General features: G+C 40.6%; 1 protein-coding gene and 1 pseudogene across 1 annotated transcript; both read right to left on the bottom strand.

Moving 5' to 3' along the window:
• Positions 1-40961: 40961 nt before the first annotated feature.
• Positions 40962-42309, bottom strand: LOC134806994 (collagen alpha-1(XXII) chain-like; annotated as a pseudogene).
• A 1609-nt stretch (positions 42310-43918) lies between these two features.
• Positions 43919-46570, bottom strand: LOC129143577 (collagen alpha-2(I) chain-like). The gene is made up of 4 exons (XM_063806306.1): positions 46320-46570; positions 46173-46282; positions 46030-46132; positions 43919-44099 (listed from the first exon to the last, which is right to left on the bottom strand). The coding sequence occupies exons 1-4, from the start codon at positions 46562-46564 to the stop codon at positions 43919-43921; spliced, it is 639 nt and encodes a 212-aa protein (XP_063662376.1). The 5' UTR covers positions 46565-46570.
• Between the last annotated feature and the right edge of the window lie 25199 nt (positions 46571-71769).

Raw genomic sequence — 71769 nt, 5'->3', positions numbered from 1 at the left:
AGAGTTGAAATTTTCTATTGATTGAGCAGTTTTCAACCACTCTATTTGTAGAATCTGTAAGTGGATATTTGGAGCGCTTTGAGACCTATGGTGGAAAAGGAAATATCTTCACATAAAAACTAGACAGAATCATTAGGGGAAACTTCTTTGTGATGTGTGCATTCAACTCACAGAGTTCAACCATTCTTTTGATAGAGCAGTTTGGAAACAATCTTTTTGTAGTATCTGCAAATGGATACATGGAGCAGTTTGAGAACTATGTTGGAAAACGAAATATCTTCACAGAAGAACCAGATAAAAAAATTCTGAGAAACTTCTTTGTGATGTGTGCATTCAACTCACCAAGTTGAACCTTTCTTTTGATTGAGCAGTTTTGAAACACTCTCTTTGTAGAATCTGCAATTGGATATTTCGAGCGTTTTGTGGCCTCTGGGGTGAAAGGAAATATCTTCACATGAAAACTAGACAGAAGGATTCTGAGAAACTTCTTTGCCATGTGTGCATTCATCTCACAGAGTTGAACTTTTCTCCCGTTTGAGCAGTTTTGAAACACTCTTTTTGTACAATCTGTAAGTGGATATTTGGAGCACTTTGAGGCCTATGGTGGAAAAGAAAATATCTTCACATAAAAACTAGACAGAAGCATTCTGAGAAACTTCTTTGTGATGTGTACAATCAACTCACAGAGTTGAACCTTTCTTTACATTGAGCAGTTTTGAAACAGGCTTTTTGTAGAATCTGCAAGTGGATATTTGAAGCAATTTGAGTCCTATGGTGGAAAAGGACATATCTTCACATAAAAACTATTCAAAAGCATTCTTTGAAACTTCTTTGTGATGTGTGCATTCAACTCACAGACTTGAAACTTTCTTTTGATTGAGGAGTTTGGAAAAACTCTTTTTGTGGAATCTGTAAGTGGATATTTGGAGCACTTTGAGGCCTATGGTGGAAAAGGAAATCTCTTCACATAAAAACTACACAGAAGCATTCTGGGAAACTTCCTTGTGATTTGTGCATTCATCTCACAGAGTTGAATCTTTCTTTTGATTGAGCAGTTTTGAAACACTCTTTTTGTAGAATATGCAAGTAGGCATTTGAGCACTTTGAGTCCTCTACTGGAAAAGGAAATATCTTCATATATAAGCTAGATAGAAGCATTCTGAGAAACTTCTTTGTGATATGCACATTCAAGACACCGAGTTGAAGCTTTCTTTTGATTGAGCAGTTTTGAGACAGTCATTTTGTAGAATCTGCAAGTAGATATTGGAGCACTTTGAGGCCTGTAGAGGAAAAGGAGATATCTTTACTTAAAAACTAGACTGAAGCATTCTGAGAAACATTTTTGTGATGTGTGAATTCATCCCACAGTGCTGAACCTTCCTTTTGATTGAGGACTTTTGAAACATTCTTTTAGCGGAATCTGCAAGTGGATATTTGGAGGGCTTTGAGGCCTATGGTGGAAAAGGAAATCTCTTCACATAAAACCTAGACAGAATAATTCTGAGAAACTTCTTTGTGATGTGAGCGTTCAACCCCCAGGGTTGATCTTTTCTTTTGATTGAGCAGGTTAGAAACAATCTTTTCATAGTATCTGCAAATGGATATTTGGAGAGGATTGAGGCCTATGGTGGAAAAGGAAATATCTTCACATAAAAACTAGACAGAAGCATTTTGAGAAACTACTTTGTGATGTGTGCATTCCACTCAGAGAGGTGAAATTTTCTATTAATTGAGCAGTTTTCAAACACTCTTTTTGTAGAATCTGCAAGTGGATACTTGGAGCGCTTTGAGACCTATGGTGGAAAAGGAAATATCTTCACATAAAAACTAGACAGAATCATTAGGGGAAACTTCTTTGTGATGTGTGCATTCAACTCACAGAGTTCAACCATTCTTTTGATTGAGCAGTTTGGAAACAATCTTTTTGTAGTATTTGCAAATGGATACATGGAGCGGTTTGAGAACTATGTTGGAAAACGAAATATATTCACAGAAAAACAAGACAAAAAATTCTGAAAAACTTCTTTGTGATGTATGCATTCAATTCATCGAGTTGAAACTTTCTTTTGATTGAGAAGTTTTGAAACACTCTCTTTGTAGAATCTGAAATTGGATATTTTGAGCACTTTGCGGCCTCTGGTGTAAAAGGAAATATCTTCACATAAAAACTAGACAGAAGCATTCTGAGGAACTTCTTTGTCATGTGTACATTCATCTCCAGACTTGAACTTTTCTCCTGTTTGAGCAGTTTTGAAATACTCTTTTTGTAGAATCTCTAAGTGGATATTTGGAGCACTTTGAGGCCTATGGTGGAAAAGAAAATATCTTCACATAAAAACTAGACAGAAGCATTCTGAGAAACTTCTTTGTGATGTGTGCAATCAACACACAGAGTTGAAACTTTCTTTTGATTGAGGAGTTTTGAAACAATCTTTTTGTAGAATCTGTACGTTGATATTTGGAGCGCTTTTCAGCCTCTTCTGTAAAAGGAATTATCTTCACATAAAAACTGGACAGAAGTATTCTGACAAACTTCCTTGCGATATGTGCATTCATCTCTCAGAGTTGAAACTTTGTTTTCACTGAGCAGTTCTGAAAGCCTCTATCTGTAGAACCTGCAAGAGGATATTTGAAGTGTTTTGAGGCATGTGGAGGAAAAGGAAATATGTTAACATAAAATATAGACAGAAGCATTTGGAGAAACTTATTTGTGACATGTGCATTGAACTCACAGAGTTGAACCTTTCTTTTGATTGAGCAGTTTTGAAACACTCTTTTTGTAGAATCGGCAAGTGTATATTTGGAGAGCTTTGAGGACTATGGTGGAAAAGGAAATATCTTCACATAAAAACTAGACAGAAGCATTGTGATAAACTTCTTCGTGATGTGTGCATTCATCTCACAGAGTTGAAGTTTTCTTTTGATTGAGCATTTTTGAAACACACTTTTTGCAGAATGTACAAGTGGATATTTGGAGTGCTTTGATGCCTCTGGTGAAAAAGGTATTACCTTCACATAAAAGCTACACAGAAGCATTCTGAGAAACTTCTTTTTGATGTATGCATTCAACTTACAGAGTTGAATCTTTCTTTTGATTGAGCAGATTGGAAACAGTCTTTTTGTAGTATCTGCAAATGGATATATGGAGCGGTTTGAAGTCTATGGCAGAAAAGGAGATATCTTCACATAAAAACTAGACAGAAGTATTCTGAGAAACTTCTTTGTGATGTGTGCATTCAATTCACAGAGTTGAACCTATCTTTTTATTGAGCAGTTTTGAAACTCTTTTTGTAGAATCTGCAACTGGATATTTGGAGGGTTTTGCACCCTATAGTGGAAAAGGAAATATCTTCACATAAAAACTGGACAGAAGCATTCTAAGAAACTTCTTTTTGATTTGTGCATTCATTTCACAGAGTTGAAACTTTCTTTTGATTGAGCAGGTTTCAAACACTCTTTTTGTAGAATCTGCAAGTGGATAACTGGAGTGATTTCCAGCCTCTAGTGAAAAAGGGAATATCTTCACATAAAAACTGGACAGAAGAATTCTCAGAAACTTCTTTGTGAGGTGTGCATTCATCTCACTGAGTTCCAGCTTTCTTTTCATTGAACAGTTTTGAAACACTTTTTTTGTAGAATCTGCAAGTGGATATTTGGAGCACTTTGAGGCCTATTGTGGAAAAGGAAATATCTTCACTTAAAAACTAGACAGAAGCATTGTGAGAAACTTCTCTTTGACGTATGCATTCAATTCACAGAGGTGAAACTTTCCTTTGCTTGAGTAGTTTTGAAACATTCTTTTTGTGCAAGCTGCAAGTGGATATTTGGAGTGCTTTGCGGCCTCTAGTGTAGAGGAAATATCTTTACATAAACACTGGACAGAAGAATTCTGAGAAACTTCTTTGTGATGTGTGCATTCATCTCACAGAGTTGAAGCTTTCTTTTGATTGAGCAGTTTTGAATCACTCTTTTTGTAGAATCTGCAAGTGGATATTTGGAGCCCTTTGCTGCTTATGGTGGAAAAGGAAATATCTTCACATATAAACTACACAGAGGCATTCTGAGAAACTTCTTTGTGATGTGTGCATTCATCTCACAGAGTTGAAGCTTTCTTTTGACTGAGCAGTTTTGAATCACTCTTTTTGTAGAATCTGCAAGTGGATATTTGGAGCCCTTTGATGCTTATGGTGGAAAAGGAAATATCTTCACATATAAACTACACAGAAGCATTCTGAGAAAATTCTTTGTGATGTGTGCATTCAACTCAGAGAGTTGAAACTTTCTTTTCATTGAGGGGTTTTGAAACACTCTTTGTAGAATCTGCAAGTGGATATTTGAAGTGCTTTGAGGCCTAAGGTGGAAAAGGAAATATCTTCACATAAAAACTAGACAGAAGTATTCTGAGAATCTTCTTTGTGATGTGTGCATTCATCTCACAGAGTTGAACCTTTCTTTTCATTGAGCAGTTTTGAAACAGGCTTTTTGTAGAATCTGCAAGTGGATATTTGAAGCAATTTGAGTTCTATGGTGGAAAAGGACATATCTTCACATAAAAACTAGTCAAAAGCATTATTTGAAACTACGTAGTGATGTGTGCATTCAACTCACAGACTTGAAACTTTCTTTTGATTGAGGATTTCGGAAAAACTCTTTTTGCAGAATCTGCAAGTGGATATTTGGAGCACTTTGAGGCTTATGGGGAAAAGGAAGTCTCTTCACATAAAAGCTACACAGAAGCATTCTGAGAAACTTCTTTGTGATTTGTGCATTCAACTCACAGAGTTGAAACTTTCTTTTGATTGAGCAGTTTTGAAACACTCTTTTTGTAGAATCTACAAGTGGGTATTTGAGCGCTTTGAGACCTCTACTGGAAAAGGAAATACCTTCATTTATAAAGTAGACAGAGGTATTCTGAGAAACTTCTTTGTGACGTGCACAATCAAGACACCGAGTTGAACTTTTCTTTTATTTGAGCCGTTTTGTAATACTCGTTGTGTAGAATCTGCAAGTGGATATTGGTGCACTTTTTAGCCTCTAGAGGAAAAGGAAATATCTTCACTTAAAAACTAGAGAGAAGCATTCTGAGAAAGCTTTTTGTGATGTGTGAATTCATCCCATAGAATTGAACTTTCCTTTTGATTGAAGAGTTTTGAAACACTCTTTTTGTGTAATTTGCACGTGGATATTTGGAGAGCTTTGAGGCCTATGGTGGAAAAGGAAATATCTTCATAAAAAAGTAGACAGAAGCATTCTGAAAAAACTTGTTTGCGATGTGTGCATTCACCTCACAGAGTTGAACCTTTCTTTTGATTGAGCAGTTTGGAAACACTCTTTTTGTGGAACCTGCAATTGGATATTTGGAGCGATTTGATGCCTACGGTGTAAAATGAAATCTCTTCACATAAAAACTAGACAGAAGCATTCTGAGAAACTTCTTTGTGAGGCGTGCATTGAACTCACAGAGTTGAACCTCTCTTTTGATTGAGAAATTTGGGAAAAGTCTTTTTGTGATATCTTCAAAGGGATAATTCGAGTGCTTTGAGGCCAATGGTGGAAAAGGAAATATCTTCACATAGAAAGTAGACAGAAGCATTCTGAGAAACTTCTTTGTGATGTGTGCATTGAACTCACAGAGTTGAACCTCTCTTTTGATTGAGAAATTTGGGAAAAGCCTTTTTGTGATATCTTCAAAGGGATAATTCGAGTGCTTTGAGGCCAATGGTGGAAAAGGAAATATCTTCACATAGAAAGTAGACAGAAACATTGTGAACAACTTCTTTGTGATGTGTGCATTCAACTCAAAGAGTTGAACCTCTCTTTAGATGGGGCAGTTTTGAAACACTCTTTTTGTAGAATCTGCAAGTGGATATTTGGAGTACTTTAATGCTTATGTTTTAAAAAGGAAATGTTTTCACATAAAAACTAGAGAGAAGCATTCTGAGAAACTTCTTTGTGATGTGTTCATTCAGCTCACAGAGTTGAAACTTTCTTTTGATTGAGCCGTTTTTAAACACTCTTTTTGTAGAATCTGTAAGCGGATATTTGGAATGCTTTTCAGCCTCTTCTGTTAAAGGAAATATCTTCACATAAAACCTAGACAGAAGTATTCTGAGAAACTTCTTTGTGATGTGCCCATTCATCTCTCAGAGTTGAAACTTTTTTTTCATTGAGTAGTTCTGAAAGACTCTAGTTGTAGAATCTGCAAGTGGATATTTGGAGCACTTTGAGGCATATGGTGGAAGAGGAAATATGTTAACATAAAATATAGACAGAAGCACTTAGAGAAACTTATTTGTGAGGTGTGCATTCAACTCACACAGTTGAACCTTTCTTTTGATTGTGCAGTTTTGAAACACTCATTTTGTAGAATCTGCCAGTGTGTATTTGGAGATCTTTGTGGCCTCTAGTGGAAAAGGAAATATGTTCACATAAATATTAGACAGAAGCATTCTGAGAAACTTCTTTTTGATGTGTGTATTCATCTCACAGTGTTGAACCCTTCTTTTAGTAGATTTGAAACACTCTTTTTGCAGAATCTGCACGTAGATATTTGGAGTGCTTTGAGGCCTATGGTGGAAAAGGAAATATCTTCACATAAAAACTACACAGAAGCATTCTGAGAAACTTCTTTGTGATGTGTGCATTCAACTGACAGGGTTGAAACTTTGTTTTGATTGAGCAGTTTCAAAACAGACTTTTTGTAGTGTTGGCAAATGGATATTTGGAGCCTTTTGAGGCCTATTGTGGAAAAGGAAATATCTTCACATAAAAACTAGACAGAAGCATTCTGAGAAACTTCTTTGTGACGTGTGCATTCATCTCACAAAGTTGAACTTTTCTTTGGGAAGTTTTGAAACACTCTTTTTGTAGAATCTGCAAGTGGATATTTGGAGAGCTTTGATGTCTATGGTGGAAAATGAAATATCTTCACATAGAAACTACACAGAATCATTCTGAAACACTTCAACTTATAAAAATTAAACCTCTCTTTTGATTGGGCAGTTTTCAAACACTCTTTTTGTAGAATCTACAGGTGGCTATATGGAGTGAATTGCGGCCTCTAGTGGAAAACAACTTATCTTCACATAAAAACTAGACAGAAGCATTCTGAGAAGCTTCTCTGTGATGTGTGCATTCATCTCACAGAGTTGAACCTTTCTTTTAATTGAGCAATTTTGAAACACTCTTTTTGTAGAATCTGCAAGTGGATATTTGGAGCACTTTGAGGCCTATGGTGGAAAAGGAAGTATCTTCACATAAAATCTAGGCAGATGCATTCTGAGAAACTTCTTTGTGATGTGTGCATGCAACTCACAGAGTTGAACCTTTCTTTTGATTGAGAAGTTCGGAAACAGTCTTTTTGTAGTATCTGCAAATTGACATTTAGAGCAGTGTCAGGCCTATGCTGGAAAAGGAAATAGAAGCACATAAAAACTTCACATAAGTATTCTGAGAAACTTCTTTGTGATGTGTGCTTTCCTCTCACAGAGTTGAACCTATCTGTTGGCTGAGCAGTTTTGAAACACTCTTTTTGTAGAATCTGCAGGTGGATATTTGGAGCACTTTGTGGCCTATAGTGGAAAAGAAAATATCTTCACATAAAAGCTAGACAGAAGCATTCTGAGAAACATTTTTGTGATGTGTACATTCATCTCACAGAGTTGAACATTTCTTTTCATTGAGCAGCTGTGAAACACGCTTTTTGTACAATCTGCAAGTGGGTATTTGGAGCGCTTTGAGGACTATGTGGAAAAAGAAATATCTATACATAAAACTAGATAGAAGCCTTATGAGAAACTTCTTTGTGATCTGTGCATTCAACACAAAGAGTTTAATTACTTCTTTCTTCGAGCAGTTTTGAAACATTCTTTTTGTATAATCTGCAAGTGGATAGTTGGAGCGCTTTGTGGCACCTAATGGAAAAGGAAATATCACATAAAAAGTAGACAGTTGCATTCTGAGAAACTTCTTAGTGATATGTGCATTCAACTCACAGAGGTGAACCTTTGTTTTCATTGAGCAGTTTGGAAACAGCCTTTGTTTAGTATCTGCAAATGGATATTTGGAGTGGTTTCTGGCCTATGTTGGAAAAGGAAATATCTTCGTATAAAAAGTAGACAGAATCATTCTGAGATACTTCTTTGTGATGAGTGCATGTAACAGACAGAATTGTACCTGTCTTTGATTGAGCAGTTTTGAAACACTCTTTTAGAGAATCTGCAAGTGGAAATTTGGAGCACTTTGTGGCCTATATTGGAAAAGGAAATATGTCCACATAAAAACTAGACAGAAGCATTCTGAGAAACATCTTTGTGATGTGTGCATTAAATTCACAGAGCTGAGCTTTTCTTTTGATTCAACATTTTTGAAACACTCCTTTTGAAGAATCTGCAAGTGGATATTTTGAGTACTTTGAAGCCTATGGTGGAGAAGGAAATATTTTGACACAAAAACTAGACAGAAGCATTCTGAGAAACTTCTTTGTGATGTGTGTATTCATCTCACAGAGTTGAACTTTTCTTTTGTTTCAGCAGTTTTGAAAACCTCTTTTTGTAGAATCTACAAGTGGATATTTGGAGCTCTTTGAGGCCTCTATTGGAAAGGGAAATATCTTTCATAAAAACTAGACAGAAGCATTCTGAGAAACTTCTTTGTGATGTGTGCATTCATCTGACAGAGTTGACCCTTTCTTTTTGTGGAGCAGTTTTGAAAGCCTCTTTTTTTGGAATCAGCAAGTGGATATTTGGAGCGCTTTGAGGCCTATGGTGGAAAAGGAAATATCTTCATAAAAAAACTAGAGAGAAGCATTCTGAGAAACTTCCTTGTGATGTGTGCATTCACCTCACAGAGTTGAACTTTTCTTTTGATTGAGCAGTTTTGAAACAGTTTTTTGTAAAATCTGCAAGTTGATATTTGGAGCGATTTGAGGCCTAAGGTGTAAAAGGAAGTCTCTTCACATAAAAATTAGACAGAAGCATTCTGAGAAACTTCATTGTGATGTGTGCATTCAACTCACAGAGTTGAACCTCTCTTTTGATTGAGAAGTTTAGAAACAGTCTTTCTGTAATATCTGCAAATGGATAATTCGAGCGCTTTGCAGCCAATTGTGGAAAAGGAAATATCTTCTCATAGAAACTGGTCAGAAGCATTCTGAGAAACTTCTTTGTGATGTGTGCATTCAACTCACAGAATTGAACCTCTCTTTTGATTGAGTAGTTTCAAAACACTCTTTTTGTAGAATGTGCAAGTGGATATTTGGATTGATTTGAGGCCTCTGGTGTAAAAGGAAATATCTTCACATGAAAGGTAGACAGAAGTATTCTGAGGAACTTCTTTCTGATGTGTGCATTCATCTCACAGAGTGGAACTTTTCTTTTGTTTGAGCAGCTTTGAAACACACGTTTTGTAGAATCTGCAAGTGGATCGTTGGAGCTCTTTGAGGTTTATGGTGGAAAAGGAAATATCTTTACATAAAAACTAGAGAGAAGCATTCTGAGAAACCTCTTTGTGATGTGTGCATTCAACTCACCGAGTTGAACGCATCTTTTGATTGAGCAGTTTTGAAACACTCTTCTTGTGGAATCTGCAAGTGGATATTTGGAGAGATTTGAGGACTTTTGGGGAAAAGGAAATTTATTCACAGAAACACTACACACAACCAATCTCATAAATTACTTTGTGATGTGTGCATTCAACTCTCAGAGTTGAACGTTAGTTTTGATTGAGCAGTTTGGAAACAGCCTTTTTGTAGTTTCTCCAAATGGATATTGGGAGAGGTTTGAAGCATATGGTGGAAAAGGAAATATTTTCACATTAAAACTAGACAGAAGCATTCTGAGAAACTTCTTTGGATGCATGCATTCAACTCATAGAGCTGAACCTTTGTTTTGATTGAGCAGTTTTGAAACACACATTTTGTAGAATCTGCAAGTAGATATTTTTAGCCATTTGAGGTCTATGGTGGAAAATGAAATATCTTCAAATATAAACTAGACAGAAGCATAATGAGATACTTTTTTGTGATGTGTGCATTCATCTCACAGAGTTGAACTTTTCTTTTGATTCCACAGTATTGAAACACTCTTTATGTAGAATCTGCAAGTGGATATTTGGAGCCCTTTGCGGCCTAGGGTTGAAAAGGAAATATCTTCACATAAAAACTAAACAGAAGTATTCTGAGAAACTTCTTTGTGATGTGTGCATTGATCTGACGGAGTTGGACCTATCTTTTGATTGTGTAGTTTTGAAACACTCTTTTTGTAGAGTCTGCAAGTGGATTTTTGGAGTGATTTCAGGCCTATGGTGGAAAAGGAAATACCTTCACATAAAAACTATACAGAAGCATCCTGAGAAACTGCTTTGTGACGTGAGCATTCATCTCACAGAGTTGAACATTTCTTTTGATTCATCAGTTTTGAAACACTCTTTTTGTAGAATCCGCAAGTGGATATTTGGAGAGCTTGGAGGGCTGCGGTAGAAAGGGAAATATCTTCATATAAAAACTGCACCGAAGCATTCTGAGAAACTTCTTTTTGATGTGTGCATTCATCTCACATATTTGAACCTTTCTTTTGATTCTTCAGTTTTGAAACACTCTTTTTGTAGTATCTGCAAGTGGATATTTGGAGCGCTTGGAGCCCTGTGGTGGAAAAGGAAATATCTACACATAAAAACTACACAGAAGCATTCTGAGAAACTTCTTTGTGATGTGTGTGTTCACCTCACAGAGTTGCACTCTTCTTTTGATTACCCAGTTTGGAAACTGTCTTTATGTGGTATCTGTAAATGGATATTTGGAGAGTTTTGACGCCTATGTGGGAAAAGGAAATATCTTCAAATAGAAACTACACAGAGGGATCCTGAGAAACTTCTTTGTGATGTGTGCATTCATCTCACAGAGTTGAATCTTTCTTTTCATTGAGCAGTTTTGAAACATTCTTTTTGTAGAATATGCAAGTGGATATTTGGAGTGCTTTGAGGCCTATGGTGGAAAAGGAAATATCTCAACATAAAAACTACACAGAAGCATTTTGAGAAACTTCTTTGTGATGTGTGCATTCAGCTCACATAGTTGAACATATCTTTTGATAGAGCAGTTTGGAAACACTCTTTTTGTAGAATCTGCAAGTGGACGTTTGGAGCCCTTTGTGGCCTATGGTAGAAAAGGAAATATCTTCTCATAAAATCTAGACAGAAGCAATCTGAGAATCTTCTTTGTGATGTGTGCATTCATCTCACAGAGTTGAACTTTTCATTTGATAGAGGAGTTTTGAAACTCTCTTTTTGTAGAATCTGCAGGTGGATATTTGGAGTGCTTTGAGGCCTCTAGTGGAAAAAGAAATATCCACACATAAAAACTACTCAGAAGCATTCTGAGAAACTTCCCTGTGATGTGTACATTCATCTCACAGAGTGGAACCTTTCATTTGATTGAGCAGTTTGGAAACACTCTTTTTGTAGAATCTGAATTGGATATTTGGAGTGCTTAGAGGACTATTGTGGAAAAGGAAATATCTTCCCATAAAAACTACACAAAAACATTCTCAGAAACTTCCTTGTTTTGTTTACATTCATCTCACAGTGTTGAAACTTTCTTTTGATTTAGCAGTTTTGTAACTCTCTTTTTGTAGAAACTGCAAGTGGATATTTCGTGTGTTTTGAGTCCTACAGTGGAAAAGCAAATATCTTCACATAAAAACTACACAGAAGAATTCTGAGAAACTTCCTTGTGATGTGTGCATTTAAATTACAGTGTTGAATCTATTTTTAGATACAGCAGTTTTGAAACTCTCTTTTTGTAGGATAGGCAATTGCATATTTTTAGCCCTTTGAGGCTAAGGAAGAAAAGGAAATATCTTCACATAAAAACTACACAAACGCATTCTGAGGAACTCCTTTGTGATGTGTGCATTCATCTCACAGAGTTGAATCATTCTTCTGATTGAGCAGTTTGGAAACACCCTTTCTGTAGAATCTGCAAGTGGATATTTGGAGAGCTCTGAGGTCTATGGTGGAAAAGGAAATATATTCACATAAAAACTACACAGAAGCATTGTGAGAAACTTCCTTGTGATGTGTGCATTCATCTCACAGAGTTGAACCTTTCTTTTGATTGAGCAGTTTGGAAACACTCTTTTTGTAGAATATGCAAGTGGAAATTTTGAGCGCTTTGAGGCCTATGGTGGAAAAGGAAATATCTTCCAATAAAAACTACCAAGAAGCTTTCTGAGAACTTCTTTGTGATGTGTGCATTTGTCTCACAGAGTTGAATCATTCTTTTGATTGAGCAGTTTGGATACACTCTTTTTGTAGAATCTGCAAGTGGATATTTGGAGCCCTTTGTGGCCCACTGTGGAAAAGGAAATATCTTCACATAAAAACTACAAAGAAGCATTCTGAGAAAATACTTTGTGATGTGTGCGTTCATCTCACAGATTTGAAACATTCTTTTGATTGAGCAGTTTGGATACACACTTTTTGTAGAATGTGCAAGTGGATATTTGGAGCACTTTGAGGCCTATGGTGGAAAAAGAAATATCTTCAAATAAAAATTACACAGAAGAATTCTGAGAAACTATTACATGATGTGTGCATTCAACTCACATAGTCAAACCCATCTTTTGATAGAGCAGTTCTGAAACTCTCTTTTTGTAGAATCTGCAAGTGGATATTTGGAGCCCTTTGCGGCCTATGGTGGAAAAGGAAATACCTTCACATGAAAACTACACAGAAGCATTTTGAGAAACATCTTTGTGATGTGTGCATTCAGCTCACAGAGTTGAACCTATCTTTTGAGAGAGCAGTTTTGAAACTCTCTTTTTGTAGAAACTGAAAGTGGATAATTGGAGCCCTTTGCTGCCTATGGTGGAAAAGGAAATATCTTCCAATAAAAACTACACAGAAGCATTCCGAGAAACTTCTTTGTGATGTGTGCATTCATCTCAAAGGGTTGAATATTATTATTGATTGAGCAGTTTTGAAACACTTTTTTTGTAGAATCTGCAAATGGCTATTTGGAGAGCTTTAAGGCCTATGGTGGAAAATGAAATGTCTTCACATAAAAACTACACTGAAGCATTCTGAGAAACTTCTTTGTGATGTGAGTATTCATCTCACAGTGTTGAACCTTTCTTTTGATTGAGCAGTTTGGAAACACTCTTTTTGTAGAAGCTGAAAGTGTGTATTTGGAGTGCTTTGAGGCCTATGGTGGAAAAGGAAATATCTTCACATAAAAACTACACAGAAGCATTCTGAGACACTTCTCTGTGATGTGTGCATTCGACTCACAGTGTTGAACCTATCTTTTGAAAGAGCAGTTTTGAAACTCTCTTTTTGTAGAAACTGCAAGTGGATATTTGGAGCCCTTTGCAGCCTATGGTGGAAAAGTAAATATCTTCCAATAAAAACTACATGGAAGCATTCTCAGAATCTTCTTTGTGATGTGTGCATTCAACTCACAGAGTTGCATCTATCTTTCAATTGAGCAGTTTTGAATCTCTCTTTTTTTAGAATTTGCCAGTGGATATTTGGAGACCTCTCATGCATATTGTGGAAAGGAAATATCTTCACATAAAAACTACACAGAAGCATTCTGAGAAACTTCTTTGTGATGTGTGCATTCATCTCACAAAGTTGAACCTTTCTTTTGATTGAGCAGTTTGGAAACACTCTTTTTGTAGAATCTGCAAGTGGACATTCCAAGCGCTTTGCAGCCTATGGTAGAAAAGGAAATACCTTCACATAAAATCTAGAAAGAAGCAATCTGAGAAACTTCTTTTTAATTTGTGCATTCATCTCACAGAGTTTACCCTTTGTTTTGATTGAGCGGTTTTCAAACTCTCTTTTTGTAGAATCTGCAAGTGGACAATTGGGGCGCTTTGAGGCCTATGTTGGAAAAGGAAATATCTTCTCATAAAAACTAGACAGAAGAATTCTGAGAAACTTCATTGTGATGTGTGCCTTCATCTCACAGATTTGAACCTTTCTTTTTAGAGAGCAGTTTGGAAACACTCTCTTTGTAGAATCTACAAGTGGACATTTGGAGCTCTTTGCGGCCTATGGTAGAAAAGGAAATATCGTCACATAAAATGTAGACAGAAGCAAATTGAGAAACTTCTTTGTGATGTGTGAATTCATCTCACATGGTTAAAACTTTCTTTTGATTGAGCAGTTTTGAAACTCTCTTTTTGTAGAATCTGCAAGTGGACATTTGGAGTGTTTTGAAGCCTATGGTGGAAAAGGAAATATCTTCACATAAAAGAGGAATTCTGAGAAACTTCTTTGTGATGTGTGTGTTCATCTCACAGAGTTGAACCTTTCTTTTGATTGAACAGTTTGGAAACACTCTTTTTGTAGAATCTGCAAGTGGACATTTGGAGTGCTTTGTAGCCTATGGTAGGAAAGGAAATATCTTCACATAAAATCTAGACAGAAGGAATCTGGGAAACTTCTTTCTGATGTATGCATTCATCTCACTGTGTTAAACCTTTCTTTGGATGGAGCAGCTTTGAAACTCTCTTTTGCAGAATCTGCAAGAGGACATTTGGCGCGCTTTGAGGCCTATGGTGGAAAACGAAATATCTTCACATAAAAACTAGATAGAAGAGTTCTGAGAAACTACTTTGTGATGTGTGCATTCATCTCTCAGAGTTGAACTTTTCTTTTGATTTAGCAGTTTGGAAACTCTATTTTTGTAGGATCTGCAAGGGCACATTTGGAGTGCTTTGCGGCCTATGCTAGGAAAGGAAATATCTTCACCTGAAATCTAGCAGAAGTAATCTGAGAAACTTCTTTGTGATGTGGGCATTCATCTCTCAGAGTTAAACCTTTCTGTTTATGGAACAGTTTTCAAACTCTCTTTTTGTAGAATCTGCAAGTGGATATTTGGAGCGCTTTGCAGCCTATGGTAGATAAGTAAATATCTTCACATAAAATCTAGGTAGAAGATATCTGGGAAACCACTTTGTGATGTGCACATTCATCTCACAGAGTTAAATCTTTCTTTTGATTGAGCAGTTTTGAAACTCTCTTTTTGTAGAATCTGGAAGTGGACATTTGGAGCGCTTTGATGCCTGTGGTGGAAAAAGAAATATATTCACATAAAACTAGACAGAAGAATTCTGAGAAACTTCTTTGTGATGTGTGCATTCATCTGACAGAGTTGAACCTTTCTTTTGATTGAACACTTTGGAAACACTCTTTTTGTAGAATCTGCAAGTGGACATTTGGAGCGCTTTGCAGCGTATGGTAGAAAAGGGAATATCTTCAAAGAAAATCTAGAGAGAAGCAATCTGAGAAACAACTTTGTGATGCATGCATTTAACTCACAGAATTAAACCTTTCTTTCTATTGAGCAGTTTTGAAACTATCTTGTTTTAGAATCTGCAAGTGGACATTTGGAACCCTTTGAGGCCTCTGGTGGAAAAGAAAATATCTTCACAATAAAACTAGATAGAAGCATTCTGATAACCTTTTGTGATGTGTGCATTAGTCTCCCAGAGTTGAAACTTTCTCATGAAGGACCAATTTTGAAATAATCTTTTTATTGAATCTGCAAGTGGACATTTCGAGTGCCTTGAGGCCTATGGTGGAAAATGAAATATCTTCACATAAAAATTAGACAGTAGAATTCTGAGAAACTTCTTTGTGATGTGTGCATTCATGTCACAGAGTTGAAACTTTCTTTTGATTGAGCAGTTCATAAACACTCTTTTTGAAGGATCTGCAAGTGGACATTTGGAGCGCTATGTGGCCTATGTTAGGAAAGTAAATATCTTCACATAAAATCTAGACAGAAGCAATCTGTGAAACTACTTTGTGATGTGTGCATTCATCTCACAGAGTTAAACCTTTCTCTTGATTGAGCAGTTTTGAAACTCACTTTTTGTAGAACCTGCAAGTGCATATTTTGAGCACTTTGAGGCCTGTGGTGGAAAAGGAAATATTTTCACATAAAAACTAGACAGAAGAATTCTGAGTAACTACTTTGTGACGTGTGCTTTCCTCTCACAGAGTTGAAGCTTTCTTTTGATTGAGCAGTTTGGAAACACCTTTTTGTAGAATCTGCAAGTGGACATTTGGAGAACTTTGTGGCCTATGGTAGAAAAGGAAATAGCTTCACATAAAATCTAGACAGAAACAATCTGAGTAACTTTTTTGTGATGTGTGCATTCATCTCACAGAGTTAAAACTTTCTTTTGATTGAGCAGTTTTTAAACTCTCTTTTTATAGAATCTGCCACTGGACATTTGGGGCGCTTTGAGGCCTATGGTGGAAAAGGAAATATCTTCACATAGAAATTAGACAGAAGAATTCTGCAAAAGTTCTTGTGATATGTGTGTTCATCTCATAGAGTTGAAACTTTCTTCTGATTGAGCAGTTTGGAAACATCCTTTTTGTAGAATCTGCAAGTGGATATTTTTAGCACTTTGCGGCATATGGTAGAAAAGGAAATATCTTCACATGAAGTCTAGACAGAAGCAATCTGGGAAACTTCTTTGTGATGTATGCATTCCTCTCACAGAGTTAAACCTTTATTTTGATTGCACAGTTTTGAAACTCTCTTTTTGTAGAATCTACAAGTGGACATTTGGTGTGCTTTGAGGCCGATAGTGGAAAAGGAAATATTCTCACATGTAAACTGCACAGAAGAATTGTGAGAAACTTCTTTGTGATGCATGCATTCATCTCACAGATTTGAACTTTTGCTTTGATTGAGCAGTTTGGAAACCCTCTTTTTGTAGAATCTGCAAGTGGACATTTGGAAAGCTTTGGGGCCTAAGGTAGAGAAGGAAACATCTTCACATAAAATCTAGACAGAAGCAACCTGAGAAACTTCTTTGTGATGTTTGCACTCATCTCACAGATTTAAACGTTTCTTTTTATTGAGGAGTTTTGAAACTCTCCTTTTCTAGAATCTGCAAGTGGACATTTGGACTGCTTTGAGGCCTATGGTGGAAAAGGAAATATCTTCACATAAAAACTAGACAGAAAAATCCTGAGAAACTACTTTGTGATGTGTGCATTCATTTCACAGAGTTAAATGATTCTTTTGATTGATGAGTTTTGAAACTCTCTTTTTCTAGAATCTGCAAGTGGACATTTGGAGCGATTTGAGGTCTACTGTGGACAAGGAGATATCTTCAAATTAAAACTAGACAGAAGAATTCCGAGAAACTTCTTTGTGATGTGTGCATTCATCTCACAGAGTTGAACACTTCTTTTGATTGAGCAGTTTGGAAATCTCTTTTTGTAGAATCTGCAAGTGGATATTTGGAGTGCTTTGAGACGTATGGTAGAAAAGCAAATATCTTCACCTAACAACTACAGAGAAGATTTATGAGAAACTTCTTTGTGATGTGTGCATTCATCTCACAGAGTTGAACCTTTCTTTTGATTAAGCAGTTTGGAAACACTCTTTTTGTAGAATCTGCAAGGGGACATTTGGAGCGCTTTGTGGCCTATGGTAGAAACGGAAATATCTTCACATAAAATCTAGACAGAAGAAATCTGAGAAACTTCGTTGTGATGTGTGCATTCCTCTCACAGAGGTAAACCTTTCCTTTGATTGAGCAGTTTTGAAACTCTCTTCTTGTAGAATCTGCAAGTGGACATTTGGAGCACTTTAAGGCCTATGGTGGAAAAGTAAATATCTTCATATAAAAACTATACAGAAGAATTCTGAGAAACTTATTTGTGATGTGTGCATTCATCTCACAGAGTTGAACCTTTCTTTTGATTGAGCAGTTTGGAAACACTCTTTTTGTAGAATCTGTAAGTGGACATTTGTAGTGCTTTGCGGCCTATGGTAGAAAAGGAAATATCTTCACATAAAATCTACACAGAAGCAATCTGAGAAACTTCTTTGTGATATGTGCATTCATCTCAAAGAGTTATACCTTTCTGTTGATTGAGCAGTTTTGAATCTCTCTTTTTATATGTTCTGCAAGGGGACAGTTGGAATGCTTTGAGGCCTATGGTGGAACAGGAAATATCTTCACATAAAAACTAGACAGAAGATTTCTGAGAAACTTCTTGGTGATATGTGCATTCCTCTCACAGAGTTGAGGCTTTCTTTTGATTCAGCAGTTTGGAATCACTCTTTTTGTAGAATCTGCAAGTGGACATTTGGAGTGCTTCGCAGCATATGGTAGAAAAGGAAATATCTTCACATAAAATCTAGACAGAAGCAATCTGAGAAACTTCTTTATGATGTGTGCATTCCTGTCACAGAGTTAAACCTTTCTTTTGAATGAACAGTTTTGAAACTCTCTTTTTCTAGAATCTGCAAGTGGACATTTGGTGCACTTTGAGGTCTATGGTGGAAAAGGAAGTAATTTCACATGGAAACTAGACAGAAGTGTTCTGAGAAACTTCTTTGTGATGCTTGCATTCATCTCACAGATGTAAACTTTTCTTTTGGTTGAGCAGTTTGGAAACACTCTTTTAGTAGAGTCTGCAAGTGGACATTTGGAATGCTTTGGGGCCTATGGTACAAAAGGAAATATCTTCACATAAAATCTATAGAGAGGCAACCTGAGAAATTTATTTGTGATGTGTGCATTCATCACACAGAGTTAAAGGTTTCTTTTGATTGAGGAGTTTTGAAACTCTCTTTTTCTAGAATCTGCAAGTGGACATTTGGAGAGCTTTGAGGCCTATGGTGGAAAAGGAAATATCTCCACATAAAAACTAGACAGAAGAATTCTGAGAAACTACTTTGTGATGTGTGTGTTCATCTCACAGAGTTAAAGGTTTCTTTTGATTGAGGAGTTTTGAAACTCTCTTTTTCTAGAATCTCCAAGTGGACATTTGGAGCACTTTGAGGTCTACTGTGGACAAGGAAATATCTTCAAATTAAAACTAGACAGAAGAATTCAGAAACTTTTTGTGATGTGGGCATTCATCTCGCAGAGTTGAACATTTCTTTTGATAGAGCAGTTTGGAAACACTCTTTTTGTAGAATCTGCAAGTGGACATTTGGAGTGCTTTGAGACCTATGGTAGAAAAGGAAATATCTTCACATAAAAACTAGAAAGAAGAATTCTGAGAAACTTCTTTGCGATGTGTGCGTTCATCTCACAGAGTTGAACCTTTCTTTTGATTGAGCAGTTTGGAAACACTCATTTTATAGAATCTTCAAGTGGACATTTTCAGCACTTTGTGGCCTAGAGTAGAAAAGGAAGTATCTTCACATAAAATCTAGTTAGAAGCAATCTGAGAAACTTCTTTGTGATGTGTGCATTCCTCTCACAGAGTTAAACCTTTCCTTTGATTGAGGAGTTTTGAAACTCTCTTCTTTTTTTTTTTTAATGGCACTTCACTTTATTGCACTTTGCAGGTGTTTTTTTACAAATTGAAGGTGTGAGGCAACCCTGCATTGAGCAAGTCTGTCAGTGCCATTTTTCCAACAGCATGTGCTCACTTCCTGTCTCTGTGTCACATTTTGGTAATTCCCACAATATGTCAAACTTTATCATATTATTACATCTGTTTTGGTGATTTCTAATCTGTGAACTTCGATGTTACTACTAATCTTTTGGGGAATGCCACAAACTGCACTCACAGAAGACGGCAATCAATCAACAAATGTCAAACAATCAACAAATGTCGTTTGAGTTCTGACTGCTCCACCCTCCAGCCATTCCCCATCTGCCTCCCTCTCTTTGGGCTCTCTAGTCTCTGAGACCACAACACTGAAATTAGAATGGCCTCTAAGTTCAAGCGAAACTTGAAAGTGAAAGGAAGAGTCACAGGTGTCTCATTTTAAATCAAAAGCTAGAAATGATTAAGCTTAGTGAGGAAGACATTTGAAAGTTGAGAGGCTGAAAGCTAGGGATTGTACCAGTTAGCCAAGTTGTGAATGCAAAGGAAAAGTTTTTGAAGAAAATTAAAAGTACTACTGCAGCGAACACATAAATGACAAGAAAGCAAAACAGCCTTACTGCTGAGATGGAAAGTTTTGGTGTTCTGGAGAGAAAGAAGATCAAATCAGCCACAACATTCTCTTAAACCAAAGCCTAATCCAGAGCAAGGCCCTAACTCTCTTCAATTCTATGAAGGCTGAGAGAGGTGAAGAAACTCAGAAGAAGAGTTAGAAGCCAGCAGACATTGGTTCATCAGGTTTCGGGAAGGAAGCTGTCTCCATAACATGAAAGTGCAAGCTCACCAGCAAGTTATCCAGAAGATCGAGCTAAAATGATTGATAAGGTAACTACACTAAACAACAGATTTTCAGTATAGATGAAACAGCCTTCTCTTAGAAGAAAATGTCATCCAGGACTTTCATAGCTACAGAGGAGAAGTCAATGCCTGGCTTCAAAGGTTCAAAGAACAGTCTGACTCTCTTATTAGGGGCTAATGCAGCTGAAGACTTAAAGTTGAAGCCAATGCTTATTTACAATCTGAAAATCGTAGGGCCCTTAAGTATGCTTTAAGAAAAATAAGACGTATTAATTTTTATAAAATGTGCTCATTAGCTACTGGAAGAGTGAAATTGTTGTTTTTTTTTGTTCTTTTTCTTTTTTTCTTTTTTTTAAATTTTAATTATACTTTAAGTTTTAGGGTACATGTGCACATTGTGCAGGTTAGTTACATATGTACACATTTGACATGCTGGTGCGCTGCACCCACTAACTCGTCATCTAGCATTACGTATATCTCCCAATGCTATCCCTCCCCCCTCCCCCCACCCCACCACAGTCCCCAGAGTGTGATATTCCCCTTCCTGTGTCCATGTGATCTCATTGTTCAATTCCCAACTATGAGTGAGAATATGTGGTGTTTGGTTTTTTGTTCTTGCGATAGTTTACTGAGAATGATGATTTCCAATTTCATCCATGTCCCTACAAAGGACATGAACTCATCAATTTTTCTGGCTGCATAATATTCCATGGTGTTTATGTGCCACATTTTCTTAATCCAGTCTATCATTGTTGGACATTTGGGTTGGTTCCAAGTCTTTGCTATTGTGAATAGTGCCGCAATAAACATACGTGTGCATGTGTCTTTATAGCAGCATGATTTATAATCCTTTGGGTATATACCCAGTAATGGGATGGCTGGGTCAAACGGTGTTTCTAGTTCTAGATCCCTGAGGAATCGCCACACTGACTTCCACAATGGTTGAACTAGTTTACAGTCCCACCAACAGTGTAAAAGTGTTCCTATTTCTCCACATCCTCTCCAGCACCTGTTGTTTCCTGACTTTTTAATGATTGCCGTTCTAACTTGTGTGAGATGATATCTCATAGTGGTTTTGATTTGCATTTCTCTGATGGCCAGTGATGATGAGCATTTTTTCATGTGTTTTTTGGCTGCATAAATGTCTTCTTTTGAGAAGTGTCTGTTCATGTCCTTTGCCCACTTTTTGATGGGGTTCTTTGTTTTTTTCTTGTAAATTTGTTTGAGTTCATTGTAGATTCTGGATATTAGCCCTTTGTCAGATGAGTAGGTTGTGAAAATTTTCTCCCATTTTGTAGGTTGCCTGTTCACTCTGATGGTAGTTTCTTTTGCTGTGCAGAAGCTGTTTAGTTTAATTAGATCCCATTTGTCAATTTTGGCTTTTGTTGTCATTGCTTTTGGTGTTTTGGACATGAAGTCCTTGCCCACGCCTATGTCCTGAATGGTAATGCCTAGGTTTTCTTCTATAGTTTTAGGTCTAACTTTTAAATCTTTAATCCATCTTGAATTGATTTTTGTATAAGGTGTAAGGAAGGGATCCAGTTTCAGCTTTCTACATATGGCTAGCCAGTTTTCCCAGCACCATTTATTAAATAGGGAATCCTTTCCCCATTGCTTGTTTTTCTCAGGTTTGTCAAAGATCAGATAGTTGTAGGTATGCGGCGTTATTTCTGAGGGCTCTGTTCTGTTCCATTGATCTATATCTCTGTTTTGGTACCAGTACCATGCTGTTTTGGTTACTGTAGCCTTGTAGTATAGTTTGAAGTCAGGTAGTGTGATGCCTCCAGTTTTGTTCTTTTGGCTTAGGATTGACTTGGCAATGTGGGCTCTTTTTTGGTTCCATATGAACTTTAAAGTAGTTTTTTCCAATTCTGTGAAGAAAGTCATTGGTAGCTTGATGGGGATGGCATTGAATCTGTAAATTACCTTGGGCAGTATGGCCATTTTCACGATATTGATTCTTCCTACCCATGAGTATGGAATGTTCTTCCATTTGTTTGTATCCTCTTTTATTTCCTTGAGCAGTGGTTTGTAGTTCTCCTTGAAGAGGTCCTTCACATCCCTTGTAAGTTGGATTCCTAGGTATTTTATTCTCTTTGAAGCAATTGTGAATGGGAGTTCACTCATGATTTGGCTCTCTGTTTGTCTGTTGTTGGTGTATAGGAATGCTTGTGATTTTTGTACATTGATTTTGTATCCTGAGACTTTGCTGAAGTTGCTTATCAGCTTAAGGAGATTTTGGGCTGAGACGATGGGGTTTTCTAGATAAACAATCATGTCGTCTGCAAACAGGGACAATTTGACTTCCTCTTTTCCTAATTGAATACCCTTTATTTCCTTCTCCTGCCTGATTGCCCTGGCCAGAACTTCCAACACTATGTTGAATAGGAGTGGTGAGAGAGGGCATCCCTGTCTTGTGCCAGTTTTCAAAGGGAATGCTTCCAGTTTTTGCCCATTCAGTATGATATTGGCTGTGGGTTTGTCATAGAGAGCTCTTATTATTTTGAAATACGTCCCATGAATACCTAATTTATTGAGAGTTTTTAGCATGAAGGGTTGTTGAATTTTGTCAAAGGCTTTTTCTGCATCCATTGAGATAATCATGTGGTTTTTGTCTTTGGCTCTGTTTATATGCTGGATTACATTTATTGATTTGCGTATATGGAACCAGCCTTGCATCCCAGGGATGAAGCCCACATGATCATGGTGGATAAGGTTTTTGATGTGCTGCTGGATTCGGTTTGCCGTATTTTATTGAGGATTTTTGCATCAATGTTCATCAAGGATATTGGTCTAAAATTCTCTTTTTTGGTTGTGTCTCTGCCCGGCTTTGGTATCAGAATGATGCTGGCCTCATAAAATGAGTTAGGGAGGATTCCTTCTTTTTCTATTGATTGGAATAGTTTCAGAAGGAATGGTACCAGTTCCTCCTTGTACCTCTGGTAGAATTCAGCTGTGAATCCATCTGGTCCTGGACTCTTTTTTGTTGGTAAACTATTGATTATTGCCACAATTTCAGCTCCTGTTATTGGTCTATTCAGAGATTCAACTTCTTCCTGGTTTAGTCTTGGGAGAGTGTATGTGTCGAGGAATGTATCCATTTCCTCTAGATTTTCTAGTTTATTTGTGTAGAGGTGTTTGTAGTATTCTCTGATGGTAGTTTGTATTTCTGTGGGATCGGTGGTGATATCCCCTTTATCATTTTTTATGGTGTCTATTTGATTCTTCTCTCTTTTTTTCTTTATTAGTCTTGCTAGCGGTCTATCAATTTTGTTGATCCTTTCAAAAAACCAGCTCCTGGATTCATTGATTTTTTGAAGGGTTTTTTGTGTCTCTATTTCCTTCAGTTCTGCTTGGATTTTAGTTATTTCTTGCCTTCTGCTAGCTTTTGAATGTGTTTGCTCTTGCTTTTCTAGTTCTTTTAATTGTGATGTTAGGGTGTCAATTTTGGATCTTTCCTGCTTTCTCTTGTGGGCATTTAGTGCTATAAATTTCCCTCTACACACTGCTTTGAATGCCTCCCAGAGATTCTGGTATGTTGTGTCTTTGTTCTCGTTGGTTTCAAAGAACATCTTTATTTCTGCCTTCATTTCGTTATGTACCCAGTAGTCATTCAGGAGCAGGTTGTTCAGTTTCCATGTAGTTGAGCGGCTTTGAGTGAGATTCTTAATCCTGAGTTCTAGTTTGATTGCACTGTGGTCTGAGAGATAGTTTGTTATAATTTCTGTTCTTTTACATTTGCTGAGGAGAGCTTTACTTCCAACTATGTGGTCAATTTTGGAATAGGTGTGGTGTGGTGCTCAAAAAAATGTATATTCTGTTGATTTGGGGTGGAGAGTTCTGTAGATGTCTATTAGGTCTGCTTGGTGCAGAGCTGAGTTCAATTCCTGGGTATCCTTGTTGACTTTCCATCTCATTGATCTGTCTAATGTTGACAGTGGGGTGTTAAAGTCTCCCATTATTAATGTGTGGGAGTCTAAGTCTCTTTGTAGGTCACTCAGGGCTTGCTTTATGAATCTGGGTGCTCCTTTATTGGGTGCATATATATTTAGGATAGTTAGCTCCTCTTGTTGAATTGATCCCTTTACCATTATGTAATGGCCTTCTTTGTCTCTTTTGATCTTTGTTGGTTTAAAGTCTGTTTTATCAGAGACTAGGATTGCAACCTCTGCCTTTTTTTGTTTTCCATTTGCTTGGTAGATCTTCCTCCATCCTTTTATGTTGAGCCTATGTGTGTCTCTGCACGTGAGATGGGTTTCCTGAATACAGCACACTGATGGGTCTTGACTCTTTATCCAACTTGCCAGTCTGTGTCTTTTAATTGGAGAATTTAGTCCATTTACATTTAAAGTTAATATTGTTATGTGTGAATTTGATCCTGTCATTATGATGTTAGCTGGTGATTTTGCTCGTTAGTTGATGCAGTTTCTTCCTAGTCTCCATGGTCTTTCCAGTTTGGCATGATTTTGCAGCGGCTCGTACTGGTTGTTCCTTTCCATGTTTAGCGCTTCCTTCAGGAGCTCTTTTAGGGCAGGCCTGGTGGTGACAAGATCGGTCAGCATTTGCTTGTCTGTAAAGTATTTTATTTCTCCTTCACTTATGAAGCTTAGTTTGTCTGGACATGAAATTCTGGGTTGAAAATTATTTTCTTTAAGAATGTTGAATATTGTCCCCCACTCTCTTCTGGCTTGTAGGGTTTCTGCCGAGAGATCCGCTGTTAGTCTGATGGGCTTCCCTTTCAGGGTAACCCGTCCTTTCTCTCTGGCTGCCCTTAACATTTTTTCCTTCATTTCAACTTTGGTGAATCTGACAATTATGTGTCTTGGAGTTGCTCTTCTCGAGGAGTATCTTTGTGGCGTTCTCTGTATTTCCTGAATCTGAACGTTGGCATGCCTTGCTAGATTGGGGAAGTTCTCCTGGATAATATCCTGCAGAGTGTTTTCCAACTTGGTTCCATTCTCCGCATCACTTTCAGGTACACCAATCAGACGCAGATTTGGTCTTTTCACATAGTCCCATATTTCTTGGAGGCTTTGCTCATTTCTTTTTATTCTTTTTTCTCTAAACTTCCCTTCTCGCTTCATTTCATTCATTTCATCTTCCATTGCTGATACCCTTTCTTCCAGTTGATTGCATCGGCTCCTGAGGCTTCTGCATTCTTCACGTAGTTCTTGAGCCTTGGTTTTCATCTCCATCAGCTCCTTTAAGCACTTCTCTGTATTGGTTATTCTAGTTATATTTTCTTCTAAATTTTTTTCAAAGTTTTCAACTTCTTTGCCTGTGGTTTGAATGTCCTCCCGTAGCTCAGAGTAATTTGATCGTCTGAAGCCTTCTTCTCTCAGCTTGTCAAAATCATTCTCCATCCAGCTTTGTTCCGTTGCTGGTGAGGAACTGCGTTCCTTTGGAGGAGGAGAGGCGCTCTGTGTTTTAGAGTTTCCAGTTTATCTGTTCTGTTTTTTCCCCATCTTTGTGGTTTTATCTACTTTTGGTCTTTGATGATGGTGATGTACAGATGGGTTTTCGGTGTGGATGTCCTTTCTGTTTGTTAGTTTTCCTTCTAACAGACATGACCCTCAGCTGCAGGTCTGTTGGAATACCCTGCCGTGTGAGGTGTCAGTGTGCCCCTCCTGGGGGGTGCCTCCAAGTTAGGCTGCTCGGGGGTCAGGGGTCAGGGACCCACTTGAGGAGGCAGTCTGCCCATTCTCTGATCTCCAGCTGCATGCTGGGAGAACCACTGCTCTCTTCAAAGCTGTCAGAGAGGGACATTTAAGTCTGCAGAGGTTACTGCTGTCTTTTTGTTTGTCTGTGCCCTGCCCCCAGAGGTGGAGCCTACAGAGGCAGGCAGGCCTCCTTGAGCTGTGGTGGGCTCCACCCAGTTCGAGCTTCCTGGCTGCTTTGTTTACCTAAGCAAGCCTGGGCAATGGCGGGCGCCCCTCCCCCAGCCTGTCTGCCGCCTTGCAGTTTGATCTCAGACTGCTGTGCTAGCAATCAGTGAGATTCCGTGGGCATAGGACCCTCCGAGCCAGGTGTGGGATATAGTCCCATGGTGCGCCGTTTTTTAAGCCGGTCTGAAAAGCTCAATATTCGGGTGGGAGTGACCCGATTTTCCAGGTGCGTCCATCACCCCTTTCTTTGACTCAGAAAGGGAACTCCCTGACCCCTTGTGCTTCCCAGGTGAGGCAATGCCTCACCCTGCTTTGGCTCACGCCCACTGTCTGGCACTCCCTAGTGAGATGAACCCGGTACCTCAGATGGAAATGGAGAAATCACCCGTCTTCTGCGTCACTCACACTGGGAGCTGCAGACTGGAGCTGTTCCTATTCGGCCATCTTGGCTCCTCCCCTCGAAACTCTCTTCTTGTAGAATCTGCAAGTGGACATTTGGAGTGCTTTGAGGTCTGTGGTGGAATAGTAGATATCTTCACATAAAAACTGTACAGAAGAATTCTGATAGACGTCTTTGTGATGTGTGCATTCATCTCACAGAGTTGAAACTTTCTTTTGATTGAGCAGTTTGGAGACACTCTTTTTGTATAATCTGCAAGTGGACATTTGGAGCGCTTTGCAGCCTCTGGTAGAAAAGGAAATATCGTCACATAAAATCTACACAGAAGCAATCTAGGAAACTTCTTTGTGATGTGTGCATTCGTCTCAAAGAATTACACCTTTCTTTTGATTGAGCAGTTTTGAAAATCTCTTTTTGTAGATTCTGCAAGGGGACATTTGGAACGCTTTTAGGCCTATGGTGGAACAGGAAATATCTTCACATAAAATCTAGACAGAAGCAATCTGAGAAACTTCTTTGTGATGTGTGCATTTATCTCCCAGAGTTGAACCTTTTTTTTGATGGACCAGTTTTGAAATACTCTTTTTGAAGAATCTGCAAGAGGGCATTTCGAGCGCCTTGAGGCCTATGGTGGAAAAGAAAATATCTTCACATAAAAACTAGACAGAAGTATTATGAGAAACTTCTTTGTGATGTGTGCATTCATCTCACAGAGTTGAACCTTTCTTTTGATTGAGCAGTTTGGAAACACTCTTTTTGTAGAATCTGCAAGTGGACATTTGGAGCACTTTGCGGCCTTTGGTAGAAAAGGAAATATCTTCACATAAAATCTAGACAGAAGCAAACTGAGAAACCAATTTCTGATGGGTATGTTCATCTCACACTGTTACAAATTTCTTTTGATTGAGCAGTTTGGGAAATCTCATTTTGTAGAATCTGCAAGTGGACATATGGAGTGCTTTGTGGCATATGGTGGGAAAGGAAATATTTTCACATAAAAACTACACAGAAGCATTCTGAGAAAATCCTTTGTGATGTGTGCATTCAACACACAGAGTTGATCCTTTCTTTTGAATAAGGAGTTTTAAAACACTGTTTTTATAGAATCTGCAGGTGGATACTTAGGGCGCTTTGAGGCCTGCTCTAGAAAAGCAAATATCTTCACGTAAAAACTACACAGAAGCATTCTGAGAAACTCTTTTGTGATGTGTGCACTCATCTCAGAGAGCTGAAGCTTTCTTTTGATTGAGCAGTTTTGAAACACTCTTTTTGTAGAACCTGCAAGTAGATATTTGGAGGGATTTGAGGCATATCGTGGAAAAGGAAATATCTTCATATAAAAACTACACAGAATGATTCTGAGAAACTTCTTTGTGATGTGTGCATTCAACTCAGAGAGTTGCACCTAACTTTCGAATGAGCATTTTTGAAACACTCTTTGTAGAATCCGTAAGGGGATATTTGGAGGGCTTTGAGGCCAATTTTGGAAAAGGAAGTATGTTCACATAAAAACTACACAGAAGAATTCTGAGAAACTTCTTTGTTATGAGTACATTATCACACAGAGCTGTAATTTTCTTTTAATTGAGCAGTTTTGAAACACTGTTTTTGTGGAATCCGGATGTGGATATTTTGAGGGCTATGAGGCCTATTTTGGAAAAGGAAACATCTTCACATAAAAACTACACAGAAGCATTCTGAGAAACTTCTTTGTTATGTGTGCATTCAATTCACAGTGTTGAATCTGTCTTTTGATTGAGTAGTTTTGAATCTCTCTTTTTAAGAATCTGCAAGTAGATTTTTGGAGCGCTTTGAGACCTATGGTGGAAAAGGAAATATCTTCACATAAAAACTAGACAGAAGCATTCTCAGAAACCTCTTTGTGATGTGTGCATTCAACTCACAGAGTTGAATCTTTCTTTTGATAGAGAAGTTTTGAAACACTCTTTTTGAAGAATCTGCAAGTGGATATATGGAGTGCTTTGAGGCCTACGGTGTAAAAGTAAATATATTCACATAAAAACTATACAGAAGCATTCTCAGAAACTTCTTTGAAATGTGTGCATTCAATTCACAGTGTTGAACCTTTCTTTTCATTGAGCAGTTTTGAAACACTCAATTTGTAGAATCTACAAATGGATACTTGGAGCACTTTGTGGCCTATAGTGGAAAAGGAAATATCTTCACATAAAAACTAGACAGAAGCATTCTCGGAAACTGCTTTGTGATGTGTGCATTTAACACACAGTGTTGAACCTCTCTTTTGATTGAGGAGTTTTGAGACACTCTTTTTGTAGAATCTGCAAGTAGATATTTGGAGTGCTTCAAGGCCAATGCTGGAAAAGGAAATATCTTCACATAAGAACTAGACAGAAGCATTCTCAGAAACTTCTTTGTGATGTGTGCATTCAACTCAAGTTGAACATTTCTTTTGATAGAGCAGTTTGGAAACACTCTTTTTGAAGAATCTGCAAGTGGGTAGTTGGAACGCTTTGAGGCCTATGGTGGAAAGGAAATATCTTCACACAAAAACTAGACAGAAGCATTCTCAGAAACTTCTTTTTGATGTGTGCATTCAACTCACAGAGTTGAACCTTTCCTTTGATTGAGCTGTTTTGAAACACTCTTTTTGAAGAATCTGCTAGTGGATATTTGGAGCGCTTTGAGGCCTATGGTGGAAAAGGAAATATCTTCACATAAAAACTAGACAGAAGTATTATCAGAAACTTGTTTGTGATGTCTGCATTCAACTCACAGAGTTGAACCTTTCTTTTCATAAAGCAGATTTGAAACATTCTTTTTGTGGAATATGTAAGTGGATAGTTTGGGTGCTTTGGGGCTTATGGTGGAAAAGGAAATATCTTGACATAAAAACTAGATAGAAGAATTCTCAGAAACTTCTTTGTGATGTATGCATTCAACTCACAGATGAGAACCATCTTTTGATAGAGGAGTTTTGAAACTCTCTTTTTACAGGATCTGCAAGTGGATATTTGGAACGCTTTGAGGTCTGTGGTGGAAAAGGAAATATCTTCACATAAAAACTAGACGGAAAGATTCTCAGAAACTTCTTTGTGACGTGTGTGTTCATCTCACAGAGTTGAACCTTTCTTTTGATAGAGCAGTTTGAAAAACTCTTTTTGTACTATCTGAAAGTGGATAGTTGGAGTGCTTTGAGTTCCATGTTGGAAAAGGAAATATCTTCACATAAAAACCAGACAGAAGGATTCTCAGAAACTCCTTTGTGATGTGTGCATTTAATTCACAGAATTGAACCTTACTTTTGATAGAGCAGTTTTGAAACACTCTATTTGTAGAATCTGCAAGTGGATTTATTGTTCCCTTTGAGGCCTATGTTTCAAAACGTAATATCTTCACATAAAAACTAGACAGAGGTATTCTCAGAAACTTCTTGGTGATGTGTGCATTCATCTAACAGAGTTGAACCTTTCTTTTGATAGAGCAGTTTTGAAACACTCTTTTTGTATAATCTGCAAGGGGATATTTAGTTCCCTTTAGGCCTGTGTTGGAAAATGAAACATATCCACATAAAAACTAGACAGAAGCATTCTCAGCAACTTCTTTGTGGCGTGTGCATTCAGCTCACAGAGTTGAACTTTTCTTTTGATAGAGCAGTTTTGAAACACTCTTTTTGTAGAATCTACAAGTGGATATTAGGTTTCGTTTGAGGCCTATGTTTGAAAACGAAATATCTTCCCATAAAAACAAGACAGAAACCTTCTCAGAAACTGCTTTCTGATGTGTGCATTCAACCCAGAGAGTTGAAACTTTCTTTTCATAGAGCAGTTTTGAAACACTCTTTTTGTACAATCTGCAAGGGGATATTTTTTTCCCTTTGAGGCCTATGTTGCAAAATGAAATATCTTCACATAAAAAGTAGACAGAAGCATTCTCAGAAACTTCTTTTTGATGTTTGCCTTCAACTCACAGTTTTGAACCCTTCTTTTGATAGGGCAGTTTTGAAACACTCCTTTTGTAGAATCTTCAAGTAGATATTTTGTTCCCTTTAAGTCCTACAGTAAAAAAGGAAATATCTTGACATACAAACAGACACAAGCATTCTCAGAAACTTCTTTGTGATGTGTGCATTCAACACACAGAGTTGAAACTTTTTTTATAGAGTAGTTTTAAAACTCTCTTTTTGTAGAATCTGAAAGTGGATATTTGGAGCGCTTTGAGGCCTATGGTGGAAAGGGAAATATCTTCACATAAAAATTAGACACATGCATTCTTAGAAACTTCTTTGTGATGTGTGCATTCAACTCACAGAGTTGAATCTTTCTTTTGATAGAGCAGTTTTGAAACACTCTTTTGTAGATTCTACAAGTGAATATTTGGTTCTCTTTGAGGCCTGTGATGAAAAAGGAAATACCTTCAGACTAAAGCAAGACACAAGCATTCTCTGAAACTTCTTTGTGATGTGGGCACTCAACTCACAGAGTTGAAACTTTCTTTTGATAGAGCAGTTGTGAAACACTCTTTTTGTTGGATCAGCAAGTAGATATTTTGTTTCCTTTCAGGCCTATGGTGGAAAACGAAATATCTTCACATAAAAACTAGACAGAAGCATTCTCAGAAACTACTTTGTGATTTATGCATTCAACTCACAGAGTTGAACCTTTATTTTGATAGAGCAGTTTTGAAACACTCTTTGTGTAGAATCTTCAAGTGGATATTTGGAGCGCTTTGAGTCCTATGGTGGAAAAGGAAATATCTTCACATAAAAACTACATCGTGGCATTCTCCAAAACAACTTTGTGATGCTTGCATTGAAGTCAAAGTGTTGAAACTTTCTTTTGATAGAGCAGTTTGGAAACGCTCTTTTTGTAGAATCTTCAAGTGGATATTTGGAGTGCTTTGAGGCCTATGGTGGAAAAGGAAATATCTTCACATAAAAACTAGACAGAAGCATTCTCCGAAACTTCTTTGTGATGTGTGCATTCAACTCACAGTGTTGAACCTTTCTTTTGATAGAGCAGTTTTGAAACACTCTTTTTGTAGAGTTTGCAAGTGGATATTTTGTTTTCTTTGAGGCCTATGTTGGAAAACAAAATATCCTAACATAAAAAGTAAACAGAAGCATTCTCAGAAACTGTTTTGTGGTGTGTGCATTCAACACACAGAGTTGAACCTTTCTTTTGATAGAGCAGTCTTGAAACACTGTTTTTGGAGAGTCTGCCAGGAGATATTTTGTTCCTTTTGAGGCCTATGTTGGAAAACGAAGTATCTTCACATAAAATCTAAACAGAAACATTCTCAGACACTGCTTTGTGATGTCTGCATTCAACTCACAGTGTTGAACCTTTCTTTTGATAGAGCAGTTTTGAAACACTCTTTGTGTAGAATCTGCAAGTGGATATTTGGAGTGCTTTGAGGCCTATGGTGGATAAGGAAATATCTTCACATAAAAACTACACCATGGCATTCTCCGAAACTACTTTGTGATGCGTGCATTGAAGTCAAAGTGTTGAAACTTTCTTTTGATAGAGCAGTTTGGAAACACTCCTTTTGTAGAATCTTCAAGTGGATATTTGGAGTGCTTTGATGCCTATGGTAGAAAAGGAAATATCTTCACATAAAAACTAGACAGAAGCATTCTCCGAAACTTCTTTGTGATATGTGCATTTAACTCAGAGTGTTGAACCTTTCTTTTGATAGAGCAGTTTTGAAACACTCTTTTTGTAGAGTCTGCAAGTGGATATTTTGTTCCTTTTGGGGCCTATGTTGGAAAACGAAATATCTTCACTTAAAAACTAGACAGAAGCATTCTCAGAAACTGTTTTGTGATGTGTGCATTCAACTCACAGAGTTGAACATTTCCTTTAATAGAGCTGTTTTGAAACACTCTTTTTGGAGAATCTCCAAGGGAATATTTGGTTCCCTTTGAGGCCTATGTTGGAAATCGCAATATCTTCACATAAAAACTTGACAGAAGCATTCTCAGAAACTTCTCTGTGATGTGTGCATTCAACTCAAAGAGATGAAACTATCTTTCGATAGAGCAGTTTTCAAAAACTCTTTTTGTAGAAACTGCAAGTGGATATTTGGGGCGCTTGGGGGCCTATGGTAGAAACTGAAATAACGTCACATAAAAACTAGACAGAGGCATTCTCTGAAACCTCTTTGTGACGTGAGCATTCAACTCACAGAATTGAAACTTTCTTTTGATAAAGCAATTTAATAACACTCTTTTTGTAGAATCTGCAGGTGGATATTTTTTTCCCTTTGAGGCCTATGGTGAAAAAGGAAATATCTTCACATTACAACTAGAAGGAAATATCTTCACATTAAAACTAGACACCAGCATTCTCCGAAACTTCTTAGTGATATGTGCATTCAACTCACAGAGTTGAACATTTCTTTTGATAGAACAGTTTTGAAAAACTCTTTTTATAGAATCTGCAAGTGGATATTTTGTTTCCTTTGAGGTCTATGTTGGAAAACGAAATATCTTCACATAAAAACGAGACAGAAGCATTCTCAGAAACTTTTTGTGATGTGTGCATTCAATTCACAGTGTTGAACCTTTCTTTTTATAGAGCAGTTTTGAAACACTCTTTTTCTAGAATCTGCAAGTGGATATTTGTAGCCCTTTGATGGCTATGCTGGAAAAGGAAATATCTTCATATAAAAACTAGACAGAAGCATTCTCCGAAAATTTTTTGTGATGTCTGCATTCAACTCACAAAGTTGAACCTTTCTTTTTTTTTTTCCCCAGTTCTTTCCCTTTATTTATTTATTTATTTAAGTTTTTTTCCCCTTTATTATTATACTTTAAGTTTTAGGGTACATGTGCACCTTGTGCAGGTCAGTTACATATGTATACATGTGCCGTGCTGGTGTGCTACACCAACTAACTTGTCATCTAGCATTAGGCATATCTCCCAATGCTATCCCTCCCCACTACCCCCACCCCACAATGATACCCAGAGTGTGATGTTCCCCTTCCTGTGTCCATGTGATCTCATTGTTCAGTTCCCACATATGAGTGAGAATATGCACTGTTTAGTTGTTTGTTCTTGCAATAGTTTACTGAGAATGATGATTACTAGTTTCATCCATGTCCCTACAAAGGACATGAACTCATCAATTTTTATGGCTGCATAGTATTCCATGGTGTATATGTGCCATATTTTCTTAATCCAGTCTATCATTGTTGGACATTTGGGTTGGTTCCAAGTCTTTGCTATTGTGAATAATGCCGCAATAAACATACGTGTGCATGTGTCTTTATAGCAGCATGATTTATAGTCCTTTGGTTGTATACCCAGTAATGGGATGGCTGGGTCAAACGATATTTCTAGTTCTAGATCCCTGAAGAATCGCCACACTGACTTCCACAATGGTTGAACTAGTTTAAAGTCCCACCAACAGTGTAAAAGTGTTCCTATTTCTCCACATCCTCTCCAGCACCTGTTGTTTCCTGACTTTTTAATGATTGCCATTCTAACTGGTGTGAGATGGTATCTCATTGTGGTTTTGATTTGCATTTCTCTGATGGCCAGTGATGATGAGCATTTTTTCATGTGTTTTTTGGCTGCATAAATGTCTTCTTTTGAGAAGTGTCTGTTCACGTCCTTTGCCCACTTTCTGATGGGGTTGTTTATTTTCTTCTTGTAAATTTGTTTGAGTTCATTGAAGATTCTGGATATTAGCCCTTTGTCAGATGAGTAGGTTGCGAAAATTTTCTCCCATTTCGTAGGTTGCCTGTTCACTCTGATGGTAGTTTCTTTTGCTGTGCAGAAGCTGTTTAGTTTAATTAGATCCCATTTGTCAATTTTGGCTTTTGTTGCCATTGCTTTTGGTGTTTTAGACATGAAGTCCTTGCCCATGCCTCTGTCCTGAATGGTAATGCCTAGGTTTTCTTCTAGGGTTTTTATGGTTTTAGGTCTAACGTTTAAGTCTTTAATCCATCTTGAATTGATTTTTGTATAAGGTGTAAGGAAGGGATCCACTTTCAGCTTTCTACATATGGCTAGCCAGTTTCCCCAGCACCATTTATTAAATAGGGAATCCTTTCCCCATTGCTTATTTTTCTCAGGTTTGTCAAAGATCAGATAGTGGTAGATATGCGGCGTTATTTCTGAGGGCTCTGTTCTGTTCCATTGATCTATATCTCTGTTTTGGTACCAGTACCATGCTGTTTTGGTTACTGTAGCCTTGTAGTATAGTTTGAAGTCAGGTAGTGTGATGCCTGAAGCTTTGTTCTTTTGGCTTAGGATTGACTTGGAGATGCAGGCTCTTTTTTGGTTCCATATGAAATTTAAAGTAGTTTTTTCCAATTCTGTGAAGAAAGTCATTGGTAGCTTGATGGGGATGGCATTGAATCTGTAAATTACCTTGGGCAGTATGGCCATTTTCACAATATTGATTCTTCCTACCCATGACCATGGAAAGTTCTTACATTTGTTTGTATCCTCCTTTATTTCTTTCAGCAGTGCTTTGTAGTCCTCCTTGAAGAGGTCCTTCACATCCCTTGTAAGTTGGATTCCTAGGTATTTTATTCTCTTTGATGCAATTATGATTGGGAGTTCACTCATGATTTGGCTCTCTGTTTGTCTGTTGTTGGTGTATAAGAATGCTTGTGATTTTTGTACATTGATTTTGTAACCTGAGACTTTGCTGAAGTTGCTTATCAGCTTAAGGAGGTTTTGGGCTGAGACATGGGGTTTTCTAGATAAACAATCATGTCATCTGCAAACAGGGACAATTTGACTTCCTCTTTTCCTAATTGAATACCCTTTATTTCCTTCTCCTGCCTAATTGCGCTGGCCAGAACTTCCAACACTATGTTGAATAGGAGTGGTGAGAGAGGGCATCTCTGTCTTGTGCCAGTTTTCAAAGGGAATGCTTCCAGTTTTTGCCCATTCAGTATGATATTGGCTGTGGGTTTGTCATAGATAGCTTTTATTATTTTGAAATACTTCCCATCAATACCTAATTTACTGAGAGTTTTTAGCATGAAGCGTTGTTGAATTTTGTCAAAGGTCTTTTCTGCATCTATTGAGATAATCATGTGGTTTTTGTCTTTGGTTCTGTTTATATGCTGGATTACATTTATTGATTTGCGTATATGGAACCAGCCTTGCATCCCAGGGATGAAGCCCACTTGATCATGGTGGATAAGCTTTCTGATGTGCTGCTGGATTCGTTTTGCCAGTATTTTATTGAGATTTTTTGCATCAATGTTCATCAAGGATATTGGTCTAAAATTCTCTTTTTTGGTTGTGTCTCTGCCCGGCTTTGGTATCAGAATGATGCTGGCCTCATAAAATGAGTTAGGGAGGATTCCCTCTTTTTCTATTGATTGGAATAGTTTCAGAAGGAATGGTACCAGTTCCTCCTTGTACCTCTGGTAGAATTCGGCTGTGAATCCGTCTGGTCCTGGACTCTTTTTGGTTGGTAAGCTATTGATTATTGCCACAATTTCAGATCCTGTTATTGGTCTATTCAGAGATTCAACTTCTTCCTGATTTAGTCTTGGGAGAGTGTCTGTGTCGAGGAAATTTATCCTTTTCTTCTAGATTTTCTAGTTTATTTGCGTAGAGGTGTTTGTAGTATTCTCTGATGGTAGTTTGTATTTCTGTGGGATCGGTGGTGATATCCCCTTTATCATTTTTTATTGCATCTATTCGATTCTTCTCTCTTTTTTTCTTTATTAGTCTTGCTAGTGGTCTATCAGTTTTGTTGATCCTTTCAAAAAACCAGCTCCTGGATTCATTAATTTTTTGAAGGGATTTTTGTGTCTCTATTTCCTTCAGTTCTGCTCTGACCTTAGTTATTTCTTGCCTTCTGCTAGCTTTTGAATGTGTTTGCTCTTGCTTTTCTAGTTCTTTTAATTGTGATGTTAGGGTGTCAATTTTGGATCTTTCCTGCTTTCTCTTGTGGGCATTTAGTGCTATAAATTTCCCTCTACACACTGCTTTGAATGCATCCCAGAGATTCTGGTATGTTGTGTCTTTATTCTCATTGGTTTCAAAGAACATCTTTATTTCTGCCTTCATTTCGTTATGTACCCAGTAGTCATTCAGGAGCAGGTTGTTCAGTTTCTATGTAGTTGAGCGGTTTTGAGTGAGATTCTTAATCCTGAGTTCTAGTTTGATTACACTGTGGTCTGACAGATAGTTTGTTATAATTTCTGTTCTTTTACATTTGCTCAGGACAGCTTTACTTCCACGTATGTGGTCATGTTTGGAATAGGTGTGGTGCGGTTCTGAAAAAAATGTATATTCTGTTGACTTGGGGTGGAGAGTTCTGTAGATGTCTATTAGCTCTGCTTGGTGCAGAGCTCAGTTCAATTCCTGGGTATCCTTGTTGACTTTCTGTCTCATTGTTCTGTCTAATATTGACAGTGGGGTGTTAAAATCTCCCATTGTTAATGTGTGGGAGTCTAAGTCTCTTTGTAGGTCACTCAGGACTTGCTTTATGAACCTGGGTGCTCCTGTGTTGGGTGCATGTATATTTAGTATAGTTAGCATTTCTTGTTGCATTGATCACTTTACCATTAAGTAATGGCCTTCTTTGTCTCTTTTGATCTTTGTTGGTTTAAAGTCTGTTTTATCAGAGACTAGGATTGCAACCCCTGCCTTTTTTTGTTTTCCATTAGCTTGGTAGATTTTCCTCCATCCTTTTATTTTGAGCCTATGTGTCTCTGCACATGAGATGGGTTTCCTGAATACAGCACACTGATGGGTCTTGAGTCTTCATCCAATTTGCCAGTCTGTGTCTTTTAATTGGAGCATTTAGTCCATTTACATTTAAAGTTAATATTGTTATGTGTGAATTTGATCCTTTCATTATGATGTTAGCTGGTGATTTTGCTCGTTAGTTGATGCAGTTTCTTCCTAGTCTCCATGGTCTTTACATTTTGGCATGATTTTGCAGAAGCTGGTACCAGTTGTTCCTTTCCATATTTAGCACTTCCTTCAGGAGCTCTTTTAGGGCAGGCCTGGTGGTGACAAAATATCTCAGCATTTGCTTGTCTGTAAAGTATTTTATTTCTCCTTCACTTATGAAGCTTAGTTTGTCTGGACATGAAATTCTGGGTTGAAAATTCTTGTCTTTAAGAATGTTGAATATTGTCCCCCACTCTCTTCTGGCTTGTAGGGTTTCTGCCAAGAGATCCGCTGTTAGTCTGATGGGCTTCCCTTTGAGGGTAACCCGACCTTCCTCTCTCTGCCCTTAACATTTTTTCCTTCATTTCAACTTTGGTGAATCTGACAATTATGTGTCTTGGAGTTGCTCTTCTAGGGGAGTATCTTTGTGGCGTTCTCTGTATTTCCTGAATCTGAACGTTGGCCTGCCTTGCTAGATTGGGGAAGTTCTCCTGGATAATATCCTGCAGAGTGTTTTCCAACTTGGTTCCATTCTCCCCATCACTTTCAGGTACACCAATCAGACGTAGATTTGGTCTTTTCACATAGTCCCATATTTCTTGGAGGCTTTGCTCATTTCTTTTTATTCTTTTTTCTCTAAACTTCCCTTCTCACTTCATTTCATTCATTTCATCTTCCGTCGTTGATACCCTTTCTTCCAGTTGATCACATCGGCTCCTGAGGCTTCTGCATTCTTCACGTAGTTCTTGAGCCTTGGTTTTCAGCTCCATCAGCTCCTTTAATCACTTCTCTGTGTTGGTTATTCTAGTTATACATTATTCTAAATTTTTTTCAAAGTTTCCAACTTCTTTGCCTTTGGTTTGAATGTCCTCCCATAGCTCAGTGTAATTTGATCATCTGAAGAGTTCTTCTCTCAGCTTGTCAAAGTCATTCTCCATCCAGCTTTGTTCCGTTGCTGGTGAGGAACTGTGTTCCTTTGGAGGAGGAGAGGCTCTCTGCTTTTCAGAGTTTCCAGTTTTTCTGTTCTGTTTTTTCCCCATCTTTGTGGTTTTATCTACTTTTGGTCTTTGATGATGGTGATGTACAGATGGGTTTTTGGTGTGGATGTCCTTTCTTTTTGTTAGTTTTCCTTCTAACAGACATGACCCTCAGCTGCAGGTGTGTTGGAGTACCCTGCCGTGTGAGGTGTCAATGTGCCCCTGTTGGGGGGTGCCCTCCAATTAGGCTGCTCGGGGATCAGGGGTCAGGCACCCACTTGAGGAGGCAGTCTGCCCCTTCTCAGATCTCCAGCTGCTTACTGGGAGAACAACTGCTCTCTTCAAATCTCTCAGACAGGGACATTTAAGTCTTCAGAGGTTTCTGTTGTCTTTTTGTTTGTCTGTGCCCTGCCCCCAGAGGTGGAGCCTTCAGAGGCAGGCAGGCCTCCTTGAGCTGTGGTGGGCTCCACCCAATTCGAGCTTTCCTGCTGCTTTGTTTACCTAAGGAAGCCTGGGCAATGGTGGGCGCCCCTCCCCCAGCCTCGCTGCCGCCTTGCAGTTTGATCTCAGTCTGCTGTGCTAGCAATCAGTGAGACTCCGTTGGTGTAAGACCTTCTGAGCCAGGTGCAGGATATAATCTCGTGGTGTGCTGTTTTTTAAGCCCATGGGAAAAGCGCAGTATTCGGGTGGGAGTGACCCGATTTTCCAGGTGCTGTCCATCACCCCTTTCTTTGACTAGGAAAGGGAACTCCCTGACCCCTTGCACTTCCCGAGTGAGGCAATGCCTCACCGTGCTTCAGCTCACTCACGGTGCACGTGCCAACTGTCCTGCACCCACTGTCTGGCACTCCCTAGTGAGATGAACCTGGTACCTCAGATGGAAATGCAGAAATCACCTGTCTTCTGCGTTGCTCATGCTGGGAGCTGTAGACCATAGCTGTTCCTATTCGGCCATCTTGGCTTCTCCTTGAACCTTTCTTTTGATAGAGCAGTTTTGAAACACTCTTTTTGTAGAATCTGTAAGTGGATATTTGGTTTCCTTTGAAGCCTATATTGGAGATCAAAATATCTTCACATAGAAACTAGACAGAACCATTCTCAGAAACTACTTTGTGATGTGTGCATTCAACTCACAGAGTTGAACATTTCTTTTGATAGAGCAGTTTTGAAACACTCTTTTTGTGTAATCTGCAAGTGGATATTTTGTTTCCTTTGAGGCCTATTTTGGAAAACGAAGTATCTTCACATAAAAACTAGACACCAGCATTCTCTGCAACTTGTTTTTGATGTGTGCATTCAACTCAGAGAATTGAACCTTTCTTTTGATAGAGCAGTTTTGAAACACTCTTTTTGTAGAATCTGCAAGTGGATATTTTGTTCCCTTTGAGGCCTATGTTGGAAAAAGAAATATCTTCACATAAAAACTAGACAGAAGCATTCTCAGTAACTGTTTTGTGATGTGTGCATTCAACTCACAGAGTTGAACCTTTCTTTTGATAGAGCAGTTTTGAAACACTCTTTTTGTGGAATCTGGAAGGGGATGTTTTGTTCCCTTTAAGGCCTATGTTGGAAAACGAAGTATCTTCACATAAAAATTAGACAGAAGCATTCTCCAAAACTTCTTTGTGATGTTTGCATTCAACTCACAGTGTTTAACCTTTCTTTTGATAGAGCAGTTTTGAAACACTCCTTTGTAGAATCTGCAAGTGGATATTTGGAATGCTTTGAGGTCTATGTTGGAAAACGTAATATCTTCACATAAAAACTAGACAGAAGCTTTCTCAGAAACTGTTTTGTGATGTGTGCATTCAACTCACAGAGTTGAAACTTTCTTCTCATAGAACAGTTTGGAAACACTCTTTTTGTAGAATCTGCAAGGCGATATTTTGTTCCCTTTGAGGCCTATATTGGAAAATGAAATATCTTCATGTAAAACCTTGACAGAAGCATTCTCAGAAACTGCTTTGTGATGTGTGCTTTCATCTCACAGAGTTGAAACTTTCTGTTGGTAGAACAGTTTGGAAACCCTCTTTTTGTAGAATCTGCAAGGGGATATTTGGTTTCCTTTGAAGCCAATGTTGGAAAATGGAATATCTTCACCTAAAAACTAGACAGAAGCATTCTCAGAAACTTCTTTGTGATGTGTGCATTCAACTCACAGAGTTGAACCTTTCTTTTGTTAGAGCAGTTTTGAAACACTCTTTTTCTCCCTCTCCCTCTCCCTCTCACTCTTGCTCTCACTCTCTGTCTCCCTCTTTCTACAGTCTGTCTCTCTTGCAGAGTCTGGACTGTACTGCGGTGATCTCAGCTCGCTGCAACCTCCCTGCCTCGGGCTTCAGTGATTCTCCTGCCTTGGCCTGCCGAATACCTGGGATTCCAGGCATGAGACCCCACTCCTGACTGGTTTTTGTATTTTTGGTGGAGACAGGGTTTCACCGTGTTGACCAGGCTGGTCTCCAGCTCCTGGCCTTGGGTGATCTGCCCGCCTTGGCCTCCCAAGGTCCTGGGATTGCAGACGGAGTCTGGCTCACACAATGCTCAATGTTGCCCAGGCTGGAGTGCAGTGGTGTGATCTCGGCTCACTACACCCTCCACCTCCCAGCCCCCTGCCTTGGCCTCCCAAAGTGATAAGATTATAGCCTCTGCCCAGCCACCACCCCGTCTAGGAAGTGAGCAGCATCTCTGCCAGGCCACCCATCACCTGGAAAATGAGGAGTGTCTCTGCTTGGCTGCCCATCATCTGGAATGTGAGGAGCACCTCTGCCTGGCCACCCCTTCTGGGAGGAAGTGAGGAGCACCTCTGCCTGGCTTCCACAAAGGGGAAGTGAGGGGCACCTCTGCCTAGCCAACCCCTCTGGGAAGTGAGGAGCATCTCTGCATGACTGCCCATCATCTGGGATGTGAGGAGCACCTCTGCCCAGCTGCCCCATCTGGGATGTGAGTAGTGCCTCTGCCCGGCCGCCCTGTCTGGGAAGTGAGGAGTGCCTCTGCCCCCACCCCCTGTCTGGGATGAAGTGAGGAGGGCCTCTGCCCGGCCGCCGTATCTGTGATGTGAGGAGCGCCTCTGCCCGGTTGCCTTGAATGGAAAGTGAGGAGTGCCTCTGCCCGGCCGCCGTATCTGTGATGTGAGGAGCGCCTCTGCCCGGTTGCCTTGAATGGAAAGTGAGGAGTGCCTCTGCCCGGTTGCCCCATCTGGGAGGTGAGGAGCTCCTCTGCCCAGCCACCCCATCTGGGAGGTGAGGAGCGCCTCTGCACGGCCGCCCCGTCTGGGAGGTGAGGAGTGCCTCTGCACGGCCGCCCCATCTGAGAGGTGAAGAACGTCTCTGCCTGGCCGCCACCCCGTCTGGGAAGTGAGGGGCGCCTCTGCCCGGCTGCCCTTCGTCTGGAGGTGGGGAGCGCCTCTGCCCGGATGCCCCATCTGGGAAGTGGGCGCCTCTGGCTGGCCGCCCCGTCTGGGAGGTGAGGGTTGTCTCTGCCCGGGCGGCCCGTCTGGGAGGTGAAGAGTGCCTCTGCCTGGCTGCCCTGCCTGGGAAGTGAGGAGGGCCTCTGCCCAGCTGCCCTTCATCTGGGAGCTGGGGAGTGCCTCTGCCTGGCTGCCCCGTCTGGGAAGTGGGCACCTCTGCCCAGCCGCCCCGTCTGGGAGGTGATGGGCATCTCTGCCTGGCCGCTCCATCTGGGAGGTGAGGAGCGCCTCTGCCTGGCTGCCCTGTTTGGGAGGTGAGGGGCATCTCTGCCTGGCCACCGCCCCATCTGGGAGGTGAGGGGCGTCTCTGCCCAGCTGCCCCACCTGGGAATTGAGGGGTGCCTCTGCCCAGCCGCTCTTCATCTGGGAGGTGAGGAGTGCCTCTGCTGGTCTCCCCCACCTGGGAAGTGAGGAGCGCCTCTGCCTGGCCGCCCTTCATCTGGGAGGTGGGGTGCACCTCTGCCCGGCCGCCCTGTCGAGGAAGTGGGTGCCTCTGCCCGGCAACCCCGTCTGGGAGGTGAGGAGCGTTGCTGCCTGGCTGCCCCATCTGGGAGGTGAGGAGCGCCTCTGCCTGGCCACCCCGTCTGGGAGGTGAGGGGTGTCTCTGCCTGGCTGCCCCATCTTGGAGGTGAGGAGAGCTTCTGCCTGGCCGCCCTGTCTGGGAGGTCGGAGCACCTCTGCCCAGCCGCCCATCATCTGGGAGGTGAGGTGCGCCTCTGCCCGGCTGTCCTGTCTGGGATGTGGGGAGCGTCTCTGCCCAGCCACCCCATCTGGGAAGTGGGGGGCGCCTCTGCCCGGCCACTCTTATTCTGGGAGGTGGGGAGCGCTTCTGCCCGGCCGCCCCGTCTGAGAGGTGAGGAGCACCTCTGCCCGGCCGCCGATCGTCTGGGATGTGAGGAGTGCCTCTGTCCAGCCACCACCCCATCTGGGAAGTGAGGTGCACCTCTGCCCAGCTGCTCTTCATCTGGGAGGTGAGGAGTGCCTCTGCCCGGCCGCCCCATCTGGGAGGTGAGGAGCGCCTCTGCTGGCCGCCCTGTCTGAGAGGTGAGGAGCGCCTCTGCATGGACGCCCTGTCTGGGAGGTGAAGAGTGCCTCTGCCTGGCCACCACACCGTCTGGGAGGTGAGTGGCGTCTCTGCCTGGCTGCCCTGCCTGGGAAGTGAGGGGCACCTCTGCCCGGCCGCCCTTCTTCTGGAGGTGGGGAGCACCTCTGCCTGGCCACCCCATCTGGGAGGTGAGGGGAGTCTGCCCAGCTGCCCCGTCTGGGAGCTGAGGGGTGCCTCTGCCTGGTCACCCTGCCTGGGAAGTGAAGAGGGCCTCTGTCCAGCCACCCTTCTTCTGGGAGGTGGGGAGCACCTCTGCCTGGCTGCCCCACCTGGGAAGTGGGCACCTCTAACCAGCTGCCCCATCTGGGAGGTGGGGAGCACCTCTGCCTGGTTGACCATCGTCTGAGAGGTGAGGAGCACCTCTGCCCGGCTGTCCCGTCTGATATGTGGGGAGTGCCTCTGCCCGGCCACCCCATCTGGGAGGAAGTGAGGAGTGCCTCTGCCTGGCCGCCCTGTCTGGGATGTGAGGAGCACCTCTGCCTGGTTGCCCTGAATGGGAAGTGAGGAGCACCTCTGCCTGGTCACCCCATCTGGGAGGTGAGGAGCATCTCTGCCAGGCTGCCACACCATCTGGGAGGTGAGGGGCATCTCTGCCCGGCCGCCCCACCTGGGAAGTGAGGGGCACCTCTGCCCGGCCACCCTTCGTCTGGAGGTGGGGAGTGCCTCTGCCCAGCTGCCCCATCTGGGAAGTGGGCACCTCTCCCAGCTGCCCCATCCGGGAGGTGAGGGGCATCTCTGCCCAGGCACCCCATCTGGGAGTTGAGGGGCACCTCTGCCTGGCCGCCCTGCCTGGGAAGTGAAGAGGGCCTCTGTCCGGCCGCCCTTCATCTGGGAGGTGGGGAGCTCCTCTGCCCGGCCGCCCTGTCTGGGAAGTGGGCGCCTCTGCCCGGCCGCCCTGTTTAGGAGGTGAGGGGCATCTCTGCTTGGCCACCACCCTGTCTGGGAAGTGAGGAGTGCCTCTGCCCAGCCGCCGCCCCGTCTGGGATGTGAGGGGCTTCTCTGCCCAGCTGCCCTGCCTGGGAAGTGAGGGGCGCCTCTGCCCGGCTGCTCTTCATTTGGGAGGTGAGGAGTGCCTCTGCCCGGCCGCCTCACCTGGGAAGTGAGGAGCGCCTCTGCCAAGCCACCCCGTCAGGGAAGTGGGCGCCTCTGCCCGGCCGCCCCATCTCGTAGGTGAGGGTTGTCTCTGCCTGGCCGCCCCATCTGGGAGGTGAAGAGCGCCTCTGCCCGGCCACCTTGTCTGGGAGGTGGGGAGTGCCTCTGCCCGGCCACCCATTGTCTGGGAGGTGAGGAGTGCCTCTGCCCAGCCATCCCATCTGGGATGTGGGGAGCGCCTCTGCCTGGCCGCCCTGTCTGGGAGGTGAGGAGCACCTCTGCCTGGCTGCCCATCATCTGGGATGTGAGGAGCGCCTCTGCCCAGCCACCACCCCGTCTGGGAAGTGAGGAGCGCCTCTGTCCGGCCGCCACCCCATCTGGGAAATGAGGTGTATCTCTGCCCAGCCACTCTTCATCTGGGAGATGAGGAGTGCCTCTGCCCAGCCGCCTGCCTGAGAAGTGAGGAGCGCCTCTGCCTGGCCACCCTTCATCTGGGAAGTGGGGAGCACCTCTGCCCAGCCGCCCCGTCGGGGAAGTGGGTGCCTCTGCCCGGCCACCCCGTCTGGGAGGTGAGGGACGTCTCTGCCCGGCCACCCCATCTGGGAGGTGAGGAGCGCCTCTGCCCGGCCGCCCCATGTGGGAGGTGAGGAGCACCTCTACCCGGCTGCCCCATCTGGGAGGTGGGGAGCGCCTCTGCCCAGCTGCCCATCATCTGGGAGGTGAGGAGCACCTCTGCCCAGCCATCCCATCTGTGATATGGGGAGAGCCTCTGCCCGGCCACCCTGTCTGGGAGGTGAGGAGCGCCTCTGCCCGGCTGCCCCTTTTGGGATGTGAGGGGCGCCTCTGCCCGGCCACCCCATCTGGGAAGTGAGGAGCGCCTCTGCCCGGCCGGCCCATTTGGGAGGAAGTGAGGAGTGCCTCTGCCTGGCCGCCCTGTCTGGGAAGTGAGGAGCACCTCTGCCCGGTAGCCCCATCTGGGAAGTGAGGAGCGCCTCTGTCCGGCCCCCCCATCTGGGAGGTGAGGGGTATCTCTGCCCAGCTGGCCAGTCTGGGAGGTGAGGGGCGCCTCTGCCCGGCCGCCCCCTTTGCCAGGTGAGGGGCGTCTCTGCCAGGCCACCACCCCATCTGAGAAGTGAGGAGCGCCTCTGCCCGGCCGCCGCCCCATCTGGGAGGTGAGGGACATCTCTGCCTGGCCGCCACCCCATCTGGGAAGTGAGGAGCACCTCTGCCCGGCCGCCACCCCATCTGGGAGGTGAGGAGCACCTCTGCCGGGCCACCCCACCTGGGAAGTGAGGAGTGCCTCTGCCTGGCCACCCTTCATCTGGGAAGTGGGGAACGCCTCTGCCCGGCCGCCCCATTGGGGAAGTGGGCACCTCTGCCTGGCCGCCCCATCTGGGAGGTGAGGAGCACCTCTGCCCAGCTGCCCCATCTGGGAGGTAGGGAGTGCCTCTACCCGGCCGCCCATCATCTGGGAGGTGAGGAATGCCTCTGCCTGGCCATCCTGTCTGGGATGTGGGGAGCGCCTCTGCCCAGCCGCCCTGTCTGGGAAGTGAGGAGCGCCTCTGCCCAGCCACCCCATCTGGGAAGTGGGGGGTGCCTCTGCCTGGCCGCTCTTCGTCTGGGAGGTGGGGAGCGCCTCTGCCTGGCCACCCCATCTGGGAGGTGAGGAGCACCTCTGCCCGGCCACCCATCATCTGGGATGTGAGGAGCACCTCTGCCTGGCTGCCACCCCATCTGGGAAGTGAGGAGTGTCTCTGTCCGGCCGCCACCCAGTCTGGGAAGTGAGGTGCGCCTCTGCCCAGCCGCTCTTCATCTGGGAGGTGAGGAGTGCCTCTGCCTGGCTGCCGCATCTGGGATGTGAGGAGCGCCTCTGCCCGGTTGCCCCGAATGGGAAGTGAGGAGCGCCTCTGCCCAGTAGCTCCATCTGGGAGGTGAGGAGCGCCTCTGTCTGGCCCCCCAATCTGGGAGGTGAGGGGTATCTCTGCCCGGCCACCCAGTCTGGGAGGTGAGGGGTGCCTCTGCCCGGCCGCCCCCTTTGCCAGGTGAGGGGCATCTCTGCCTGGCCGCCACCCCATCTGAGAAGTGAGGAGTGCCTCTGCCCAGCCGCCGCCCCATCTGGGAGGTGAGGGACATCTCTGCCTGGCCGCCACCCCATCTGGGAAGTGAGGAGCACCTCTGCCTGGCCGCCACCCCATCTGGGAGGTGAGGAGCACCTCTGCCGGGCCGCCCCACCTGGGAAGTGAGGAGCACCTCTGCCCGGCCACCCTTCGTCTGGGAGGTGGGGAGCGCCTCTGCCCGGCCGCCCCATCGGGGAAGTGGGCGCCTCTGCCTGGCTGCCCCATCTGGGAGGTGAGGAGCACCTCTGTCCAGCCACCCCATCTGGGAGGTAGGGAGCGCCTCTACCCGGCTGCCCATCATCTGGGAGGTGAGGAATGCCTCTGCCTGGCCATCCTGTCTGGGATGTGGGGAGCGCCTCTGCCCAGCCGCCCTGTCTGGGAAGTGAGGAGCGCCTCTGCCCGGCCACCCCATCTGGGAAGTGGGGGGCGCCTCTGCCTGGCTGCTCTTCATCTGGGAGGTGGGGAGCGCCTCTGCCCAGCCGCCCCATCTGGGAGGTGAGGAGCACCTCTGCCCGGCCACCTATCATCTGGGATGTGAGGAGCACCTCTGCCTGGCTGCCACCCCATCTGGGAAGTGAGGAGCATCTCTGTCTGGCTGCCACCCAGTCTGGGAAGTGAGGTGCACCTCTGCCCGGCCGCCCTTCATCTGGGAGGTGGGGAGTGCCTCTGCCTGGCCGCCCTGTTGGGGAAGTGGGCACCTCTGCCTGGCCTCCCCATCTGGGAAGAGAGGGGAATCTCTGCCCGGCCGCCCAGTCTGGGAGGTGAGGAGCTCCTCTGCCTGGCCTCCCCATCTGGGAAGTGGGGGGCGCCACTGCCCAGCCGCTCTTCATCTTGAAGGTGGGGAGTGCCTCTGCCCGGCCACCCCATCTGGGAGGTGGGGAGCACCTCTGCCTGGCCGCCCCATCTGGGAGGTGAGGAGCACCTCTGCCTGGCCTCCCACCGTCTGGGAAGTGAGGAGCGCCTCTGCCTGGCCGCCACCCCATCTGGGAAGTGAGGAGCATCTCTGTCCAGCTGCCACCCTATCTGGGAAGTGAGGTGCACCTCTGCCTGGCTGCCCCATCTGGGAAGTGAGGAGCACCTCTGCCCAGCCACCCCATCTGGGAAGTGAGGAGTGCCTCTGCCAGGCTGCCCCATCTGGGAAGTGTACCCAACAGCTCCAAAGAGACAGTGACCATTGAGAACAGCCAATGATGACGATGGTGGTTTTATTAAAAAGAAAAGGGGGAAATGTGGGGAAAAGAAAGAGAGATCAGATTGTTACTGTGTCTCAGTAGAAAGAAGTAGACATAGGAGACTCCATTTTGTTCTATACTAAGAAAAATTCTTCTACCTTGGGATGCTGTTAATCTGTAACCTTACCCCCAACCCCCGATCTCTGAAACATGTGCTGTGTCAACTCAGGGTTAAATAGATTAAGGGCAATGCAAGATTTGCTTTGTTAAACTGATGCTTGAAGACAGCATGCTCGTTAAGAGTCATCACCACTCCCTAATCTCAAGTACCCAGGAACACAAAAAGGGCCGGAAGCTGCAGGGACCACTGCCTAGGAAAACAAGAGAACTTTGTTCTCGTGTTTATCTGTTGACCTTCTTTCCACTATTATCCTATGACCCTGCCATATCCCCCTCTCTGAGAAACACCCAAGAATGATCAATAAATACTAAAAAAAAAAAAAAGAACCTTCTAAAGCCTAGAATAGTCTCAGCCCTTAGAACAGTGTCTGATAATAAACACTAGTCGAACAGTTAAAAAAAAAAAAAAAGAAGAAACACTCTTATTGTAGAATCTGCAAGTGGATGTTCGGAGCGCTTTGAGGCCTATGGTGGAAAAGGACATATCTTCACATAAAAAGTAGACAGAAGCATTCTCCAAAACTTCTTTGTGATGTGTGCATTCAACTCACAGAGTTGAAACTTTCTTTGGAGAGAGCAGTTTTGAAACACTCTTTTTGTAGAATCTGCAAGTGGATATTTGGTTTCCTTTGAGGCCTATGTTGGAAAAAGAAATATCTTCACATAAAAACTAGACAGAAGCATTCTCAGAAACTTATTTGTGATGTGTGCATTCATCTCACATAGTTGAACCTTCCTTTTGATAAAGCAGTTTTGAAACAGACTTTTTGTAGAACGTGCAAGTGGATATTTGGAGCGCTTTGAGTCAACGCTGGAAAAGGGAATATATTCACATAAAAACTAGACAGAAGCATTCTAAGAAACTTGTATTGTGTGCATTGAACTTACAGAGATGAGCATTCCTTTTGATAGAGCAGTTTTGAAACACTCTTTTTGTAGAATCTGCAAGTGGATATTTGGAGCGCTTTGAGGCCTGTGTTAGAAAAGCAAATATCTTCATACAAAAAGTAGACAGAAGCATTCTCAGAAAGCTGTTTGTGATGTGTGCATTCAACTGACAGAATTGAACCTTCCTTTTCATAGAGCAGTTTTGAAACAGGCATTTTGTAGAATCTACAAGTGGATATTTGGAGGGCTTTGAGGCCTAAGGTGGAAACGGGAATATATTCACATAAAAACTAGACAGAAGCATTCTCAGAAACTTCTTTGTTATGTGTGCATTCAACTCAAAGAGTTGAACATTCCTTTTGATAGAGCAGTTTTGAAACACTCTTTTGTAAGATCTGCAAGGGGATATTTGGGCAGCTTTGAGGCCTTCTGTGGAACGGGAATATCTTCACGTAAAAACTAGACAGAAGCATTCTCAGAAACTTCTTTATGACATGTGCATTCGACTCACAGGGTTGAACCTTAGTTTTGATAGAGCAGTTTTGATACACTCTTTTTGTAGAATCTGCAAGTGCATGTTAGGACAGCTTTGAGGCCTTCTATGGGAATGGGAATATCTTCACCTAAAAACTAGACAGAAGCATTCTCAGAAACGTCTTTATGACATGTGCATTCAACTCACAGAGTTGAACTTTCCTTTTCATAGAGCAGTTTTGAAACAGTCTTTTTGTAGAATCTGCATGTGTACATTTTGAGGGTTTTGAGGCCTGTGGTGGAAAAGGAAATATCTTCACATAAAAATTAGACAGAAGCATTCTCAGAAATTTCTTTGTGACGTGTGCATGCAACTCACAGAGTTGAACCTTCCTTTTGATAGAGCAGTTTTCAAACACTCTTTTTGTAGAATCTTCAATTGGATATTTGGACCACTTGGAGGCCTTCATTGGAAACGGGAATATCCTCACATAAAAACTAGATAGAAAAATTCTCAGAAACTTCTCTGTGATGTGTGCATTCACCTCACAGAGTCGAACCTTTCTTTTGATAGAGCAGTTTTGAAACACTATTTTTGTTGAATCTGCAAGTGGATATGTGGTTTCCTTTGAGGCCAATGTTGGAAAACGAAATATCTTCACATAAAACTACATGGAAGCATTCTCAGAAACATCTTTGTGATGTGTGCATTCAACTCATAGAGTTGAACATTCCTTTTGATAGAACAGTTTTGAAACACACTTTTTGTAGAACCTGCAATTGGATATTTGGAGCGCTTTGAGGCCTGGGGTCGAAAAGGTAATATCTTCACATTAAAACTAGACTGAAGCATTCTCAGAAACTGCTCTGTGATGTGTGCATTCAACTCACAGATTTGTACCTTTCTTTTGATGAGCAGTTTTGAAACACTCTTTTTGTACAATCTGCAAGAGGATATTTACTTTCCTTTGAGGACTACATTGGAAAAAGAAATATCTTCACATAAATACTAGACGGAAGCATTCTCAGAAACTTGTTGGTGATGTTTCATTCAACTCACAAAGTTGAACCTTTCTTTTGATAGAGCAGTTTTGAAACACTCTTTCAGAAGAATCTGCAAGTGGATATTTGGAGCACTTTGAGGCCTATGTTGGAAGAGGATATATCTTAACATAGAAACTAGACAGAAGCATTCTCAGAAATTTCTTTGTGATGTGTGCATTCAACTCACAGAGTTGAACCTTTCTTTTATTAGAGAAGTTTTGAAACACTCTTTTTGTAGAATCTGCAAGTGGATATTTGATTATCTTTGAGGCCTATGTTGGAAAACGAAATATCTTCACATAAAAACTAGATGGAAGCATTCTCTGAAACTTCTTTGTGATGTGTGCATTCACCCCACGGAGTTGAACCTTTCTTTGATAGAGCACTTTTGAAACACTCTTTTTGTGGAATCTGCAAGTGGATATTTGGACCGCTTTGAGGCCTTCGTGGGAAACAGGAATATCCTCACATAAAAACTAGACAAAATCATTCTCAGAAATTTCTTTGTGATGTGTGCATTCAACCCACAGAGTTGAACCTTTCCTTTGATAGAGCAGTTTTCAAACACTCTTTTTGTAGGATCTGCAAGTGGATATTTGGACAGCTTTGAGGCCAGCTGTGGTAATGGGAATAACTTCACCTAAAATTAGACAGAAGCATTCTCAGAAACTTCTTTGTGTTGTGTGCATTCAACTCACAGAGCTGAACCTTCCTTTTGATAGAGCAGTTTTGAAACATTCTTTTTGTAGAATCTGCAAGTGGATATTTGGACCACTTTGAGGCCTATGGTAGAAAAGAAAATATCTTCATATAAAACTAGACAGAAGCATTCTCAGAAACTACTTTGTGATGTGTGCATTCGACTCACACAGTTTAACTTTTTTTTTTGATAGAGCAGTTTAGAAACACTCTTTTTGTAGAATCTGCAAGTGGACATTTGGAGGGCTTTGAGGCCTGTGGTGGAAAAGGACATATCTTCACATAGAAAGTAGACAGAAGCATTTTCAGAAACCTCTTTCTGATGTGTGCATTCAACTCACAGAGTTGAACCTTCCTTTTGATAGAGCAGTTTTGAAACACTCTTTTTGTTAAATCTGCAAGTGGACATTAACAGGGCTTTGAGGCCTGTGGGGGAAAAGGAAATGTCTTCACATAGAAACTGGACAGAAGCATTCTGAGAAACTTCTTTTGGATGTGTGCATTCAACTCACAGAGGTGAACCTTTCTTTTGATAGAGAAGTTTTGAAACACTCTTTTTGCATAATCTGGAAGTGGATATTTTGACCACTTTGAGGCCTTTGTTGGAAACGGGATTATCCTCACATAAAAACTAGATAGAAGCATTTTCAGAAACTTTTTTGTGATGTGTGCATTCAACCCACGGAGTTGAACCATACTTTTCATACAGCATTTTCGAAACACTCTTTTTGTAGGATCTGAAAGTGGACATTTGGAGCGCTTGGAGGCCATGGTAGAAAAGGAAATATCTTCATATAAAAACTAGACAGAAGCATTCTCAGAAACTTCTTTGTGATGCGTGCATTCAACTCACAGAGTTGAACCTTCTTTTTGATAGAGCAGTTTTGAAACACTCTTTTTGTAGAATCTGCAAGTGGATTTTTGGACGGCTTTGAGTTTTTCCCTGGAAACGGGAATATCTTCAAATAAAAACTAGACAGAAGCATTCTCAGAAGCTTCTTTGTGATGTGTGCATTCACCTCAATGGGATGAACCTTCCTTTTGATAGAGCAGTTTTGAAACACTCTTTTTGTAGAATCTGCAACTGGATATTTGGTCGCATTTGAGGCCTTCTGTGAAAACGGTAATATCTTCACCTAACAACAAGACATAAGAATTCTCAGAAACTCCTTTCTGATGTGTGCATTCAATTCACACAGTTGAACCTTCCTTTTGATAGAGCAGTTCTGAAACAGACTTTCTGTAGAATCTGCAAGTGGATATTTGGAGCTCTTTGAGGCCTACGGTGGAAACGGGAATATCTTCAAACAAAAACTAGACTGAAGCATTCTCAGAAATTTCTTTGTGATGTGTGCATTCATCTTACATAGTTGAACCTTTCTTTTGCTAGAGCAGTTTTGAAACAGACTTTTTGTAGAATCTGCAGGTGGACATTTGGAGCACTTCGAGGACTATGGAGGAAACAGGAATATCTTCACATAAAAATAGAGAGAACCATTCTCAAAAACTTCTTCGTGATGTGTGCATTGAATTCACAGAGTTGAACATTCCTTTCAAAAGAGCAGTTTTGAAACTCTCTTTTTGTAAGATCTACAAGTGGATATTTGGACAGCTTTGAGGCCTTCTGTGGAAAACGGAATATCTTCACCTAAAAACTAGAAAGAAGCATTCTCAGAAACTTCTTTGTAATATGTGCATACAACTCACAGTGTTGAACCTTCCTTTTGATAGGACAGTTTTGAATGACTCTTTTTGTAGAATCTCCAAGTTGATATTTGGACAGTTTGAGGCCTTCTGTGGAAACAGGAATATCTTCACCTAAAAGTTAGACAGAAGCATTCTGAGAAACTTCTTTGTGATGTGTTCATTCAACTGACAGAGTTGAACCTACTTTTTGATAGAGCAGTTTTGGAACACTCTTTTTGTAGTATCTGCAAGTGGATATTGGAGCGCTTTGAGGCCTATTGTAAAAAAGGAAATATCTTCATATAAAAACTAGACAGAAGCATTCTCAGAAACTACATTGTGATGTGTGCATTGAACTCACAGAGTAGAACATTCCTTCTGATACAGCAGTTTTGAAACACTCTTTTTGTAGAATCTGCAAGTGTATATTTGGACGGCTTTGAGGCTATCGGTGGAAACGGGAATATCTACACATAAAAACTAGACAGAACCACTCTCAGAAATACGTTTGTGATGTGTGCGTTCAACTCACGGAGTTGAACTTTCCTTTTCATAAAGCAGTTTTGAAACAGTCTTTTTGTAGAATCTGCAAGTGTACATTGGAGGGCTTTGAGGCCTCTGGTGGAAAAGGAAATGTCTTCACATAAGAACTAGATAGAAGCATTCTCAGAAACTTATTTGGGATGTGTGCATTCAACACCCAGAGTTGAACCTGTCTTTTGATAGAGCAGCTTGAAACACTCTTTTCGTTGAATCTGCAACTGGACCTTTGGAGTGCTTTAAGGCCTGTGGTGGAAAAGGAAATATCTTCACATAGTAACCAGACGGAGGCATTCTCCAAAACGTGTTTGCGATGTGTGCATTAAACTCACAGAGTTGAACCTTCCTTTTGATAGAGCAGTTTGAAACACTATTTTTGTAGAAACCGCAAGTGGATATTTGTACCTCTTTGAGGCCTTCTTTGGAAAGCAGAACGTCCTCACATAAAAACTAGACAGAAGCATTCTCAGAAACTTCTTTGTGATGTGTGCATTCAACTCACAGATTTGAACCTTCCTTTGATAGAGCAGTTTTGAAACATTCTTTTTGTAGAATCTGCAAGTGGACATTTGGAGGGCTTTGAGGCTTGTGGTGGAAAAGGAAATGTCTTCACATAAGAACTAGACAGAAGCATTTTCAGAAGCTTATTTGGGATGTGTGTATTCAACACCCAGAATTGAACCTGTCTTTTGATAGAGCAGCTTGAAACACTCTTTTCGTTGAATCTGCAACTGGACATTTGGAGTGCTTTAAGGCCTGTGGTGGAAAAGGAAATATCTTCACATAGTAACCAGACGGAAGCATTTTTCAAGACGTGTTCATGATGTGTACATTAAACTCACAGAGTTGAACCTTTCTTTTTGACAGAGCAGTTTGAATACTATTTTTGTAGAAACTGCAAGTGGATATTTGTACTTCTTTGAGGCCTTCGTTGGAAATGGGAACATCCTCACATAAAAACTAGACAGAAGCATTCTCAGAAACTTTGTGATGTGCGCATTCAACTCACAGATTTGAACCTTCCTTTTGATAGAGCAGTTTTGAAACACTCTTTTTGTAGAATCTGAAGTGGACATTTGGAAGGCTTTGAGGCCTCTGGTGGAAAAGGAAATATCTTCACATAGAGACTACACAGAAGCATTCTCAGAAACCTCTTTGTGAGGTGAGCATTCACCTCACAGATTTGAACCTCCTTTTTGATAGAGCAGTCTTTAAACACTCTTTTTGTAGAATCTGCGAGTGGACGTTAGGAGCACTTTGAGGCTTATGGTAGAAAAGCAAATATCTTCATATAAAACTAGACAGAAGCATTCTCAGAAACTACTTTGTGATGTATGCATTAAACTCAGAGACGTGAACCTTTCTTTTGATAGAGCAGTTTTGAAACACTCCTTTGGAGATTCTGCAAGTGGATATTTCGAACTCTTTGAGGCCTTTGTTGGAAAAGGGAAAATCTTCGAATAAAAACTAGACGGAAGCATTCTCAGAAACTTCTTTGTGATGTGTGCATTCAACTCACAGAGTTGAACCTTCCTTTTGGTAGAGCAGTTTTGAAACACTCTTTTTGAAGAATCTGCAAGTGGACATTTGGAGGGCTTTGAGACCTGTGGGGGAAACGGGAATAGCATCACTTAAAAACTAGACAGAAGCATTTTCAGAAACTTCTTTGTGATGTGTACATTCAACTTACGGAATTGAACCATACTTTTCATAGAGTGGTTTTGAAACACTCTTTTTGTAGGATCTGAAAGTGGACATTTGGAGCGTTTTGAGGCCCATGGTAGAAAAGGAAATAGCTTCATATAAAAACTAGACAGAAGCATTCTCATTGTGTGTGATGTGTGCATTCAACTCACAGAGTTGAACCTTCCTTTTGATAGAGCAGTTTTGAAACACTCTTTTTGCAGAATCTGCAAGTGGATACTTGGACTGCTTTGAGGCCTTCGCTGGAAACGGGAATATCTTGAAATAAAAACTAGACAGAAGCATTCTCAGAAACTTCTTTGTGATGTGTGCATTCAACTCAATGGGATGAACCTTCCTTTTGATAGAGCACTTTTGAAACACTCATTTTGTAGAATCTGCAAGGGGATATTGGCAGCATTGAGGCCTTCTATGGAAACGGGAATATCTTCACCTAAAAACTAGAGAGAAGCATTCTCAGAAATTTCTTTGTGATGTGTGCATTCAAGTCACAGTGTTGAGCATTCCTTTTGTTAGAGCACTTTTGAAACACTCTTTTTGAAGAATCTGCAAGTGGATATTTGGAGAGCTTTGAGGTCTATGGTAGAAAAGCAAATATCTTCATATAAAAACTAGACAGAAGCATTCCCAGAAAATTCTTTGTGATGTGTGCATTCAACTCACAGAGTCAAAACTTTCTTTTGATAGAGCAGCTTTGAAACAATCTTTTTGCAGAATCCACAAGTGGACATTTGGACAGCTTTGAGGCCTTCGTTGGAAACGGGAATATTCTCAAATAAAAATTGGACAGAAGCATTTTCAGAAACTACTTTGTGATGTGTGCCTTCAACTCCCAGGGTTGAACATTCCTTTTCTTGGAGCGCTTTTGAAAGACTCTATTTGTAGAATCTGCAAGTGCATACTTGGAGTGCTTTGAGGCCTTTGTTAGAAAAGGAAATATCTGCATATAAAAACTAGACAAAAGCATTCTCAGAAACTACTTTATGATGTGTGCATTCAACTCACAGAGTGGAAGCTTTTTTTTGATAGAGCAGTTTTTAAACACTCTTTTTGTAAAATCTGCAAGTTGCCATTTGGAACGCTTTAAGGCCTGTAGTGGGAAAGGAAATATCTTCACATACAAACTAGACAGAAGCATTCTCAGAAACTTCTTTGAGATGTGTGCATTCAACACATGGAGTTGTACCTTCCTTTTGATAGAGCAGTTTTGAAACACTCTTTTTGTAGAATCTGGAGGTGGATATTTGGAGCGCTTTGATGCCTATGGTAGAAAAGCAAATATCTTCTCATAAAAATTAGACACAAGCATTCTCATAAAATACTTTGTGATGTGTGCATTCAACTAACAGAGTTGAACCTTCCTTTTGATAGAGCAGTCTTGAAACGCACTTTTTGTAGAATCTGCAAGTGGACATTTGGAGGGCTTTGAGGCCTGTGGTGGAAAAGGAAATAACTTCACATAGAGACTAGACAGAAGCATACTCAGAAAGCTCTTTGTGATGTGTGCATTCAACTCACAGAGTTGAACCTTCCTTTTGATAGAGCAGTCTTGAAACGCACTTTTTGTAGAATCTGCAAGTGGACATTTGGAGGGCTTTGAGGCCTGTGGTGGAAAAGGAAATAACTTCACACAGAGACTAGACAGAAGCATACTCAGAAAGCTCTTTGTGATGTGTGCATTCAACTCACAGAGTTGAACCTTCCTTTTGATAGAGCAGTTTTGTAACACTCTTTTTGTAGAATCTGCAAGTGGACATTTTCCACGCTTTGAGGCCTACGGTAGAAAAGGAAATAGCTTCAAATAAAAACTAGAGAGAAGCATTCTCAGAAACTTCTTTGTGATGTGTGCATTCCACGCACAGAGTTGATCATTCCTTTTGGGAGAGCAGTTTTGAAACTCTCTTTTTGTAGAATGTGCAAGTGGACATTTTTAGGGCTTTGAGGACTGTGGTGGAAAAGGAAATATCTTCACATAGAGACTAGAGAAAAGCATTCTCGGAAACCTCTTTGTTATGTGTGCGTTCAACTTACAGAGCTGAAAATTCCTTTTGATAGAGAAGTTTTGAAACACTCTTTTTGTAGTATCTGCAAGTGGATATTTGGAGCGCTTTGAGGCCTATGGTAGAAAAGCAAATATCTTCATATAAAACTAGACAGAAGCATTCTCAGAAACTACTTTGTGATGTGTACATTCAACTCACAGAGTTGAACCTTCCTTTTGATAGGGCAGTTTTGAAACATTCTTTTTGTAGAATCTGCAAGTGGATATTTGGACCGCTTTGAGGCCTTCATTGGAAACGGGAATATCTTCAAATAAAAAGTAGACAGAAGCATTCACAGAAACTTGTTTGTGATCTATGCATTGAACTCACAGATTTGAACATTCCTTTTGATAGAGCAGTAGTGAAACACTCTTTTTGTGGAATATGCAAGCGGTCATTTGTTGAACTTTGAGGCCTGTGGTGGAAAAGGAAATATCTTCACATAGAAAGTAGACACAAGCATTCTAAGAGACTTCTTTTTGATGTGTGCATTCAAGTCAAAGAGTTGAACCTTCCTTTTGGTAGAGCAGTTTTGAAACACTCTTTTTGTAGAATCTGCAAGTGGATATTTGGAATGCTTTGAGGCATTCGTTGGAAATGGGAATATCTTTAAATAAGAACTAGACAGAAGCATTCGCAGAAACTTCTTTGTGATCTGTACATTCAACTCACAGAGTTGAACCTCCCTTCTGATAGATCACTTTTGAAACAGTCTTTTTGTAGAATCTGCAAGTGGACATTTGGAGGGCTTTGAGGCCTGAGGAGGAAGCGGGATTATCCTCACTTAAACACTAGAGAGAAGCATTTTCAGAAACTTCTTTGTGATGTGTGCATTCAACTTACAGAGTTGAACCTTCCTTTTGATAGAGCAGTTTTGAAACACTCTTTTTGAAGAATCTGCAAGTGGACATTTCGAGCGCTTTGAGGCCTATGTTAGAAAAGGAAATATCTTCACATAGAAACTAGACAGAAGTTATTTCCAATTCTGTGAAGAGAGTCATTGGTAGCTTTATGGGGATGGCATTGAATCTGTAAATTACCTTGGGCAGTATGGCCATTTTCACAATATTGATTCTTCCTACCCATGAGCATGGAATGTTCTTCCATTTGTTTGTATCCTCTTTTATTTCCTTGAGCAGTGGTTTGTAGTTCTCCTTGAAGAGGTCCTTCACATCCCTTGTAAGTTGGATTCCTAGGTATTTTATTCTCTCTGAAGCAATTGTGAATGGGAGTTCACTCATGATTTGGCTCTCTGCTTGTCTGTTGTTGGTGTATAAGAATGCTTGTGATTTTTGTACATTGATTTTGTATCCTGAGACTTTGCTGAAGTTGCTTATCAGCTTAAGGAGATTTTGGGCTGAGACAATGGGGTTTTCTAGATATACAATCATGTCGTCTGCAAACAGGCACAATTTGACTGCCTCTTTTCCTAATTGAATACCCTTTATTTCCTTCTCCTACCTGATTGCCCTGGCCAGAACTTCCAACACTATGTTGAATAGGAGTGGTGAGAGAGGGCATCTCTGTCTTGTGCCAGTTTTCAAAGGGAATGCTTCCAGTTTTTGCCCATTCAGTATGATATTGGCTGTGGGTTTGTCATAGAGAGCTCTTATTATTTTGAAATACATCCCATCCATACCTAATTTATTGAGAGTTTTTAGCATGAAGGGTTGTTGAATTTTGTCAAAAGCTTTTTCTGCATCTATTGAGATAATCATGTGGTTTTTGTCTTTGGCTCTGTTTATATGCTGGAATACATTTACTGATTTGCATGTATTGAATCAGCCTTGCATCCCAGGGATGAAGCCCACTTGATCATGGTGGATAAGCTTTTTGATGTGCTGCTGGATTCGGTTTGCCAGTATTTTATTGAGGATTTTTGCATCAATGTTCATCAAGGATATTGGTCTAAGATTCTCTTTTTTTGTTGTGTCTCTGCCTGGCTTTGGTATCAGAATGATGCTGGCCTCATAAAATGAGTTAGGGAGGATTCCCTCTTTTTCTATTGATTGGAATAGTTTCAGAAGGAATGGTACCAGTTCCTCCTTGTACCTCTGGTAGAATTCGGCTGTGAATCCATCTGGTCCTGGACTCTTTTTGGTTGGTAAACTATTGATTATTGCCACAATTTCAGCTCCTGTTATTGGTCTATTCAGAGATTCAACTTCTATCTGGTTTAGTCTTGGGAGAGTGTATGTTTTGAGGAAGTTATCCATTCCTTCTTGATTTTCTAGTTTATTTGCGTAGAGGTGTTTTTAGTATTCTCTGATGGTAGTTTGTATTTCTGTGGGATCGGTGGTGATATCCCCTTTATCATTTTTTATTGTGTCTATTTGATTCTTCTCTCTTTTTTTCTTTATTAGTCTTGCTAGCGGTCTATCAATTTTGTTGATCTTTTCAAAAAACCAGCTCCTGGATTCATTAATTTTTTGAAGTGTTTTTTGTGTCTCTATTTCCTTCAGTTCTGCTCTGATTTTAGTTATTTCTTGCCTTCTGCTAGCTTTTGAATGTGTTTGCTCTTGTTTTTCTAGTTCTTTTAATTGTGATGTTAGGGTGCCAATGACTTTCTTCACAGAATTGGAAAAGCTACTTTAAAGTTCATATGGAATCAAAAAATAGCCTGCATCACCAAGTCAATCCTAATCCAAAAGAACAAAGCTGGAGGCATCACACTACCTGACTTCAAACAATACTACTAGGCTACAGTAACCAAAACAGCATGGTACTGGTACCAAAACAGAGATATAGATCAATGGAACAGAACAGAGCCCTCAGAAATAATGCCACATATCTACAAATATCTGATCTTTCACAAACCTGAGAAAAACAAGCAATGTGGAAAGGATTCCCTATTTAATAAATGGTGCTGGGAAAACTGGCTAGCCATATGTAGAAAGCTGAAACTGGATCCCTTCCTTACAACTTATACAAAAATCAACTCAAGATGGATTAAAGACTTAAACGTTAGACCTAAAACCATAAAAACCCTAGAAGAAAACCTAGGCATTACCATTCAGGACAGAGGCATGGGCAAGGACTTCATGTCTGAAACACAAAAAGCAGTGGCAACCAAATCCAAAATTGACAAATGGGATCTAGTTAAACTAAAGAGCTTCTGCACAGCAAAATAAACTACCATCAGAGTGAACAGGCAACCTACAAAATGGGAGAAAATTTTCACAACCTACTCATCTGACAAAGGGCTAATATCCAGAATCTACAATGAACTCAAACAAATTTACAAGAAGAAAACAAACAACCCCATCAAAAAGTGGGCGAAGGATATGAACAGACATTTCTCAAAAGAAGACATTTATGCAGCCAAAAAACACATGAAAAAATGCTCATCATCACTGGCCATCAGAGAAATGCAAATCAAAACCACCATGAGATACCATCTCACACCAGTTAGAATGGCAATCATTAAAAAGTCAGGAAACAACAGGTGCTGGAGAGGATGTGGAGAAATAGGAACAGTTTTACACTGTTGGTGGGACTATAAACTAGTTCAACCATTGTGGAAGTCAGTGTGGCGATTCCTCAGGGATCTAGAACTAGAAATACCATTTGACCCAGCCATCCCATTACTGGGTATATACCCAAAGGACTATAAATCATGCTGCTATAAAGACACCTGAACATATATGTTTATTGTGGCATTATTCACAATAGCAAAGACTTGGAACCAACCCAAATGTCCAACAATGATAGACTGGATTAAGAAAATGTGGCACATATACACCATGGAATACTATGCAGCCATAAAAACTGAGGAGTTCATGTCCTTTGTAGGGACATGGATGAAAATGGAAATCATTCTCAGTAAACTGTTGCAAGAACAAAAAACCAAATACCGCATATTCTCATTCATAGGTGGGAATCGAACAATGAGATCACATGGACACAGGAAAGGGAATATCACACTCTGGGGACTGTTGTTGGGTGGGGGTATGGGGGAGGGATAACATCAGGAGATATACCTAATGCTAGATGATGAGTTAGTGGGTGCAGTGCACCAGCATGGCACATGTATACATATGTAACTAACCTGCACAACATGCACATGTACCCTAAATCTTAAAGTATAATAAAAAAAAAGAAAAAAAAAAGAAACTAGACAGAAGTGTTCTCTGAAACCAGTTTGTGGTGTGTGCATTCAACTCACAGTTTTCAACCTTCTTTTTGATAGAGCAGTTTTGAAACACTCTTTTTGAAGAATCTGCAAATGGATGTTTGGAGTGCTTTGAGGCCTATGGTAGAAAAGCAAACATCTTCATATAAAACTTGACAGAAGCATTCTCAAAAACTTCTTTGTGATGTGTGCACTCAACTCACAGACATGAATCTTTCTTTTGATAGAGCAGTTTTGAAACACTCTTTTTGTAGAATCTGCAAGGGGGTATTTGGCTCACTTTGAGGCTTTCATAGGAAACGGGAATATCCTCCCTTAAAAACTAGACAGAAGCATTTTCAGAAACTTCTTTGTGATGTGTGCATTCAACTCACAGAGTTGCACCTTTCTTTTGATAGAGCAGTTTTGAAACACTCTTTTTGTAGAATCTGCAAGTGGATATTTGGCAGCTGTGAGGCATTCTGAGGAAATGGGAGTATCTTCAACTAAAAACTAGACACAAGCATTCTCAGAAATTACTTTGTGATGTGTGCATTCACCTCATAGAGGTGAAACTTTCTTTTGATAGAGCAGTTTTGAAACACTCTTTTTGGAGAATCTGCAAGTGGATATTTGCACCGCTTTGAGGCCTTCATTGGTAATGGGAATGTCTTCAAATAAATAGACAGAAGCATTCTCCGAAACTTCTTTTTGACATATGCATTCAACTCACAGAGTTGAACCTTACTTTTGATAGAGCAGTATTGAAACACTCTTTTTGTAGAATGTGGATGTGTACATTGGGAGAGCTTTGAGGACTGTGGTGGAAAGGGAAATATTTTCACATAGAAACTAGACATAAGCATTATCAGAAACTTCTTGGTGATGTGTGCATTCAACTCACACAGTTGAAACTTTCTTTTGCTAGAGCAGTTTTGAAACCCACTTTTTGTAGAATCTGCAAGTGGATATTTGGACAGCATAGAGGCCTTCGTTGAAACCGGATCATCTTCAGCTAAAAACTAGACAGAAGGATGCTCAGACATTTCTTTGTGATGTGTACATTCAACTCATGGAGTTGAACATTCCTTTTGATAGAGAACTTTTGAAACCCTCTTTGTGTAGAATCTGCAAGTGTATATTTGAAGCACTTTGAGGCCTACGGTAGAAAAGTAAATATCTTCATATAAAAAGTAGACAGAAAATTTCTCAGAAACTTCTTTGTGATGTGTGCATTCAACTCACAGGGTTGAACCGTCCTTTTGATAGCTCAGTTTTGTAACACTCTTCTCGTAGAATCTGCAATTGAATATTTGGACTGCATTGAGGCCTTCGTTGGGGAGTGGAATGTTGTCAAATAAAAAATCGACAGAAGCATTCTCAGAAACTTCTTTGTGATGTGTGCATTCAACTCACAGAGTTGAACCTTCCTTTTAGTAGAGCAGTTTTGAAACACTCTTTTTGTAGAATCTGCAAGTGGATATTTGGAGTGCTTTGAGGCCTACGGTAGAAAATCAAATATCTTCATATAAAACCTAGACAGAAGCATTCTCAGAAAGTAACTTGTGATGTGTGCATTCAATTCACAGAGGTGAACTTTTCTTTTGATAGAGCAGTTTTGAAAAACTCTTTTTGGAGAATCTGCAAGTGGATATTTGGACCCCTTTGAGGCATTCTTTGGAAACGGGAATATTCTCATATAAAAACTAGACAGAAGCATTTTCAGAAACTTCTTTGTGATGTGTGCATTCACCTCACAGAGTTGGACATTACTTTTGATTGAGCAGTTTTGAAACACTCTTTTTGTAGAATCTGCAAGTGGATATTTAGACGGCTTTGAGCTCTTCGATGAAAATGGGAATGTCTTCAAATAAGTAGACAGAAGCATTCTCAGAAACTTCATTGTGGTGTGTGCATTCAACTGAAAGAGTTGAACATTATTTTGATAGAACAGTATTGAAACACTCTTTTTGTAGAATGTGCAAGTGGACATTTGGAGGGCTTTGAGGCCTGTGGTGGAAAGGGAAATATTTTCACATAGAAGCTAGACATAAGCATTATCAGAAACTTCTTTGTGATGTGTGCATTCAACTCACAGAGTTGAAACTTCCTTTTGATAGAGCAATTTTGAAACACTTCCTTTGTAGAATCTGCAAGTGGATATTTTGACTGCTTTGAGGCCTTCGTGGGAAACGGGAATATCTTCAAATAAAAACTAGACAGAAGCATTCTCAGAAACTTCTTTGTGATGTGTGCATTCAACTCACAGAGTTAAACCTTCCTTTTGATAGAGCAGTTTTGAAACACTCTTTTTGTAGAATCAGCAAGTAGATATTTGGAGCACTTTGAGGCCTATGGTGGAAAAGCAAATACTTTCACATAAAAACTAGACAGAATCCTTCTCAGAAAGTACTTTCTGATGTGTGCATTCCACTCACAGAATTGAACCTTCTTTTTGATAGAGAAGTTTTGAAACATTCTTTTTGTAGAATCTGCAAGTGGATATTTGGACTGCTTTGAGGCCTTAGTTGGAAACGGGAATATCTTCGAATAAAAATTAGACAGAAGCATTCTCAGAAACTTCTTTGTGATGTGTGCATTCAACTCACAGATTTGAAACTTCCTTTTGATAGCACAGTTTTGAAACACTCTTTTTGTAGAATCTGCAAGTGGACATTTGGAGGTATTTGAGGCCTGTGGTGGAAAAGGAAATATCTTCACATAGAAACTTGACAGAGCCATTTTCAGAAACCCCTTTGATGTGTGCATTCAATTCACAGAGTTGAACCTTACTTTTGAGATAGGAGTTTTGAAACATTCTTTTTGTAGCATTTGCAAGTGGTTATTTGGACCGCTTTGAGGTCTTCGTTGGAAACGGGAATATGTTCAAATAACTAGACAGAAGCACTCTCAGAAACTTCTCTGTGATCTGTGCATTCAACTTACAGAGTTGAACCTTCCTTTTTATAGATCAGTTTTGAAACACTCTTTTTGTAAGGTCTACAAGTGGATATTTGGACAGATTTGAGGCCTTCTTTGGAAACGGGAATATCTTCACCTAAAAACTAGACAGAAGCATTCTCAGAAATTTCTTTGTGATGTGTACATTCAACTCACAGAGTTGAATATTTCTTTAGATTGGGCACTTTTGAAACACTCTTTTTGTAGAATTTGCAAGTGGATATTTGGAGCGCTTTGAGGCCTACGGTAGAAAAGCAAATATCTTCATATAAAAACTAGACAGAAGCATTCTCAGAAACTTCTTTGTGATGTGTGCTTTCAACACACAGAGTTGAACTTTCCTTTTGTTAGAGCAGTTTTGAAGCACTCTTTTTGTAGAATCTGCAAGTGGATATTTGGACAGCTTAGAGGCCTTCGTTGGAAATGGGAACACCTTCACCTAAAAACTAGACAGAAGTATTTTCAGAAACTTTTTTGTGATGTGTGCATTCAACTCACAGAGTTGAAGATTACTTTGGTAGAGCAGTTTTGAAACACTCTTTTTGTAGAATCTCCTAGTGGACATTTGGAAACCTTTGAGGCCTATGTTAGAAAAGGAATTATCTTCAAATAAAAACTAGACAGAAGCATTGTCAGAAACTTCTTTGTGATGTGTGCATTCAGCTGACAGAGATGAACCTTCCTTTTGATAGAGCAGTTTTGAAACACTCCTTTTGAAGTATCTGAAAGTGGTCCACTTTGAGGCCTTCGTTGAAAATGGGAATATCTTCAAATAACTAGACAGAAGCATTCTCAAAACTTCTTTGTGATGTGTGCATTCAACTCATAGAGTTGAAAGCTCCTTTTGATAGAACAGTTTTGAAACACTCATTTTATAGAATATGCAAGTGGACATTTGGAGGGCTTTGAGTCCTGTGGTGGAAACGGGAATATCTTCACTTAAAAACTAGACAGAAGCATTTTCAGAAACTACTTTGTGATGCGTGCATTCAACTCAGAGAGTTGAATCTTCCTTTTGATAGAGCAGTTTTGAAACACCCTTTTTGTAGAATCTGCAAGGGGATATTTGGACCACTTTGAGGCCTAGGTTGGAAACGGGAATGTATTCAAATAACTAGACAGAAGCATGATCAGAAACTTCTTTGTAATGTGTGTAATCAACTCACAGACTTGAACCTTACTTTTGATATAGCAGTATTGAAACACTGTTTTTGTAGAGTGTGCAAGTGGACATTTGCAGGACTTTGTGGACTGTGGTGGAAAAGGAAATATCTTCACATAGAAACTAGACAGAAGCATTATCAGCAATTTATTTGTGATCTCTGCATTCAAATCACAGAGTTGAACCTTCCTTTTGATTGAGCAGTTTTGAAACACTGTTTTTGTAAAATCAGCAATTGGATATTTGGACTGCTTTGAGGCCTTCGTTGGAAGTGAAAATATCTTCAAATAAAAACTAGATAGAAGCATTTTCAGAAACTCCTTCGTGATGTGGGCATTCACCTCACAGAGTTGAGCCTTCCTTTTGATAGAGCAGTTTTGAGACACTCTTTTTTTAGGATCCGCAACTGGATATTTGGACCGCTTTGAGGCCTTCGTTGGAAACGTGAATCTCTTCAAATAATTAGACAGAAGCATTCTCAGAAACTTCTTTATGATGTGCGCACTCAACTCATAGAGTTGGACCTTCCTTTTGATAGAGCAGTTTTGAAACACTCTCTTTGTAGAACTGCAAGTGGACATTTGGAGGGTTTTGAGGCCTGTGGTGGAAATGGCCATATCCTCACTTAAAAACCAGACAGAAGCATTTTCAGAAACTCCTTTGTGATACCTGCATTCAACTCAGAGAGTTGAACCTTCCTTTTGATAGAGGAGTTTTGAAACACTCTTTTTGAAGTATTTATAAGTGGACATTTCTAGCGCTTTGAGGCCTGTGGTAGAAAAGAAATTATCATCACATAGAAAGTAGACAGAAGTATTCTCAGAAACCGCTTTGTGATGTTTGCATTCAACTCACAGAGTTCAACCTTCCTTTCACTAGAGCAGTTTTGAAACAATCTTTTTGAAGAATCTGCAAGTGGACATTTCGAGCGCCTTGAGGCCTATGGTAGAAAAAGGCATATCTTCATATGAAAAATCAACAAAAGCATTCTCAGAAACTTCTTTGTCATTTGTGCATTCAACCCACAGAGTTGTACCGTCTTTTTGATAGAGAAGTTTTGAAACACTCTTTTCGTAGAATCTGCAGGTGGATATTTGGAACGCTTGGAGTCCTATGGTAGAAAAGAAATATCTTCATATAAAAGTAGACAGAAGCACTCTCAGAAACTTCTTTGTGACGTGTGCATTCAACTCACAGATTTGAAACTTCCTTTTGATAGAACAGTTTGGAAACACTCTTTCTGCAAGATCTACAAGTGGATATTTGGACAGCTTTGAGGCCTTCTTAGGAAACGGGAATATCTTCACCTAAAAACTAGATAGAAGCATACTCAGAAATTTCTTTGTGATGTGTGCATTCAACTCACAGAGTTGAACATTCGTTTAGATAGGGCACTTTTGAAACACTCTTTTTATAGAATCTGCAAGTGGCTATTTGGAGCGCTTTCAGGCCTATGGTAGAAAAGCAAATATCTTCATATAAAAACTAGATAGAAGCATTCTCACAAACTTCTTTGTGATCTATGCATTTAATTCACAGGATTGAAACTTTCTTTTGATAGAGTAGTTTTGAAACAGTCTTTTTGTAGATTCTGCACGTGGACATTTGGAGCTCATTAAGACTTGGGGTGGAAAAGGAAATATCTTCACATAGAAACTATACAGAAGCATTCTCAGAAAGTACTTTGCAATGTGTGCATTCAACTCACAGAGGTGAACATTTCTTTTGATAGAGAAGTTTTGAAACACACTTTTTGGAGAATCTGCAAGCGGATATTTGGACCGCTTTGAGGCCTTCATTGGAAGCGGGAATATTCTCACATAAAAACTAGACAGAAGCATTTTCAGAAACTTCTTTGTGATGTGTGCATTCAACTCACAGAGGTGAACATTGCTTTTGATAGAGCAGTTTTGAAACACCTCTTTTTGTAGAACCTGCAAGTGGACATTTGGAGCGGTTTGAGGCCTATGATAGAAAAGCAAATATCTTCGCATAAAAACTAGACAGAAGCATTCTCAGAAAGTACTTTGTGATGTGCATATTCAACTCACAGAGGTGAACATTTCTTTTGATAGAGTAGTTTTGAAACACACTTTTTGGAGAATCTACAAGCGGTTATTTGGACCACTTTGAGGCCTTTTGGAAACGGGAATATTCTCACATAAAAATGAGACAGAAGCATTTTCAGAAACTTCTTTGTGATGTGTGCATTCAACTCACAGAGTTGAACATTACATTTGATAGAGCAGTTCTGAAACACTCTTTTTGTCAAATCTTCAAGTGGATATTTGGAAGGCATTGAGGCCTGTGGTGGAATTGGGAATATCCTCACATAAAAACAAGACAGAAGCATTTTCAGAAACTTGTTTGTGATGTGTGCCTTCAACTCGCAGAGTTGAACCTTCCTTTTGATAGAGCAGTTTTGAAACAGTTTTTTTGAAGTATCTGCAAGTGGACATTTGGGGCGCCATGAGGCATATGGTAGAAAAGGAAATATCTTCAAATAGAAACTAGACAGAAGTATTCTCAGAAACCACTTTGTGATGTGTGCATTCAACTCACAGATTTGAACCTTCTTTTTGACAGAGCAGTTTTGAATCACTCTTTTTGTAGAATATGCAAGTGGATATGTGGACCGCTTTGAGGACTTTGATGGAAAAGGGAATAACTTCAAATAACTAGACAGAAGCATTATCAGAAAGTTCTTTGTGATTTGTGCGTTCAACTCACAGAGTTGAAACTTCCTTTTCATAGAGTAGTTTTGAAACCTTTTTTTTTTTTTTGGTATCTGCAAGTGGACATTTGGAGGGCTTTGAGGCCTGTGGTGAAAAGGAAATATCTTCAAAAAGAAACTTGACAGAAGTATTCTCAGAAACTTCTTTGTGATGTCTGCATTGAACTTACGGAGTTGAACCTTCCTTTTGATACAGAAGTTTTGAAACACTCTTTTTGAAGAATCTGCAAGTGGATATTAGGAGTGCTTTGCGGCCATGGTAGGTAGAAAAGGAAATATCTTCACATAAAAACTAGACAGAAGCATTCTCAGAAAGTACTTTGTGAAGTGCGCATTCAGCTCACAGCAGTGAACCTTTCTTTTCATAGAGCAGTTTTGAAACACTCTTTTTGGAGAATCTGCAAGAGGATATTTGGACTGCTTTGAAGCATTCGTTGTAAACGGGAATATTCTCACATAAAAACTAGACAGAACCATCTTCAGAAACTTCTTTGTGGTGTGTGCCTTCATCTCACAGAGTTGAACGTTCCTTTTGATGGAGCAGTTTTGAAACACTGTTTTTGTAGAATCTGCATGTGGATATTTGGACCGCTTTGAGGCCTTCGTTGGAAATGGGAATATGCTCACATAAAAACTAGACAGAAGCATTTTCAGAAACTTCTCTGTGATATGCACTTTCAACTAACAGAAGTGAACACTTCTTTTGAGAGAGTAGTTTTGAAACACTTTTTGAAGAATCTGTAAGTGGATATTTGGAGTGCTTTGAGGCCTGTGGTAAAAAAGCAAATATCTTCATATATAACTAGGCAGAAGTATTCTTAGAAACTTCTTTGTGATGTGTGCATTAAACTAACAGATTTGAACATTCCTCTTGATAGAGCTGCTTTAAAACACTCTTTTTGTAGTATCTGCAAGTGGATATTTGGACAGATTTGAGGCCTTCGTTGGAAATGGGAATATCTTCACCTAAAAACTTGACAGAAGCATTCTCAGAAATTTCTTTGTGATGTGTGCATTCAATTCACAGACTTGAAAATTCCTTTTGAGAGAGCATTTTTTAAACCCTCTTTTTGTAGAATCTGCAAGTGGATATTTGGAGCACTTTGAGGCCTTCGTTGGAAACGGGAATATCTTCCAACAAAAACTAGACAGAAGCATTCTCAGAAACTTCTTTGTAATCTGTGCATTCAACTCACAGAGTTCAACCTTTCTTTTGATAGAGCAGTTTTGAAACACTCTTTTTGTAGATTCTGCAAGTGGATATTTGGCAGCTTTGGAGCCTTCTGTGAAAATAGGAATATCTTCACCTAAAAACGAGACAGAGGCATTCTCAGAGAGTTCTTTGTGATGTGTGCATTCAACTCAGAGAGTTGAACATTCCTTTGATACAGCACTTTTGAAACACTGTTTTTGTAGAATCTGCAAGGTGATATTTGGAGCGCTTTGAGGCCTATGGTTGAAAAGCAAATATCTTCATATAAAAACTGGACAGAAACATTCTCAGAAACTTAATTGTGATGTGTGCATTCAACTCACAGAGTCGAACATTTCTTTTGATAGAGCAGTTTTAAACCCTCCTTTGGAGAATCTGCAAGTGGACAATTGGAGCCCTTTAAGGCCTGTGGAGAAAAAGGAAATATCTTCACATAGAAACTAGACAGAAGCATTCTCAGAAACTTCTAAGTGATGTGAGCATTCAACTCAGAGCGTTGAACCTTCCTTTTGATAGAGTAGTTTTGAAACACTCTTTTTGCAGAATCTGCAAGTGAATATTTGGAGTGCTTTGGGGCCTATGGTAGAAAAGCAAACAGCTTCAAATAAAAACTAGACAGAAGCATTCTCAGAAAGTACTTTTTGATGTGTGCATTCAATTCACAGAGGTGAAAACGTTGTTTTGATAGTGCAGTTCTGAAACACTCTTTTGGAGAATCTGCAAGTGGATATTTGGAAAGCTTTGAGGTCTTCATTGGAAACGGGAATATTGTCACATAAAAACCAGACAAAAGCATTTTCGGAAACTTCTTTGTTAGGTGTGCATTCAATTCAGAGAGTTGAACATTACTTTTGATAGGGCAATTTTGAAAAACTCTTTTTGTAGAGTCTGCAAGTGGACATTTGGAGTGCTTTGAGGCCTATGGTAGAAAAGGAAAAATCTTCAAATAAAAACTAGACAGAAAGATTTTCAGAAAGTTCTTTGTGATGTGCACATTCAACTCACAGAGTAGAACCTTCCTTTTGATAGAGCAGTTTTTAAACGCTCTTTTTCATAGAATCTGCAAGTGGACATTTGGAGGGCTTTGAGGCCTGCGGTGGAAAAGGAAATATCTTCACATGGAGACTAGACAGAAGCATTCTCAGAAACCTCTTTGTGATGTGTGCATTCAACTCACAGAGTTGAACCTTCCTTTTGATAGAGCAGTTTTGAAACACTCTTTTTGTAGAATCCGCAAGTGGATATTTGGACCGTTTTGAGGCCTTCTTTGGAAAATGAAATGTCTTCAAATAACTAGACAGAAGCATTCTCAGAAACTTCTTTGTGATGTGTGCATTCAACTCACAGTGTTGAACCTTACTTTTGATAGAGCAGTATTGAAACACTCTTTTTGTACAATGTGCAAGTGGACATTTGGAGGGCTTTGAGGCCTGTGGTGGAAAAGGAAATATCCTCACATAGAAACTAGACAGAAGCATTCTCAGGGACTTTTTTGTGATGTGTGCATTCAACTTACAGAGTTGAACTTTCCTTTTGATAGAGCAGTTTTGAAACCCTCTTTTTGTAGAAGCTGCAAGTGGACATTTGGAGGGCTTTGAGGCCTGTGGTGGAAAAGGAAATATCTTCACATAGAGACTAGACAGAAGCAGTCTCAGAAACCTCTTTGTGATGTGTGCATTCAACTCACAGAGATGGACCTTCCTTTTGATAGACCAGTTTTGAAACACACTTTTAGTAGAATCTGAAAGTCGATATTTGGAGCGCTTTGAGGACTTCGTTGGAAACGGGAATATCTTCAAATATAAAGTAGACAGAAGCATTCTCAGAAACGTCTTTGTGATCTGTGCATTCAACTCACCGAATTGAACCTTCCTTTTGATAGAGAGATTTGAAACACTCTTTTTGTAGAATCTGTAGGTGGATAATTGGCAGCTTTGTGGCCTATGGTAGAAAAGCAACTATCTTCATATAAAAACTAGGCAGAAGCATTCTCTGAAACTTCTTTTTGATGTGTGCATTCATCTCAAAGAGTCGAACCTTTCTTTTGATAGAGCAGTTTTGAAAATCTCTTTTTGTAGAATCTGCAAGTGGACATTTGGAGGGCTTTGTGGCCTGCGGTGGAAAAAGAAATATCTTCACATAGAAACTAGACAGAAGCATTCTCAGAAACCACTTTGTGATGTGTGCATTCAACTCACAGGGTTGAACCTTCCTTTTGATAGAGCAGTTTTGAACCACTCTTTTAGTAGAATCTGCAAGTGGATATTTGGACGGCTTTTAGGCCTTCAATGGAAAGGGAATATTGTCACATAAAAACTAGACAGAAACATTTTCAGAAACTTCTTTGTGATGTGTGCATTCAACTCACAGAGATGAACCTTCCTTTTGATAGAACAGTTTTGAAACACTCTTTTTAAAGAATCTGCAAGTGGACTTTTGGAGCATTTTGAGGCCTATGGTACAAAAGGAAATATCTTCACATAGAAACTAGACAGAAGTATTCTCAGAAACCTCTTTGTGATGTATGCATTCAACTCACAGAGTTTAACTTTCCTGTTGATAGAGCAGGTTTGAAACACTCTTTTTGTAGTTTCTGCAAGTGGATATTTGGAGAGCCTTGAGGCCTCTGGTAGAAAAACAAATATCTTCATATAAAAGTAGACAGAAGCATTCTCAGAAACTTCTTTGTGGTGTCTGCATCCAACTCACAGAGGCGAACCTTACTTTTGATAGAGCAGTTTTGAAACAGTCTTTTTGTAGAATCTGCATGGGGATATTTGGACTGCTTTAAGGCCTTCATTGGAAACGGGAATATCCCCACTTAAAAACAAGACAGAAGCATTTTCAGAAACTTCCTTGTGATGTGTGCATTGAAATCACAGATTTGAACCTTCTTTTTAATAGAGCAGTTTTGAAAATCATTTTTTTTGAATCTGAAATTGGACATTTGGAGGGCTTTGAGGCCTATTGTGGAAAAGGAAATATCTTCATATGAAAGCCAGACAGAAGCCTTCTCAGAAACTTCTTTGTGATGTGTGCATTCAACTCACAGAGTTGAACCTTCCTTTTGATAGAGCAGTTTT

The sequence above is a fragment of the Pan troglodytes genome, chromosome 2 (genome assembly GCF_028858775.2).
Source record: "Pan troglodytes isolate AG18354 chromosome 2, NHGRI_mPanTro3-v2.0_pri, whole genome shotgun sequence".
Classification (NCBI taxonomy): domain Eukaryota; kingdom Metazoa; phylum Chordata; class Mammalia; order Primates; family Hominidae; genus Pan; species Pan troglodytes.
The sequence above is the reverse complement of the archived record's forward strand: the minus strand, read 5'-3'. Positions and strand labels throughout refer to the sequence as shown.

What these genes read in the sequence shown, in the direction of transcription:
- LOC129143577 (XM_063806306.1), bottom strand. Translation starts at nt 46,564, where the DNA reads ATGGGGCGGCTGGGCAGAGGCGCTCCCCACCTCCCAGATGAAGAGCAG. An exon ending in GGTGGGGCGGCCCGGCAGAG is followed by an intron (nt 46,133 to 46,172) that starts GTGCTCCTCACC and finishes GGCCAGGCAGAG; the next exon opens with GTGCTCCTCACTTCCCAGAT. An exon ending in CTCCTCACTTCTCAGATGGG is followed by an intron (nt 44,100 to 46,029) that starts GTGGCGGCCAGG and finishes CTCCCAGACAAG; the next exon opens with GTGGCCGGGCAGAGGCGCTC.